Genomic DNA, 72,089 nt, shown 5'->3' on the forward strand with positions numbered 1-72,089 from the left:
CAATAATAACCCTAAATGTTAATGGCTTAAACTCACAAATTAATAGACACAGGCTAGTCGAATGGATAAAAAAAAAAAAAGATCCAACAATATGCTGCCTACAGGAGACACATTTGATAGGAAAAGACATACATACACTGAAAGTGAAAGGTTGGGAAAAATCATATCACTCATATGGACTTTGAAAACAAGCAGGAGTGTCCATACTCTCATCAAATAAAATAAATTTTAAGCCAAAGTTAATCAAAAGGAATAAAGAGGGACGCTACATACTGCTCAAGAGAACCATACACAAACAAGACATAACAATCTTAAATATATATGCCCCAAACAATGGTTCAGCTATGTTCATCAAACAAACTCTTCTCAAGTTCAAGAGTCTAATAGGCCACCCTACAATAATTATGGGAGACTTCAGCACACATCTCTCACCACTGGACAGACCTTCCAAACAAAAGTTGAATAAAGAAACTATAGAACTCAGTAATACAATTAATAACCTAGACTTAATTGACATATATAGAATATACCACCCAACATCAAGCAGTGACACTTTTTTTCTCAGCAGCACATGGATCCTTCTCAAAAATAGATCATATATTATGTCACAGGGCAACTCTTAGAGAGTATAAAGGAGTAGAGATAATATCATGCATCTTATCTTATCATAATGGAATGAAATTGGAAATCCATGATAAAAGAAGGAAGAAAAAATTATGCATCACTTGGAGAATGAACAATAGGTTCCTGAATGATCAATGGGTTATAGAAAACATCATAAAGGAAATTAAAAAATTCTTAGAGATAAATGAAAACACAGAAACAACATATCGGAATCTATGAAACACAATGAAAGCAGTTCTAAGAGGAAAATTCATTGCTTGGAGGTCATTCCTTAAAAAACAACAACAAAAAAACCCAACAAATAAATGTTCTCACACTTCATCTCAAAATCCTAGAAAAAGAAGAGCAAAACAACAGCAAATGTAGTAGAAGGCAAGAAATAATTAAAATCAGAGCTGAAATTAATTAAATCGAAACAAAAGAAACAATTAAAAACTTGACAAAACTAAAAGTTTGTTTTTTGAAAAAATAAATAAGATTGATAGACCCTTAGCCATGCTAATGAAGAGAAGAAGAATGAGAACTCAAATTACTAGCATATAGGATGAAAAAGGCAATATCACAACAGACACTTCAGAAATACAGAAGATAATTAGAAATTATTTTGAATCCTTATACTCCAATAAAATAAAAGATAGTGAAGGCATCGATAAATTTCTTAAGTCATATGATCTGCCCAGATTGAGTCAGGAGGATATAGACAACCTAAACAGACCAATATCAATTGAGGAAATAGAAGGAACCATTAAAAGACTAATAACTAACAAAATCCTAGTACCGGATGGGTATACATCAGAGTTTTACAAAACCTTTAAAGAAGAACTAATACCAATACTTTTCAAGCTATTTCAGGAAATAGAAAAAAGAGGGAGAACTTCCAAATTCATTCTACAAGGCCAACATCACCCTGATTCCTAAACAAGACAAAGACACTTCAAAGATAGAAAACTACAGACCAATATCTCTAATGAACCTAGATGCAAAAATCCTCAATAACATGCTGGAGAATTGGATACAAAAACATATCAAAAAAAATTGTGCACCATGATCAAGTAGGATTCATCCCTTATATGCAAGGCTGGTTTAATATATGGAAATCAATGAACGTTATTCACCACATCAATAGACTTAAAGATAAGAACCATATGATAATCTCATTAGATGCAGAAAAAGCATTTGACAAAGTACAGCATCCCTTTATGTTCAAAACTCTATAAAAACTAGGGATAACAGGAACATACCTCAACATTGTAAAAGCTATCTATGCTAAGCCTCAGGCTAGCATCATTCTGAATGGGGAAAAATTAAACGCATTCCCTCTAAAATCTGGAACAAGACAGGGATGCCCTCTCTCACCACTTCTGTTCAACATAGTTCTCAAAACACTGGCCAGAACAATTAGACAGATGAAAGAAATTAAAGGTATAAAAATAGGAAAATAAGAACTTAAATTATCACTATTTGCATATGACATGATTCTATACCTAAAAGACCCAAAAGGGTCTACAAAGAAACTGTTAGAGCTAATAAATGAATTCAGCAAAGTGGCAGGATATAAAATCAACACGCATAAATCGAAGGCATTTCATGATATCAGCAACAAATCTTCTGAAATGGAAATGAGGACAACCACTCCATTCACAATATCCTCAAAAAAAAAAAAATACTTGGGAATGAATCTAACAAAAGAGGTGAAAGACTTATACAATGAAAACTACAAAACCCTAAAAAGAGAAATAGAAGAATATTTTAGAAGATGGAAAAATATACCCTGTTAATGGATAGGCATAACTAACATCATCAAAATGATGATATTACCAAGAGTTCTCTATAGGTTTACTGCAATGCCAATCAAAATCCCAATGGCATTTTTTTTAGAAATAGATAAAGCAATCATGAAATTCATCTGAAATAATAAAAGACCCAGAATAGCAAAAACAACTCTAAGCAGGAAGTGTGAATCAGGTGGTATAGCGATACCAGACTTCAACTTATACTACAGAGCAATAGTAACAAAAACAGCATGGTACTGGTACCAAAGCAGGCGGGTGGACCAATTGAACAAAATAGAGGACACAGAAACCAATCCACAAAATTACAACTATCTTATATTGATAAAGGGGCTAAAAGCATGCAATGGAGGAAGGATAGCATCCTCAAAAAAAGGTGCTGGGAAAACTGGAAATCCATGTGCAACAAAATGAAACTGAATCTCTCTCGCCATGCACAAAAGTTAACTCAAAATGAATCAAGGAGCTTGATATCAAAACAGAGACTCTGCATATGATAGAAGAAACAGTTGGCTTTAATCTACATATTGTGGGGTCAGGCTCCAAATTCCTTAATAGGACACCTATAGAACAAGAGTTAAAACAAGAAGCAACAAATAGACTTACTCAAACTAAAAAGGTTTTTTCTCAGCAAAATTAAAAATAAGAGAGGTAAATAGGGAGCCTTCATCATGGGAACGAATCTTTATTCCTCACACTTCAGATAGAGCCCTAATATGCAGAGTATGCAAAGAACTCAAAAAATTAAACAATAAGAAAACAAATAACCCAATCAACAAATAAGCCAAAAAACTGAACAGAAACTTCTCAGAGGAGGACATACAATCAATCAACAAGTACATGAAAAAATGGTCACCATCTCTAGCAGTCAGAGAAATGCAAATCAAAACCACCCTAAGATACCATCTCAATCCAGTAAGATTGCCAGCCACTATGAAGTCAAACTACAACAAGTGCTGGTGAGGATGTGGGGAAAATGGTACACTTGTACAATAATGGTGGGACTGCAAATTGGTGTGACCAATTTGGAAAGCAGTATGGAGATTTCTTGGAAAGCTGGGAACGGAATCATCATTTGACCCAGCTTTTCCCCTTCTAGGTCTATTTCCTGAAGACCTAAAAAGAGCATAGTACAGGGACACTGCTACATCGATGTTAATAGCAGCACAATTAACAATAGCAAGACTGTGGAACCAACCTAGATGCCCTTCAATAGATGAATGGATAAAAAAATGTGGCATTTATACACAATGGAGTATTACTCTGCATTGATAAAAGACAAAATACTGGAATTTTCAGGGAAATGGATAGCATTAGAGCATATTATGCTAAATGAAGCTAGCCAATCCCTAAAAAAAGAAATGCCAAATGTCTTTTTTGATATAAGGAGAGTAACTAAGAACAGAGTAGGGAGGAAGAGCATGAGAAGAAGATTAAGAATAAACAGGGACAATAGGTGGGAGGGAAAGGGAGAGAGAAGGGAAATTGTATGAACATGGGATATTATCATGGTTATACAAAATTACATACAAGAGGAAGTGAGGGGAAAGGGAAAAAAACAAGGGGGATAAATGAAGTACAGTAGATGGGGTAGAGAGAGAAGATGGGAGGGGAGGGGAGCGGGGATAGTAGAGGATAGGAAAGGTAGCAGAATACAACAGACACTAGTATGGCAATAGGTAAATCAGTGGATGTTTAACCGATGTGATTCTGCAATCTGTATATGGGGTAAAAATGGGAGTTCATAACCCACTTGAATCAGAGTGTGAAATATGATATGTCAAGACTATGTAATGTTTTGAACAACCAACAATAAAAATTTAAAAAAAAATAAAAAGTAATAAAATAATAAAAATCTTAGAATAATGAGGGGGGTGATGACATAGTCTATACCAATGAAAAATATGAAATATAAAATGTTTTTGCTCTTTGCATTGGATGGTAGGTTTAGCATAAAACTTGAACCTGTTGAAGGTAAAATTTTAACACTTCACAGATGTCATGTGAAGAAAATTCGGACAGATCTACTTAATCCCTTCTGTTTTCCAGAGCTTGACACAGTACTGGGATTTTTGCCTTGTTGCCACTGACTCAGTAAATTCCCTTGAAGAGAAAAGAAAAACAGAATGCCATATTTTAGTTTAGTACAAAGAGCTAAATGCAGACATCTAGACAGAGTTGATGTATCTACTTCAATTTTTATTACTATTTAAAAAATGCAAGTTAAAATCAAATAAATTAACAATTTTCCAAATAAATGTGAATAAATTTAGTTATTACAAATGGAGAGTGCTGATTTTCTTAAAGTCTCTTTTTCATTACAACAAATCACAAAGGCATTTATGTTTTTAGAGTTTTAAGAGTAAACAACATACTTGTAAACACAAGGTAGTCTTTTCAATTTCTAAAGTACACATTTTGATTATGAAAGGAATGCCATCTGGCTCCTTTTTGGCAACACAGGACAATTCTGCTCCAAATAAGTGCATTTTCCCCGAAGTTTCCGATTTCCGCAAACGATGGTTAAGTTTGCCATGAATTTTTTATGGCAGACAAGAAGACACTAAAGAAAATGATATTTGAAAACTGATTGACTCAACTTAAAATTATTCAAAACTAAGCAAAATACAGACCGACTAATAATGACAAAAATAAGTTAAAAAGTACTATTTGTAGTTTGTGAATTACATTTAACAGGAAAACAAAGAAGAAAACTATAGAAATAAATTGTGGGACTTTATTAAAAAGTACTGGCAACCCAGGTGTGATGGCATACGCCCATGATTCCAGCTACTTGAGGGGTTGAAACAGGAATTCCACAAGTTGAAGGCCAGACCAATCTAGCAAGAACCCATTTCAAAACACAATTTTAAGAAAGGTTAGATGGGCTGGTGATGTGGCTCAAGCAGTAATGTGCTCGCATGGTGTGCATGGGACTCTGGGTTCGATCCTCAGCACTACATAAAAAATAAAATTTAAAAAAAGATATTTTTTCCACCAAAAACAGAAAAATAAATGTTAAAAAATTCTCTCTCTCTCTCTCTCTCTCTCTCTCTCTCTCTCTCTCTCTCTCTCTCTTTCTCTTCTCTCTCTAAAAATATGGCATGTTCAATACCCTGAATTTAATTCCCAGGAGAACAAACAACAAATTTATATATATTTATATGTGTGTGGACACACATATCTCCAAATAAGTAAAATCATAACAAAGAAGTATATAGCAAAAGAAAGAAATGTGATTCTATAAAAATCTTACCTCTTCACATTTAAGACCTCGAAATATGACAATGCATTCACAGTATCTACATCTTGTGGGAAAAATCTCCATTTTCTGAACTTATGGGTGGAAGCTGCTTTTGCCATTAATTATTGCTGAAATGTTCCAAGGGAGCTGGGTTTTTACAACAGAAATGTTAGTATAAGAAGGGTAAAATAACAAAAACATATACCACATGATATTGTACTTGGAATAATTTTTAGACTTTGAGATTATATATTACAAAAGCTATTATTTTGCATTTCTAACATAAAAAAGCATCTCATTTATTTATCTCTTATAAAACACGTATTTTATTTTTTATTTACTTATGACAGTGGAATGCATTACAATTCATATTACACATATAGAGCACAATATTTCACATCTATTTTCATATACAAAGTATATTTATACCTATTCATGTCTTCATACATGTATTTGGCATAATGATGACCTTCTCATTCCATCATCTATAATCCCAACTACTCAGGAAACTGAGGTATGAGGATTGCAAGTTTGAGGACAACCTGGAAAGCTTAGCAAGACCCTGTCTCAAAATCAAGTTTTTAAAAAGGGCTGGGGATACAGCCCAGAGATAAAATGTTCCTGGGTTCCAGTCCCCATACTGGGGAGTGATAGAAAGAAATTGATTTTTGGAGCCATTTCCACTTTGCGGATCCACCAGCACTTTTACAGTTTTCCTGCCATCAAAGGAGGCCAGGCATATCACAGCACCACTGTATAGCCTCATATTCTCAATGCCCATCCATGGTGAGGATTCTGCTAAGGTCCTTAGGCATCTTCCATGTTCCCCTCCTATACCAAAAAAAAAAAAAAAAAAAAAGACTGGCATTGAACTTTACATGTTTTACCATAACCTTGGATTGAAATCTAAATTTTGTAGAACCCTGAGCCCCCAGAACCCAGTCAACCTGAAGCACATTTGCTTGCACTTGTGTTTCTGTCAAGAAAGCATTTCCTAGTGCAGCCTCTTGAAAAACAACTTGGCAATGCCTCAGAGTTAAACGTTATACTATGATGGAGTGTTGAGAGCCACAGCCGAAAGGGCCCCAGCAAACTTCCAGCTGCCAGTACCAGCTGCCAGCTGATGATTGGCTCACAGTGGCCCCAGCAAACTTCCAGCTGCCAGCACCAGCTGCCAGCTGATGACTGGCTCACAGTGACCCCATCAGAGGGGGCCCCAGCAAACTTCCAGCTCCAGCAAACTTCCAGCTGCCAGCAAACTTCCAGCTGCCAGCTGATGATTGGCTCACAGCAGCCCCAGCAAACTTCTAGCTGCCAACTGATTGGATCCTCTGCAGTGATGCTCATTGGATTGTTTCCCTGCCTTTCAGACCACGGAGCTGCTCATTGGGGAACTTTTTCTTAGCTCCGCCCATGTGACCCAGCCAATTGGCCTCAAGAGCAGGAGGTGTGGGGCAGGTTGAGAGGCTTGTGGTAAGCCAGTAGTGGCAGTTGGGCTCTGAAGGTTTTCATGAGGAGCTGTGTGGTGTGGCGTGTGTGTTCTAAAAATAAAGTTCGTTTCTTTTGATAAGTGACTCCTGAATTGTGCCCAGCCAGACTGTGGCAATGGAGGAAATTTCCAAAAGTATCAAATAAAAAGTAATCACTGTATAAGCCTAAGCCTACATGTCTATCATTTACTAAATCATATTAGTTAGTAGAGTGACTGACTGAACTCATCAAAAATTGAGTATTGAAAAAAATTGTTTTTAACACTTGTGTACTTTACTTGAATATAATAACATATAAATAATTAGCTTAGCCTTATAAAAATCTGGGGCTTGGTCAAAATATTTACTCATTTAAAAAAAAATAATGGTAGAATACACATAACGTTCACCATCACAACCATTTTTAAGTGCACAGTTCATTGGGTTAATTACAGTCATGCAGTTGTGTGTCTAATGTTCAGAACTTTTTATCTTACAAAACCAAAACTCTGTTTCCATAATCATCTCCCCATTCCACTATTCATTCCATGACAATCACAAATCTAACTTTCTGTCTCTATGAATCTGACAACTCTGGGTCAGATTAACTAAATTAAGTAGAATTCTACAGTATTTGTCCTTAGTTCACATAGCATCGTATCCTTAAATTTCATAAAAGTTGTATCAGAATTCTCTTTCGTTATAAGGATGAATACTATTATATTATATGTGTGTATGCCAAATTTTGTTTATTTATTCAACCTTTGATGGACATTTAAAATGCCTACACCTTTTGGCTACTGCAAATAATGCTATGAGCATGGTTGTCCAAATACCTGTTTGGGTTTGTTATCAATTCTTTGGAGTACTTATACCCCAAAGTGGAATTGTTTATTAAGGTTTTTCAGCAACTACCATACTGTTTTTCATAGTGGCTATACTATTTTACATTACTCCAACAACACAAGAGGGTTTCTATTTTTCCATTCCATTGTCAACACTTGTCATTATTATTATTTTTGAATAGTAGCCAATCCTAATGGGTGTGAGGTGGTTCCTATTGTAGTTTGATTTTCATTTCCCAAATGATAAGTGATGCTGTACATCTTGTGCTTATTGGTCATTTGTGCAACTTCTTTGGAGAAATCTTTTGTCCATTTTTAATCAAGTTTTATTGTTGTTGAGTTGAAGGAGTTCTTTATTCACTTTGTATTTTTAAAAAATATATATATTTATTTTTTAGTTCTAGTTGGACACATATGTTTATTTTACTTCTTTATTTTTATTTGGTGCAGGGCCTCACACATGTTAGGCAAGCACTCTACCTCTGAGCCATGACCCAAGCCCATTACTTTGGGTATTTCTAAAAAATAGTTTTAGTTGTAGTTGAACATAATATCTTTATTTTATTTATTTTTCTATGTAGTGCTGAAAATTAAACCCAGTACCTCACACATGCTAGGCAAATGACCTGCCACTGAGGCACAAATCCAGCCCAACTCTGGATATTAAACCATTATGGAATATGTGATTTGTAAATATTTTCTTCCCTCCTATAAGTTGCTATTCCACTATCATCTAAACATGTTTTAATATAAATAAAACTCTTGAGGTTTTTTTTTAGAAACTTTAATATCCTTATCACTCTTAAAGGTATTAAAATATTATACTTTTCTTGCTTGTACTTTTTCCCCACCCAGTTCTAGGTACAACATTACTGCAGTCTTTTTGAGCTGTGTGATAATTTTAGACTTAGACCCCTGGGTAAGAAATCCAAACTTTTTCTCTGTTGTGTAATGAGGAAGCCATGTAAGATAGTAAAAAGTCTTGGACCAGTAGGGAGAAATCCCAAAGTTTAGACCTACTCTATCACTTATTACTGTGTAATCCTTGGGTAAGTCATTTACCTTTTTTGACCTTAAGTTACCTATTTACAAAGCAGAATACTAATGACTGGCCTCCTGTGGACCATTTGCCTTTAAAAAGGGTGGACAATACTTTCCAATGTGGTTCAGCAGTCATGTTCTCTGGTATTTAATCCAGTGAATTGAAAATATATCTACATAAAACTCTAACTATACATGTTTATAGCATCTTTATTCATAACTTTCCAAACTTGGAAGCAATCAAGATGTTCTGATGAAAACAAATGAATTGAATTCTAGATAACAGAATATTATTAAGCACTAAAAATCAAAAAAAGTTAGGAAGACATGAAAAGACATGGAGGAAGCTTAGATGCATATTACTAAGTGAAAGAAACCAATCCAAAAGGGCTCCATACTGTTCGATTCTAACTACATAATATTATGATAAAATGAAAAATTATGGAGAAAGTAAAAAGATTAGTGGTTGGGGAGACAGGGAAAATAGAAAACCTAGAGAGGATTTTTAGGGTGGTGAAATTATTCACTATTATAATACAATGGTGGATACATGTCATTATACATTTGTCAAGACTCATACAATACCTAACACCAAGATTGATCCTTAATGGAAACTACACAATTTAAGGGACAATGAGGTGTCAGTGTGGATTGCTGAATGTAACAAGTATGCCTCTGTAACAAACGCAGGATGACCATGGTGGGGAAGGCTCTTTGAGTGGGAGAACAGGAGGTATATGGAAACTATGTACTTGCTTTTAAAATAAAGTTGATTTTTTAAAATGGGGAGAAGTAATACTCTCAGAGAACTTAGTAAAGGAAATAAAGAAGTGGGAGGTAAAAGTAGAGAATATGGTTTATGAAACCAAAATACTCAAGTTTCAAGAAATAAGTAATGATAAAGTTCTGAGCAGAGCACAAATGTACAAATGAGAAAATATTGATTAGTTATGTCAACTAGAGATGACTGATGATATTAGCAAAAAAATTTTTGAGTCAAATGGTACAGCAAGACTCAGAGTAAGGGTTAAAAGGGAGAAAAAGAATTCTTAAAAGATAGGAATTGTAGATTATTTTTTCATGAATTTAGCTCAGAATTGCATAACAAAACAAGGAGAAGGAAATAAGATGTGGATTGAGTCAAAGACATAGGGATGTCAGGGAATAATAGGAATACTATTTTTTTGAAATGAGAGCTAATAGGCAGATGGTGATGAGGATTGAGTCCATAAGTAGAGGGGTGAGACAGTCACCTTGTATCTCCAGGGCCTTTGATATAAACTATTTCATGTCCATATTGGACATTCCCAGGCCTCTTAGTTCTACCTATATATTTTATCCCCACAATCCACAGAAGATAAAAATAGAAGTCCTGGTAACCTATTCTCTTTCAGTTCCCAATTTCCTCTGTCTTTTCTCACTCTTTGTTTTGGATGTGGCTCAAGTGGTAACGCGCTCGCCTGGTATGCGTGCGACCCGGGTTCGATCCTCAGCACCACATACCAACAAAGATGTTGTGTCTGCCGAGAACTGAAAAATAAATATTTAAAAAAAATTTCCCTGGCCTGGTTACCATCCTTATGCAATTTGGATCCCATAATTGATTGCTTATATTTCTTTCAACACTCTTAATCCCTTGCCTTTTGACCCTTCCATCTAGCTATCAACTTCTAAACCTGAATCAATCCTACCATCCATTTTCTCCTACACCTAACCTCACTCTGATTCATTCTCTTGTTGCAAATTTCTTTCCCCTCATTCTGTCACACCACCTCAAACCTTTGTTCCAGGAATCAGCAAACCCTCACATTCTCAGTCTTTTCACTAACCCTCCACTTACTGCCTAACTGAAACCTGACTACCTCAAGAGGATACCACTGGAATTATGCCGTAGGAGGTTAATTCTCCTCCTCCATCTCCCACAGTTCCAGAGGCAGCACCAGCCCTTTGTATCACCCTGTCACTTGCAGGTTGTCAACCTTCTACTTTCAAACTTAAGACTCAAAATCTGAAGATACAACGTGTCTGGTTATGTCATGCTCTTCTCCTAGTTGATAAAACAGTTGAAATATCTGTTTTTCAATCTCTGACTTCACCCCAACACCTGCAATCATACTAGCTACCTTAACACTAGAAAAATAACCTAACACCCTAGGCTCAGCATTCTTTGCCCTACCCAATCATTCATGCCATTTCAGCAACACCCATGCCCTTGACCTTGCCCACTCTATACTGCTTTACTGAAGGAAACTCAGGCTTTAATATCCCACTCTTGAATCTCTAACCCTTCTCCAGATTAATCAAGCATAATAGCATTACTGATTAAATACACACCTTCTTTGACATCACTGAGGCCTCATCTTCCAAACATTCTATACTTTCCAGATTTATCTTTTTGGCCTGGTTTTCTTTCTTATGCAATTTGGATCCCATAATTGATTGCTTAAAATTTTTTCAACACTCTTAATTTCTTGCCTTTGACCTTTTCATCAAGCTATCAACTTCTAAACCTGAATCAATCCTACCATACATTTTCTCCTACACTTAACCTATGAGCATTGCTGAAAAAAAAACTGTACAAATGTGCATGCTACTCATACTAAAATTCATATTTTAAAATTTCAATGGGGCCTTTTGGACTTGCCTTTGTTCTTCTTCCCATTCCATCACTTGTAGAAGCTTTTCTGATATTTTATTATACCTTCGTCTACCTTTCTTGATTGCTGAGAAAGCTAAGGTGGTCTGTCAAATAAGATTTCCCTTCAATTTCAGCCTAAAGCCACCTATCACTTTGTTTAAGTCACCCTTTTCTTTTTGACTTCCTAAATACAGTATGCACACAAGTCTAGATTCCTTGAAATAACCACTTCCTCTCCCTATCTTTCTGTGGCATCAGTAAAATACCACTATCCTCACTGTGCCCTGAACACACCATGTTGCTCATGCTGTGTATGCTGTTCCTTCTGCCACTTTATTTCCTCCTCCAGTTAGAATTAAAAAAAAAAAAAACTTTCCTAAATAAATCTCTTTCATGTCTCCTAACTCCCCTCCACAAAAAATGGAAAAAAGGTAAAAAAGTAGTTAAATACTCCTTAATTTTCTTCTTCTCCTTCTTTTTTTCCTTCTCCTCCTCCTCCTCCTCTTTTTCTTTCTTCTTCTTCTTCTTCTTCTTCTTCTTCTTCTTCTTCTTCTTCTTCTTCTTCTTCTTCTTCTCCTTCATATTTGTATAATTGCAGTTTTACATGGCATGGTAATTATCAATAAAGGTAATTTGAAGAACAAATTTGTTGTGAAGAGACTGGTAGGAACAAGAATTATAACAACTGAGTGAGAAGTCAAAGTAGGATGGTGAGGAAGCTTCTTCATTCATTAAACAAATAACCAATATATTAACAACATATTTAGTATGTACACCAAGGGTTGGAGAAAAACATGTGGGTAGGCTGTAGTTGGGACAGGTGTGGCAATCAAACTGATGAGACATTAAATTACATCGAGATCTTGAAGAAAAGTTGAAATGTGAATCAACTAAAAGAAGCTTGAAGGAGAGGTAGGGAAAGGATAGGTTACCAAGGAAACAAACACATACATATTTGGCTAATATAAGCTGACTGGTCCTGGCTAAAATAAAAGGTTTAGGAACATTCATATTAGGAGACAAAACTGAAAGCTCAATCATAGACACTTGCAATTAGAAAAGATCTAAAAATCACCCAAGTGACCCATCTTCCTAATGAAGAATGATCTATCTTTCTTTCATGTATCTATCTATCTATCTATGTATCTATCTATCTGTTAATCTCTCCATAGGGTCTTACTAAGTTGCTAAGAGCCTGAGTTGCTGAGGTTGGCTTCAAAATTGCAATCCTCCTACCTCAAACAAGGTGCTGGGATTAGAGGCATGGTGCCTAGCTAAGAATGACATCCCTGACAAATGGACAAGGTCATTCAATTGGTAATAGCACTAAGGTAGCCTCTTCATTATTGTACTCTTCTAAATGTTGAAAATTATTTGTTTTAATATTAACTGTATAGAAACATGCCTCCTTTAACATCTCTCTACCAATTCTGGTTCTGACTTCTGATGTACTCAGCATAACTCTAACTTCTCTTTTTTTTACAGCTTTTCAAATATCTTAGTTATGTGAGACCTTGAACAAATTATTTTCTGAGGATCAACTTTCTTATCTCTAAAACAGAGGTATACAGAAGCTAATTGTCTCCTGATAGCTGCTGTCCCCTCCATTTATTATAATTAGAATTGTTTTCTAGGTATATGGAACCCAGCAATGATGACATTTTTTATCCTTCTGGACAGTTGAATGTGACATTCTGCTTATATTCTGGTCAATGGACTGTGAGTAAAAGGGACCTCCTCATCCGCTTTCCTCATTCCCAAAGTTTGGGGCTAGAATTCGGATGTAAGGTGAGCCAAGTTAATCTCTGTGGATGATCACAATACCCTGAAAACAAGATAAAAAGAAACCAGGCCCCTGACCACTTGACAAGACAGAACTACCATGCCAGTTTGGACTTTATATAAGAGAGAAATAAACTTCTATTTAGTTTAAGCTTCTTCTTACTTTTTAAAAATAAATGAGTTATGACACAAGAACATATAGTCCAAATTTGTCGGTCTCCTCTAATCTGTGATCACCTGAAATTTTGGTTCAGGACCTAAGCTCGCTTTTTAATACTCAAAATTTCTTTGAAATATATATATTTTTAGTTGTAGATAGACAGAGTATCTTTATTTATTTTATGTGGTCCTGAGGATTGAACTCAGGGCCTCACATGTGCTAGGCAAGAGCTCTACTGCTGAGCCACAACCCCAGCCTTTAATACTCAAAGTATAAGGAAGGAAAGAAGTGCCACACAATTGCACCATGGCATGGCACATGTAACTTAGAGAACATAACACTTACAGTCATAGTGGGGACAAAGAGCACAGGGTCTCCCTCACCACTCCACTCAGAGAGCAAAAGCCCCCAGTCAGAATGAAATAGGAAACACCAATTTCAATTTCTTCAGTTACTTTGTCCTTAGTTTTCTGGTAATATTAAAGCATGCACATCTTGCTACACAGGTATAATTCTAGAATTTAAAGATATGTATTGTCATGCAACATTATCCTTAAAAAATAATCCAACAAATTCATTGTAAATTTATGTATAATACTGAAAGAGATATGCATATACTACTGCATTTATTGTTTTGGTTTTGTGGGTGTTTCTCATTATTTTCAAGGGTAACTTTGACAATTCATGATTCTTGTATGTTGTGTATGTGTAGGGGGGTGTACTGGGAATAAAACCCAGGCCTTCTTTCTTATGAGACAAGCATTTTACTACATGATTTTTTTCCTGACTCTATAACCCTTGATAATTACAACTCAACTATAAGGAAGAAATACAGGAAGTAAACAACTAAAAAATACTGCAGATGATATCACATCCTGAAAACTTCAACTATAGGATTAGTTTTAGGGGTCACCTAAATCAAGAAGAGTCTGTATCAGTCAGGATAGGGTCCATTATGCTTCAGTTAATATGCAACCCTGAAATTTTGATGGTTCAAAAAACATCCAAGGGTTTCTTTCTGTTCATGGTAATGTCTAGTGGAGGTCACTTGAGGCTCTGAACCATACCATATTCATTTATTGTCCAGGTTGACCACACATGGACAGCTGTTTGTAGTAAAGGAAAAGAGACACAGCAAATTGGTCAGAGAAAGTCATATGATTACTTCTGAGTTCCACAGGTATTTAATCTACTTCAAAGAGAGGGGAACAGAATACTTAGCAAACTTGCAAAGATTCTGGGATGGGGTGGTAGCTCAGTGATAGAGTACTCCACTCACATTTGTCAGTCACTGGGTTTAATCCTTGGCACCACATAAAAATAAATGCATACAAAAATATTTTGTCCATTTACAACTAAAAAAGTATTTTAAAAAAAAATTTCCAAAGATTCACTCTTCAACATTTCCCAAAATAGTTATTCAGATGGTGCTTAGGATTCCACCATCCTCTGAAAGAAACCTATTCGATGTCCAGTCAGTACAAAGCATTGGGACGTGCTCTTTAGGTTGATTATAAATCTACTCCCCTAGAGCTCCCACCTATTGGTCCTCATTTTGTGCTCTTGTGACACTAATGTCAGATAAAACTTCTGTTCTTTTTCTTTTTTTGTAAACTTTATTTTATTTTATTTATATTTGGTGCTGAGGATCGAACCCAGGGCCTTACATGTTCGAGGTAAGAGCTCTACCACTGAGCCATAACCCCAGCCCCAGATCTACTTATTTTTTATTAGACAGTTCCTAAACTATATAGCTCTTTAATTATTTCTCATGTACTAGGATGAATGGTCTTTTCAGAATATTTTTATTTTTCTAAACCCTTATTCTGATAATATGCTTAACATTAAAAATTTTTTAAATGTGTTATGATATATCTGCTAATCCAAAAAGAGTAGAAGTAATTTTTTTACTTCTGTTAAAGGGGTTTGTAAGAATTGGGTAAAATTAGGAATGTAAAATATACATGCATATATATACATGCAGAGAAGCCTGACTGAGTCAACTTCACAGTCCCAGAAGGAAGGGACTCAAAAAGGAAGCATTGGAGACAGAGAAAATATGCACGAGAAAATCCATGGACTTCGTAGTATTGGTCTGACCTTCTCTGTTAGAGATCTGTGAAGGGTCAGACCAATACTGGAGGACAGCATGTACCATGGTGTCTTCTTACTCTCCACACATCTACTGTCCTTTTTCACCTTTGTTTTTTGGGGAAAGTACGTCTGTCTTCTCTATGAGCACAGTGTGACGTAGCTGGACACGTTTTTGAGCCTAACAGACCATAATTTAGATAACCGCTTTGCAAGTAGAGCTGATCATTTGCATTAGATATTTTCTCTAATTCTTTGTTCTTTAATTATAAAATGGGAACTAAATTAGGTGGAGGATTCCTGTTTCATGTCTACCTCATAGAAGGCTCCAGAGAAAAGTCTGCTGTTTCATTTCCGGTATCAATGTCATCATTACTAGAGATTCCTAACACCCTTCCCAATGTCTGATGCCTACCAGGTATTCAGAAGGTGTTTAATGAATGAGCAATTTGTACTTTTATACATACACATGAAATTTAATTATATGTACATGATCATGTGTATGTGTATGTATATATATATGTATATATATATATATATATAGTGCTAAAATAAGTGTTAGCTACTAGATCACAGTTATTATAATAAAGTGAATTGATGATTCCATTTCCAGTGAAGATATAAAGAGTTCTTCCTACATCTTTATTTATATTAATATATAGTTGACAAAAATTTATGCACTCAATTATATATTTATTTCATAATGTGTTATTACATGGTGTATAATTATGTTTTGATATATGTGTACATTGTAAAATGGTTCAATTAAGTTAGTAATTTCACCAATTTACTTTTTTTCATTCTCAGAACATTTATCATCCACTCTCAGCAATTTCTAAATGTACATTAACTCTAATAATTATGATATACAATATATCTCTGGGACTTATTCATTCTAACAGAAATTAGAAATTCCCCATACCTTCCACTCCTATGCTCTGGAGACCACCATTCTATTTTCTGCTTCCATGAGTTGGCCTTTTTCATGTTACACATGTGCACTGTCTATGCCTGGCTTACCTCATTTAGCATAATGTCCTCCAGGTTCATCCACTTTGTCATAAATGAAAAGATTTATTTCTTTTTAAAGACTGAATATTATTCCATTGGATATACCACATTTTAAAAATCCATTCATCTGTTACATACAGGTTGTTTCAGTGTCTTGGCTATTGTGAATAATGTTGCAATGAATGTGGGAGTGCAGACTTTTCTTCAGTATACTGATTTAATTGCCTTTGGATATATACCCAGAAGGGCCATTGCTGGAGCAAGGGTGTTAACAATTATCTGTCATATAGTCAAACAGCATATTCTAATATTGGTTACTTTTGATATTTGATATTTATTAGTTTTTTTTCCATCATCAAAACTCAATTTAATGTGAAAGGGTGAACTGGCAGTATATGTCAAATGTTTTAAAAACATGCATGCATTACTAGATATTTCCATTTCTAAGTGTTAATCCTAAATAATCATGCACAAAATTGGGCTATATGGATACTTATGATGGTTTATTTATACAAAAATATTAATTATAAAGGAAAAAAATAGCTGGGGATATGGCCCAGACGTAGAGGTCCAATACCCAGCATCTCAAAATAACAACAAGAACCCGACTGCTACAAAAAGGTTGGTACAATAAATCATGAAAATTAACAAAATAGAATGATATACATCTATTTAAAACATTTTCATTTTTATTAGCAGATTATAATTATACATAATAGTGGAGTTCATTCTGATACAATCATACATGACTGGAATGTGATTTGCTCCATTTCAGTCCCAGATACTTTCTTTTTCCCTCCCCTCTTTCCTGGCTCTATTCCCTTTCTCTGCTCTGCTGATCTTCCTTCTATGTATTTATTGTTTTTTAAATTGGTGCTTTATAGGTGCACATAAAGGTGGAATTCATTGTGGTAAATCATATATGTACAGATCATAAATTTGGTCAATTTATTGTCCATCCTCCCTTTTACAGTCCCTCCTCCTTCCCTTCAATCCTCCTCTTCTACTACAATGGTCTCCCTTCTATTTGCATGGGGCCCCCACCTTTTTCCCCTTATTTTACTCTAGCTTCAGCATATGAGAGAAAACATTTGCCCTTGATTTTCTGAGTCTTGTTTACTTCACAAATGCCATTATTTCATCCCTCTTAATGGATGAGTAGAATTCCATTATATATATTACATTTTCTTTATCCTTTCATCTGCTGATGGGCACCTAGACTGGTTCCTTTACTCCAGTATTTGGCATTGCACTGATATAAACTTTATTACGCATGGATCCCTATAGTATGCCAATTTTAAAGCACTTTAACATTGAATATTAAATGATATAGAAGTCAAAAATGTATTAATTACATTATTATCTCTTTTTAAAAATGCTGATGATTGTGGAGAGGGCATGCATATATGTCTATGTATGTATGTATACATGGGGATTGATATAGGTTTTTAGGTCATACACCAAAATATCAGTAATAGTGTTTATTTCTGGATTGTTCCTTTACATGCAATTTTTGTTCTTTTCTTTTTGCTTTTCTAAATTTTCCACATGAGTCTATATTACTTTTGAATTATGAAAAATTACTAAAAATAAATAAACAATGAAGTGAATTAAAATCTTGAAAACAGGGAGGGGGCACAGGGGTAGGAATGATGGGGAAATGAGTTAGAAACCATTACCCTAAGTACATGTACATAGACATGAACAGTGTGAAATATTTTGTGTACAATCAATGACTTGAAAACTCGTGCTCTATTTATGTAATATGAAATAAATTCTATTCTGCCATCATGTTTACCAAATTAGAATAAATAATTTAGTTAAAATAATAAATATGTGTTATACAAGTTAAAAAAAAAACAAATAAAATCTTTAAAACATAAAGACAGTCTTTGACAAAAAAAAAAGAGAAATCTTTTCAGCTTGTTTACAAAGTAAAAGGTCCAATACACAGACGTGTTTAATAGCTTCCTGGACACTCCCTGAATTCACATGTGTTTTTGCCACAAACTCATGTGAAATCTGAAAAATTACTTTAAGTATTAGCACCCATCCACCCATAGAGATGAAGAAATAAGGAAAATTGTCCTAAAATATGTAGAAAAAATTTCTTCCTTTATTTAAACAAAACAGAATTAAATTTATCCTGAAAGTCTTAATAAAACTTCAAAAGTGATTAAAATGTTTACAAAATATAATATTTTGTCTAAGAAATATTTGAAAATATTTTATTATGCAAGAATTTGGCTTAGCTGAATAGACCAATATAATTGTATAAGGTATTTTCCAAATGTTATAATAATCGTGGTTATGTAAAATCTAATCATTTACCCTGACCATTTTAATAACAATTATAGTTGGATATGGTGGCTCTTCCCTGTAATCCCAATGACTGGGGGCATGGCAGGTTATGGCAGGAGGATCCCCAGTCCAAAGTCAGACTCAGCATTTAGTGAGGCTCTATGCAACTTAAAAAGACCATGTCTCAAAATAGAACATAAAAATGGCTGAGGATGAGGCTCAGTGGTTAATCACCCCTGGGTTAAATTCCCAGTACCAAAATCGTAATAACAACATCATTCATTACAAATAAATACCTTCTAGTCTTATTTATTTTTAACCTCTTCACTGAGCAAACATTCCCTGGAGAAACTGGATTTTTCTAAAATTAATTTTCACTAACAATAACTAAAAGGCCAAAACAGTATAAGGAAGACCTAAATGAGAAATAAGCAGGTTTGTATGGCTCCCATAGACTAGAATTTAAGAAACACATGTATCACAGTAAATGTGACTTTGACTGCTTATCTGACTCACTGTCACCCCCAATGTATCATGTTATCATGTTATCAACTTAAGTCTTCATATTTTCTACCACCATATACAATTGTCTGGACTTTCTTATTTCTCTCCTGGCATCAAGGGCTCTATCACAGCATTTTCATTTATCAGTCACTCATATGAGAAACTTGAGTTCAGGATCTCATTAGCTTCTCCCTGCATTATTTTAATAGGCTCCTAATTTTTCTCCTCATCGCATCTATTATCACTTAAATTCAAAAGTGTCATCATGCTAGGAAGCTTAAATATCACTTTAATCATACTACAACTCAGTTCAAGAATCCTAGCTTGAATTTTATCCTATGAGCAGTGGAAAGCAAACTAAAATGGCATTTAAAAGCTTTTCCTAATCTTCTGCTTTTTCTCCACATGAACTCTGTGGAATCAGGGTGATGTAGAACCAATTCTATGAGTGTCTTGCTCAAGCTATCCTCCCACTTCACTTTCTTGTCAATAAAAATCCACCCTCCCAGCATGCTCAACTGAAATGCAAATACAATTTTAAGTAACTAGTACAGCTGTAAATTAACTCTTTTCCTATATAATTTCAACAACCCTTACATATTGACCCATGGACAGGGCAGCAAGTCACACTGTCTCCTACTGACAAATAATTATAATTATTTTTATTAACTTGAGGTAATTTTTTTGTGGAACCTTTATTTGTTGTACTTCTCATGATTCCTAACAGCTAGAAACTGGTAAATGCACAATTAATATTTGGTGAAAAATGAAGTATCTGCATGTTTAGGTTTTATAAAAAGCCATGTGTGTGGTGTGTGTGTGTATGCGTGTGTAAGAGACAGAGAATTTTCTATATATCTCCGAGACTTTTCTCTAACAAACAAATATTATTTCACACTAGTTCATGTAGGGGGGTTCCCAAGACCATCCCTGGGTTTAGAGATTCCTCAGGAGATCTCACAGGACTCAGTATATAGTTGTTTTATGGCTATGATTTATTATAGCAACAGGATACTAAGCAGACTCAGGCACAATTTCTTTAGCATCAAATTGTGGCATGTGTCGTCTACTAGGAAAACTCATTAGAGACTCAGTGCTGAAGGTTTTTACTAGGTTGGTTACTTTAGCACCCTTTGCTTAATGGACCCAAATGCATGACTCTCAGAAGGTGTTTATCAGGAATCACACTTTCTGCAGTCTAGGCACATTGAGCACCTTGTATCACTTAGATGAAGTTTTTTATCAGGTATACAACTATTTACCACTCAGGTTCCCAGACACTAGCCAAGAACAACCTGGTAAACCTTTCTAAAGACAACAGTTTTGAGTGTGCTTTATTATATCTTTTACATATTATTGATTTCACATATTTATTGGAGAAATGTTACAGTGTTTAATGTTTCTGATTTAAAAAGGGTCCCACAAATGGATTTTTAGAAATTAAACCTAGCATTTAATCAAAGTTGCATTCCTAGACTGGCATCCACTAGGTAAGAGTTATGCAATTTTGAAATAATTTACTTACCACTGGTATTTCAGGATTTCTTTTTTCCCTTGTAAAATGAGGAATGTTTCTTAAATCAACATTTATGTACTTGTCAGGAAAAATAAATTAACTATGACATCTAAAGCAAGCAGACAGTTTTGAATAAGTGCCAAATAGATGCCAAAGCACTGTTGGGCACATTTTAGGCACATCAGCTTACTAAATACTCAAAATCTCCTCAAGTGTCAGTGACTGTTTTAATTTTACAGTTTTTTAACTTTGAGAGCCTATGTAACCACAACCAGATCTACCATAGTGGAACTAGGATTAGGCTTAAACTTACCTAATTGCAAACTCTTGTTCTTAGCTTTATGCTAACTCTCTCTACCTAACTTCAAAGGCACATACTTCTTATTTTGAATCATTTCCCTCAAATTTTGTTTCTTAGTTTTTTGGCTGTACCAAGCACTATTCTTTTTTTTTCATAAATACAAATTTTGTAATGATAAGTACTGAGGAGAAGGGGTGGGGCTGTAGCTCAGTGGGAGAGCACTTACCTAGCCTGTGTGAGGCACTGGGTTCAATCCTTAGCACCACATAAAAATAAACAAAGGCATTCTGTCCATCTACAACTACAAAAACAAATTAAAAAATAAATAAAAAAAATTGAGGATGAAGTGGGAGGATAAATCAAGAATCAGAGTTTTCTCATTCTCTGCTCAGCCTAAAAAAGAAAAAAAAGGAAGAAAAAAATCAAGCAATATGCTTAACAGTGTTTACCTTGATTAAAGCCAGATTTTAGTTAGAAGAGAAAGGGTGAAGCTTACCACAGCATAGTTTTTCCTTTCCAATTCTTGCAGAGGACAAATCAAAAACCATTAGGAAGCTCCCTATTTATAAACTCTTCAGCACAGAACACACTTTCTTCTTTTATCTGGCATCACCCTGTTTAATGTTACACCTTTATCAGTATCTCAGCATCACACATATCATCTGTGGGGACTTTGAATCATTTATTCACAAAATGTGGATCCCTAGGCTTGCTGTGAGAATTAAATATGATAGTATATTTTAGGAGGATTGTGAGTTCAAAGCCAGCCTCAGCAATGGTGAGGCCCTAAGAAACTCAGCCAGACCCTGTGTATAAATATAAAATACAGAATAGAGCTGGGAATGTGGCTAACTGGTCCAGTACTCCTGAGTTAAAGACCCTGTACAAAAAAAGAAAAAAAAAAGAAAAGAAAAAAGAAAGAACTAATGAATTATATTCAAAAGGTAGCCAGCAAGTGTCCTTACCACCAGGTGTCACCATTGCCAGGAGTACTCACCTATCTTCTCCAGGTAGGGGGGTAGAACCTAGCAGCAAACCAAGACTGTCACTTTCACCTACAGTACACTCGGAATTGATATAGGCTTTTCCATACCTTGGGAGCTGGTTATACACACACACACACACACACACACACACACACACACACACACACACACATATTATTTGTACCATTCATTATTCTCTTACAGGTGTGCTAAAAATTATGTTCTATAATTAATTACCTGAATATCCTCAGATTTGTTACCAAACTAAATTTTTAAAATTATCCTCAGTGGACTATTTATTAATTTTGAGAATCAATAGTGCTGAACACGTCCTTTGGTTTAGCCAACCAGACATTATCAGGCTGCCATAATCTTCAATATTGCCACAGTGGACAATTTTCTGGCTCCAAATCCACAATCCATTGACATTATTTTTTTTAAAATTTTAATGGGATGATAGATAAAAAGAAAGTACAATATTTTTAGTGTAAAAATAAAGTCTGTGACCACTATATATATATGTGGGTTAAACAAAGATCATTAACCCTTCTCCTTGACCTCAAGAACTCAAAAATTCAGTGATAAACTTTTTTTTTTCTTTTTAAGAAAATAGAAAAACACCCTAGGGCAAATCTGTCAGTCTGTGAATAACCCTGAAATTACTCAAGGAACATTGCCACACCTGGATGCATTCTGGAACCTATTAATGTCTTTCCCAGAGAGTGCACAGGGTGCACAGGGAGAGGCTCATTTCAAAATGAGAACAGAATTTGGGATCCCCTTCTGGTTCTAAGTCCCCCACATTGAGACAGTGGTCACTTCAAGACAGGTAATTAGATGAGCTTTAGTTCAGAGCTGGACATGCAATCCACAGTCTGATGGACTGTTGCCTCATCTGCTAGGAACACTTGCTTTAAATTAAGACCAACCTGGCCTACCTCAGCCTCAATCTGGGCGCACAAAACCCCTCTTAGCCCACCAAAAAGAAGAGTGACACCAAGCACAGGCTGTTCACAGGGGTCGTTCTTAGAACTCAGAGAAGCTGGGATCCTTTTTATTTTAACAACAGCACCAATTACACTTTGTATTTTACAAATATGGAAATGTCTTAAAGAAAACAAGAAGCATCCTCTCTCTCCCTTTGGCCATTGCTCCCATTCCTAGAGAATTGGGAGGAAAGAGCTGTCACCAGGAACCATTTGGAGCCAGGAATGCAGAAGCCAAGGCCAACCTAGTGAAACCCATTTGTGAAGTGTTTTGTGCTGATGAATACATTCCTGACTGGTTTTGGACGGGTCTCTGCAGGACAGGGAGCTCACAAGGCTTGCTGCCCGGCTGGAATGAAGGGGCCAAGGGAAGGGATGCTGTCCATGAACCAGCCAAGGCTGTGCAGGCAGGGCTCTGGAGGCGCGCCAGGTAGGGAGGGCGCCTTACCTACCGTGAAGCTGCGGCCGACCAGCAGCCACATCTTGAAGAAGAGGACTCCACTGATTAAGGGTACCTCGAGCTCGAAGTCCAAACTTAATCTTCTTCATCATTGTGAGAGCCAGGTAGCGGCGAGCGGGCTTCGCAGCCGGGCTCTGCCTTAGCTCCCCTGAGTCCAGGATCTGCCCAGAACATGGGCGCCGCTGAACAGCAGGGGCCAGGACCGCTGCCACAGCCTCTCCAGCAGCCTGAACCTGAGCCAGGCGGAGGCTGCGTCACGGACCCCAGGCGCCTTTGGCAAGCAGTTGTGCTGCAGCTTGCCCGGGGAAAGGGCGCCCTTTGGTGCGCACCTCCCCACTGTGGCCACCCTTTTGAGAGCTTTGAGAGGCGAAGCTCAGAGTAAGGTCGCTGTCTCCACCTCAGAAACTCGGCCCCTGGCGCCCCCAGCGGCCGCGATCTGCAGCGCACTGCAGGGCGCAAGCAGGAGGCACCTGGAGGGCAGGGAGATTCTGGGCAGGCGGGCGCCCCCTGGGGGAAACTAACCGCAACTGCAGTTAGCACATCACGCCTCTTTGGGCTTAAAAAAGACAAAGGCAGCCAAAAAAACTGCCTTCTATGGCTTCCTGGGGGCCTTTGCTTTCAGTTTTTTCGCCACCTCTTTTCTCCCCCTCCCCTTCCAGCGATTTCTTTCCCTTGGGTTCCAGAGTTAATAGGAACTGTCAGAATATGACTTGTTTTAGTCAAATTGAAATCCAAAAACTAAAACTTCTCTTAAATAATCAACATTCACGAACCTTCAAATATGAAATAAAGAGGCGGAAAAAAGAAAGGGATTAAAATGTGTTGAGGGCCTACCAAGTGCCCAGCCCAGTACTGATACAGGCTTTTTTTTTTTTTTCTTTTATCTAATGCCTGTCACCCAGGGTAAAAAAGAGCATAGAAGGAGTTAAAATCACACCTTCCCTTTTAAAATTTGCCCATACTCGGAATTGAAAATGTTTAAAATCAAATTCTGCAGTGTAAGCTTAAAAAAAAAATCTTGCTACGTGCATAGCAATTAACTGTCCTGTATAAGCACATACAAAATCTTGTTAAAGTGTATATTGACTTGGTCACATAAACTTCAGGTTTTTCAACTGAGACTATTATCCTTTAATCTCAAAGATTCTCTTGCAATAACCTCTGAAAGGGTGTAATTGAAAAGATTCTCTTTCCCAGTTAATTCATTTATTCATTCATTCATATAAAATATTTTAATTGCATAAAATATCAATCACAAGCTAGTCCCAATGACTAAAAAAAAATCCTAATAATTTTATCTTCTGATGGAGACATGTTTTGATCCAACATTAAAAGTCATGGCATCAAGCCAGGTGCCCTAGCCATCTACTCGGCTCAGCTACCCATCAAGCCCAGCTGCTTCTGAGCCTGAGGCAGGAAGATCACAAGTGGGAGGCTAGACTAGGAAACTGAGACCCTGGCCCAAAATTTTAACAAGTGTGGGGGATCTATAGCACAGTGGTAGAGTGCTTAACTAGCATGTGTGCAAGGTCCAGGGTTCAAACCCCTGAACTGAAAAAACAAACAAACAAACAAATTCCACAAGCAGAGAAAAATAGAAATCACTTAGGTAGAACTTGGAGGAAGAAGCAATGATTTAAATTGACCAGTTTTCTGAATTTCAAAGAATGCAAAGTATTTGGAAAGAATTAGGAAAAATAAAGACTCAGAAACAGAGTGTAAATTGTGAAAATAGATGAAACATGTTGCCCAGCAGGACAAAGGGGGAAAAACAATGGAAAGAGTTGGGGGACTTTGAAGTTTGTCACTTGGAAAACTGAGTGGACTGAGTACTGGAAGCAGAAGGAGGACAGGTTGAGAATGGAGAAATAATGAGACTTTATCTGAACTGCTTGCAGGGAGAGAGGGCCAGCCTTAGCTCATGTGAAAGGTTAAGATTGAAAATATGCTTTGGGGGATTGTGGTATTTACTGATGGCTGAAGTCTAAAAGGCAGATAAGAATGAGCTGCTCTGAAGAATAGTTACTGGGTAGAAAGAGGAGGAGTTGATTGAGAAGGCTTCCAAGAACAAAGAAAGAGGAAAGCCAGAGAAAGAGAAAAATCAAGAAAGAGAGATGACCTGAAAGCCAAGAGAGAGAATTTTAACCATTCAACATTTGTAGTTACTAAGACCTACTGTGTGCCAGGCTATTATGCTGGGATCTAAATACAAATGAATGGAAGAAAAGAGAAAAGCAACAGATCAATGGGAAACAGAAAGAGACAGAGATGCACAGGGAGAGGGAAAGACTCATTTCCTGTCCTAGGACTCTTTCCTTGTTCTAGATCTTACAGTCTTGGAGGACACAGGTAAGTAGGCAGTCGTAGAGCAATGTAACAGTGAATCCTCTCTGTGTATAATGGTACATAAATACTGCAGAGGGAGAGTATTTGCCGCAGTCTGGCTGGGCACAAATAATCGAGCTGCCACAAAGCACTTGTATGTTCAAACAGGAAACTTTATTGCCCAAACTCCACCTGCACTCCATGCACCCTCCCCGGGAACTCTCTCCCACTCCACCGGGCTGAGCACACTCACTCTCCAGAACTCTATGGGAACTCCAAAGTAGAGGACACGCCTAAGGCAACAAGAGTCGCCCACCCTATTACCTGACAGTAAAGTTCTAAGATACAGTTGAATACACAGCTTAACATAACCACCATCATCTCAATAGCTCCCTGGCATCACCTTTCAAACACTCCCTTCTGGCAAAATACCATTCAGTCATCCTGACTGGGCTGTGGCCCTCAACAAGTATTCTACCATCTCAGCGAGGCTTCTGAAGGTAAGTGACTTTTAGATGAGAGTGTGGTTGGTGAGCAGTTTCCAGCCTAGGCTGCATGTGCAGAGGCTCAGAGAAAGAGAACACATTGCAGAGGGAGCTGAAATTACTTCTGTCTGGCTGCAGATTACAGTGGGGGTGTGGTGATGGTTATACTTGGGAGCCACTGATGATTTAAGGCAGAATAAGGGCATCTTAGAAAGACCTCCAAATGTAGTAAAATTGGAAGATGGGAGATGGTCTGTTACTCTTTTTTAGACTTATAGTTGAAAATTTTTGCTTATTAAATACCTGCTATGAATCAGGTTCAAAACAGACATCATACTCAAAGTATACTCAAGAGAGAAGTTTAATGAAAGGAGCCTACAGAGTTGGGGGCAGGATCAAGAACTCACAGTTTAATGGGGAGTTAAGGAGGCAGAGAGAGATATCCTGATCTGTCTCAAATCCTATTTTCTCATCTTCTGCTGGATTCTCCCATTATCCCACCCAACCAAAGCCAGAGGCAAAGGAGCTTAGAATATGGAGTTCATACAGGACAGCCTTAGGAGGCAGAGATTTTAAGGTCAGGTAGTGGTAAAATTATACAAATCTACCAGTACACACTCGATTCAGCCAGAATTTACTGTAGGAATCCACGACCACTCTAGATATTTGAAAACACAAAGGAATTTCATTTGGCATTTCAGTGCTTCTGAGGTCCTTAGAAGGGATGAAGGAGTAGAAATCCCCAGAAAAGTGAGTCCAAAGTCACATCAGTTATGATGAACATAACTAGTCTGGTCCTATTTTACTTCTTTTTAAATTTTTTATTTGTTCTTTTTAGTTATACATGACAGTAGAGTGTAATTTGACATATCATATATGCATGGAGTATAACTTCCTATTCTTGTGGTTGTGTAAGATGTGGTGTTACACTGGTTGTATATTCATATATGAACATAGGAAAATTATGTCTGATTCATTTCACTGTCTTTCCTATTCTCATTGCCTCTCTCTTCCCTTCATTCCCCTTTGTCTAATTCAAAGAACTTCTATTTTCCCTTCATGCCACTCCTTATTGTGTGTTAGCATTTGCATATCAGTACACTTGGCTTTTGATTTTGGGGGATTGACTTGTTTCACTTAGCATGATTGTCTACAGTTCCATGCATTTATTGGCAAATGCTATAATTTCATTCTTTTATTTGGCTGAGTAATAGTCCATTATGTATGTATACCACATTTTCTTTATCCATTTTTGAAAGAAACATAATTTGGTTCATTAGTTTAGCTATGGTGAATAGAGCTGTTGTAAACATTGATGTGGCTGTGTCACTATAGTACACTGATTTTAAGTTTCTTGGGAATGTGCCGAGAAGTGGGATAACCAGGTCAAATGGTGGTTTCATTCAATGTTTTCTAAGGAATCTCCTTACTGCTTTCCTTATACTTGTACCAATTTGTAGTCCCATCAGCAATGTATGAGGGTACATTTTCACCTACATCTTCACCCACATTTACTGTTATTTGTATTCTTGATAATTGGCATTCTGACTGGAGTGAGATTACTTTGATACTTGCTAGGGTTCACACTTTCACTAAACCAAACTGTACCTCAGTGTAGTTTTAATTTGCATTTCTCTAATTGATAGAGATTTGAACATTTTTTCATATATTTATTAACCAATTGTATTTCTTCTGTGATGTGTATATTCAGTTCCTTTGCCCATTTATTGATTGGGTTATTTATTTGGTTTTTGGTGTTAGTTTGTTTTTTATTTTTGTTTATTTTTTGGTACCGGAATTGAACTCAGGGCCCTCGACCACTAAGCCACATCCCCACCAATATTTTGTATTTTATTTAGAGACAGGGTCTCACTGAGTTTCTAAGCACCTCACAATTGCTGAGGCTGGCTTTGAAGTCACAATTCTCCTGTCTCAGCCTCCCAAACTGCTGGGATTATAGACATGCAGCACCACACCCAGATGCTATTAAGTTTCTTGAGTTCTTTATATATCCTGGAGATTACTGCTCTATCTGAGGTGCAGGTAGCAAAGATTTTCCCCCCATTCTGTAGGCTCTCTCTTCACATTCTTGCTTCCTCTTGTGTGACTCCTTTACTTCCAAATATGGAAGCTTACATTTCTAGGTCCACATGTAGATATGACCATGTGACTAATTTTAGCCAATTATACCTGAGAGGAAGTAATGTGTTACTTCCAGGATGACACCATCACAAGCTGTGAGCACTCTCTAGACTGTCTCTTCCCTGCCGCAAAAGTCATGGAAGAGTCCCTGGGGTAACATTGTATATATAAAGTTGAAGCATCCTAGATTCTAAGAACATGGAGAGCAACTGTCCACATCTGCAGTAAACATTTTGGTGTGAGAAAAAACTTTTACTGCATTAGGCATCTCCTGCGTGTCCGCTCTACCCTGGCTAAAGCAGTATAGGAATCACCACCATTCCCAGGTGGGAGGTGTCTCTCAACTGGAGGTGCTAGTTTCCTCTACCCTGGCTGCTGGGGTATATGAGCTCCACCTGACACCCAGGTGGGAGGGGTTTTCTGCATGAAGGAAGGAGTCTCCTCTAACCTGGCTACAGCTGTTAAGGAGCTCTACATGACACAGACGTTGGGTGACTAGAAGGTGACTTCTCCCTACCCTGGCTGCAGTGGTTTACCAACTTTCCCAGAGAACAAGATAGGAGGGGTATTCTGCTTGGAGAAGGAAGTCCCCTCTATTCTGGCTGCTGTGGTATAGGAGCTCCTCCCTCCAACCAAGATGAGAGGTGTCTCCCGCTGGAAGGGGTGAGTCCCCTTCACTCTGGCTCTGTAGATACACAAGCTCCCACACACACCCAGGGGGGAGTGGTCTCTTGCCTTGAGGGTCAAGATTATTCTACAATGGCTGCAGCAGGATAAGAGATTCCCCTGACAACCAGATGAAAGTGTTCTCCTGCCTAGAGGGGCGAGTCCCAGCTACCCTGGCTGCAGATGTATACCTGCCCCCGCCCAACTCCCAGGTGGGAGGGGTCTCCCGCTTGGAGGGGCGAGTTCCCTCTATCCTGGCTAAGGTGGAATACAAGCTCACCCTGGCACCGAGATGGGAGGGGTCTCTCACCTGTAGGAGTGTGTCCACTCTACCCTGTCTACAGGGGTATAGGAGCTCCCCCTGACACCCAGGTGGGAGGGGTCTCCTCCTGGAACAATGAGTCCCCTCTACCCTGGCTTTGGCCTTATACAAGCTCTCCCAGACACTCTGGTGTGAGGGGTCTGCCGCCTGGAGGGACAAGTCTTTACTACCTTGGCTAAGGTGGTATAAAAATGCCCCCCTACACACAAGTGAAAGTGGTCTTCCGCATGGACAGGTGAGTCCCCTCTACCCTAGCTTTTACATTATACAAGCTCCCCTGACACCCAGATGGAAGCGGTCTCCTGTCTGGAGGGGGAGAGTTCCCTCTACCCCGCATGGGGTGGTATAAGATCTCCCCCTGATACCCAGGTGGGAGTGGTCTCCTGCTTGAGAAGCAAGTCCCCACTACTCTGGCTGCAGGGGTATAAAAGCTTCACCCCCCCACACACAGGTGGCAGGGATCTCCCACCTGGAAGGGAGAGTCCCTTCTACGCTGGTTGCTGTGTATAGGAGTTCCTCTGACAACAGGTGTCAAGGGTCTCCAGCCTGGAGGGAAGAGTCCCCTGTACCCTGCCTGTGGCTGTATAGGTGCTCTTCCAGACACTCAGGTGGAAGGAGTCTCACGCCTGGAAGTTCGAGTCACCTCTACCTTGGCTGAGGCAGTATAAGAGCTCCCCTGACACCCACGTGGGAGGGGTCTCCAGCCTGAAGGGGTGAGTCCACTCTACTCCTGCTGTGACAGTATACAAGCTACCCTGACACACAGGTAGAAGGGGTCTCTGGCCTAGACAGGGGAGTCCCCTGTATCCTTGCTGTGGCAGTATACAAGCTCACCCCCCACACACAGGTAGAAGAGGTCTCCTGCCTGGAAGGGCGAGAGTCCACTCTACTTTGGCTGGTGTCATATAAGAGATTCCAGGACACCCAGGTAGGAGAAGTCTCCAGCCTGGCAGGGCGAGTGTACTCTACCCTGGCTGCAGTTGAATATGAGCTCCCCTCTACACCCAAGTTGGAGGGGTCTTTGCTGAACCTAGATAGGAGCTCCCCCTTACACCCAGGTGAAAGGGGTATCCCGCCTGGAGGGGTGAGTGCCTGCTACCCTGGCTACAGCTTTACACAAGCCCCCTACCACCACCACTGGGCACTCAGGTGGAAGGGTTATCATGACTGTAGGGGTGAGTTCTCTCTACATGGGCTGAGGCAGAATACAGGCTAGCCTAGACATAAGGTGAGAGGGGTCTCTTGCCTGAAGGAGCAAGTCCTCTCTACCCAGGTTGCAGAGTTATAGGAGCTCCCACAGACAACCTAGCTACCTCTTTGCTTCATAATCACCTAGGGATCCAGGCTAGTAGAGGCACTGTCCCCCAATATGTGATATCCTATGTTTCCCTTGATGTCAAAATCAGACCAGAAGTTGCCAGAAATGAAGAGGATCAAATAAGGGCAGTCTCTATGGACCAGGCCTCATCACATCTGTTCACATTGCATATTAATTTAAATGATATTTAAATAAAAGAGGAGTGTGCATCTTCTAGGAAGTGTTGTTGAAAAGAGGGAGCATACTTCCAACCATCTTCTCACTGACTAAAATTGAGAAATGGTGGCTGGAGCACAAGCAGCTATCTTCGACCATCTGGTCAAAACCACAAATTAAAGATGATGGCATAACAGTGCATGAGTTTACCTGCTGTCTTTAAGGAAACAATTAGCTCCTGTCATATTTAAGCCACTGTCATTTTGAGTTTTATTTATAGTTGAATCAACTTAACTTACAAGGTATTCTCTAATTGTTTTGTATGCTATTTTCTCTTCTGCCCACCTCCACTCCTTTGTATTGATGACTTCTGCTATTTCCTTCTCATAGTCTAGAGTACTTTCAGAACTCTCAAATCTTTAGCAGGGAGTAGTTTTACCACTTATTTTACATCTCTATTATTTCACCTGAAAGATAAAAACTTAGTATTGGTCCATAAACTTAGATTATTTCAAGAAATATTTTTTGACAACCACTAATGTCACGTCACAGACTGGATACAAAACATACAAAGATAATTAGCAAAACCACCCCTGCCCTTAAAAAACTTGCATTATGGGTACATTACTGGTACCCTTTCCAACTTCCACTCTACCCTCCTATTTGAAGAAGTTGAAAAGCTAAAAATGACATTTCTCAGAATCTCTTCCCACTTGAGTTCTAGGTACAAATAAGGTCTGCCAAAGAGATATACTTAGAAAAAAATGTACAAGTTAATGAAGGTTACCTTCCTGCATTTCCAGGTCACTTGTGAGGTGTGATGACATGTATGTGACATTCACACTCTCCTTGTGGTCTTTATGGTATGAGAGTCAGTGCTGACAGCAGCAATAGCAGTGTCTAATCCTAGGTACATTCCAGTCATAATAAGCCAGGCTTATTAGTAACAAATGATGTAGGGGGCCTGGTGTTGTGGTTCAGTGGTAGAGCACTCCTCTAGCACTTGCAAACCATGGGTTCAATCCTCAGCACCACATAAAAATAAATAAATAAATAAAATAAAGGTACCAGGTTTAACTATAATTAAAAATTAAAAATAAAATATTACAAAAAATAACAAATGATTCCCAATATCTCAATTTTTTTCAATAACCCATTTGTTGTTGGGGAACACGCTGAAGAATTCCCATGCTTTGTAACTGTCCAGGTGTTCCCCCTGCTATGGATTCCATTCTTATTAAATTTATGGAGATTTATTTTGAGAATACATGGAGAATGTGTCATGTGCTGTTGAGAAGGATGTTTGCTCTGCAGTCGTTTGGTGGGATGGTCTGTAAATGTCTACTCTGTGCAGAGTTGATCTGTCCAGGGCTGTAAAGGGGAGTTGACTGGGATGGGGAGGTGGTTCAAGCAGTAGCGTGCTTGCCTGGCATGCGTGCTGCTCGTATTCTATCCTCAGCACCACATACAAAAAAATATTGTGTCTGCCAAAAAACTAAATAGTAAATATTAAAATTTATTCTCTCTCTCTCTCTCTCTCTCTCTCTCTCTCTCTCTCTCTCTCTCTCTCTCTCAAAAAAAAAAAAAAACGGAGGATTTGGAGCCCCCACTGTTCTTACTGTGTTGTAGTCCACTTCTTTTTTTATATTCCAGTAATATCTATTTTGCACATGTGGGTGCTCAGGTGTCAGGCACATTTATGTGTACAATTTCTGTATCATCTTGCTGAATTGACCCCTTTATCATGGTGTGATCACCTTGTCTCTTTTTATTGTGCTTTAATCTGTAGTCTATTTTATCTGACAGGAGTCTAGCCATTCCTGCTCTAGGTTTGTTTTCTTCGTGTGGAATATCTTTTCCATTTCTTCACTGTCACTCTGTGTGTGTCCTCAGGTGAAATGACTTTCTTATGGACAGCAGGTGAATGAGTCCATTTAAAAAAGAAAATCTATTGAGTCACTTTATATCTTAAAATTGGGGAGTTTATTCTCTTTACATTCAAGGTTTTTTATTGAAAGATACAGAATTATTTCTGACTGGTCTTATTAGTTTTTAGTTTATTTTTCAGATTTCTCTTTAGATCATTTTCTCTGTTTTCCTCCCTTCCTCTCTAGTCTGTTTCTGTGGGTTGGTGTTTCTTTTCTGGGATAAATTTGGATTTCCTTATTTGTCATTTGTGAACATGCCATCATTTTTGTTTTTCTCTTTGGTCTTCCTCTGGGATTTAGAAAATTTTTACAGTTTCCAAAGAGCATTTTAAGCTGAACAGAACCTCCCTCTGCTCTGATACCAGTATTCTGGATTCAGTCTTTTTCTTTGTAACTTGTGATTTGGTTGCCTTGGTTTCCTTCTCTTGGTTTTGTGCATCCTTTAACCTCTTTCTTTGGCCATGCTTAAAACTCACTATTTTGTTAACTTTCCTATTACTCATTTGAAAGCTTAAATATTCTTGTTAAGTAAGCCAGGCACACTGCTGTATGCATGTAATCCCTCAGGAAACTGAGGCAGAAAATTGAAAATTAAAAGCTATCCTCAGCAACTTAGCAAGGGACTAAACAATCTAGTGAGACCTTGTCTCAAAATAAAATATAAAAAGTGCTGACTTCCCATTAGATCCAACACCTTCAAGAGACTGTACTCTCACCTTAGGCCTGCACTAGAAGATATGCTGTGTTCCCTTCCTGCAGAAAGCTGGCTATGAGATACACCAAGAAACCACACAGCACAGAAAAAATTTTGAAATGCAAGGGCAGGCCAGTCCTGAGATCTTAAGAGTGCTGCTTCCACACTGGAAGGAGAGAGTGAGTGTGTGTTTTTATTTTTCTATGGGGGATACACAAAGGCTTTTCCATAGAATATGATTCACTAAATAAAGCAATGAGTGGGCTGTTCCAGCCCTACAGGTAAGACCCAAAGCCAGAGCTACAGAGCAGTCTCTACATCTCCAGCACGTTCCCCTTCTCTGAACTCTCAAGAACTCTGGTGAGGGAGGCCAGCAGGACTCTTCAGGGGTAATAGAATAAGTTAGGGATGGTGCATACACACATATAGAGATAGGTAATATGTGTTAGTTTTTGTTTGTAGCTGAGGATTTAGTTTAGTTGGCCTCTGAATGAAAGCCCTTCCTGTGTCAAGGAATTCCCCACCCAACATGGGAGTCTCCAAGTAAGGGAGGATCCACCATCAGTTGATAGGAATAAAAAAGTCAAATGTATTTTTCTGCCTCCTGATGTGGTTTGGGGTTAATGCTTAAGGTGTTACCTGTGCCCCCAATGTGCTATGTAACCTGGAAGCAGGTCCTAATCAGGATGTCTGTGGGGGTTCCAAGCTGTGGTCCAGGCTAGCTGTAAAGATGGCCTTAACCTAAAAATGGCCTAAGCCTAAGTAATTCCAGTTGAAAATGAACCTGCATGTCTACCAGGCACAGCCTCCAGAGCCCTCTAGTATGAATAAGGCACAGCCTGATAAAGACAATTCTCTGTCCACAACCCAGTGGAAACTCAGAGTGCAGTCATGGTCATTTGCCTTCACCCTGATGGGAGTCAGAGGTGAGAGGTCAGGGCAGAAATTGTCGAACCAGAGGTCGTGACCAGGGAATGTAAGATGTCACTAAGAAACACAGTAATAGCTGATAGGGACTGAAAAGGTGAGCAGAGCCCCAACATTTAGTAGAAATGATGGAGCAAGTGAACAGACATTCAGCCAGCTGCAATCATGGCAAGATGCTGGAGTGCCTGATGAGGTCCTGTACTAATATCCCAACTCTTGTCATTATCTGCCTGATCCTCACATTCATTCTCACTGCTCTCAAACTCTACAGCCACATCTTGACCCTGGTGAGAATGGTGACTTCGTCTTAAGATTGTCTCCTCAACCAGATGTCACATCCAGCCCAGGAGGAGCCTCCATCGGATCCTGTCCTGATCACTGTGGTCTGAATGAGTGAGCATCTGCTGAACTTCAACCCTAAGACTTGAGACTCTAAACCTGGCACTTGAGCTGAGCATGCAGTGGGAATGTATGTAATGAGTCTGGCATGGTTAAGTGTTTGCTGTGCTCAGAGTTAACTTAGAATTTTTAGTTTTGATTATGTGTATTGCAGTGCCCAACATTAAGGATTTTTATTTTCTTGATTAAGAACCTATACAATAAAGTTGTATTAAGTGATTTGAGTGAATAAAGCATTGAAAAATGCATTAATGTGTGGATATGATTTATTTCTCCCCTCCACTACAGATGTCACACCTTTGCCCATCCCAACACTAGCCAGGTTTCCTTGGTCCCTACCCACTTCCACAGCATTTTCCTAACTTTGCCAAAAATCTTGTTGGCTTTACAACATGCTTACTGTACATTCTCTCTGCTTAAATGTACCTGGGTTAGTTTTTGATACTAAGAACCACGGTTGCTAGTCACATTGGCACATGCTTGTAATCCCAGTGGATTAGAAGGCTGAGATAGGAAGATCTTGATTCAAAACAGCCTCAGCAATGACAAGGCACTAAGCTCATCGGGGAGTTCCTGTCCCTAAAATATATTCACAATTTTGCTGGGGATGTGGCTCAGTGGTCAAGTGCCCCTGAGTTTAAACCCTGGTGCTCACCACAAAACAAATGATTGATGTGTGAAAATATGTAGGGTTCAAGTGACCTAGAGAGTAAACGCATATGTGAAAATTATACTCCCTAGCCAAAGGCCAAGTACAGCCTTCATTCAGTATTCACAGTGAATTGATTCCAGAACTCATCCCCCTTTGTATACCAAACTCTGCACATGTTCAAGGTCCAGGTATAAATGATGCACTGTTTGAATATAACCTATGCACATCCTCCTGTGTGCTTTAAACCATCTTGAGGTTCCTTATCACATTTAACACAATGGGAATATTATATAGCAGTTTACACTGTGCAGTATGGAGAATAATGACAAGAAGAAAGACTCTACACATTAAGCACAGAGAAACTTATTTTCAACCATGTTCAATCCAAGGTTGATTGAGTCCACAGATCCAGACCCTACAGCCTCAGAGCCCAAATGAGAGACACAATAGCACAGAAGTGTGAGCAGAGGTAGAAACAAAGACATCAGATACAGAAGATGACCAAAGAACCAGGAAGAGCAGCCTTGAGAATAAGAAGCACCACAGCTCTGACATCTGCTTGGTGTCAGCACAAAAAGACCTACACCCCTAGGGACAAGAAGGGCATTTCTGAGAGACAAATAAGACTAGCAAAATGCACCTGGTAAATTTCATTCAGTGCCTAGGTTTCAATAATGAAGGGTACTGTGTCTCTATTAATTTTTTTAATGAAACAGTTCAATGTTTCATCTTACCTCAAAGCAATAAGCTTCAGAAATCAGGAACTGAATAAATAGGAAAGGCCTAATTGCCCAACATGTTGTATAATTAAACTATTCAATTCCAATAGCTTGTATTTACTGAATTAAAAAAATGCTAAAACTCTGGCTCACTGGTTTAGTGTCCTTGGGTTCTACTCCTGGTACCAAAGGGGAGGGGAAGAGGAGAAAAAGAAAAAGTAACTTGGGTATCTTGTTCTTTTGCTGAATAAAAAGGGGTGGGTAATTTTTAAAAAGGTGGATTGCAGTGGACACAGTGGCACAACCTCTAATTCCACCAACTCAGGAGCTGAGGCAAGAGGATTGTATGATCACAGACATCCTGAGCAAGTTAGGGATAACCCCTCTTAATATAAAAAAAAATGTATTAGGAATGTGGCTCAGTGTTGAAGTAGACCTGGGTTCAATCCCCAGTCCCTCCACAATAGAGTGAGTTTGGATGTGGTTCAATGTGTAACAGGGGTTTTCTTGATTCTTTCACTAAATCCCTTGTGGCTTTGAATCTTACATATTATTTTTCTTTCCCCCAAGTCTTCTCCCTAACTTCCTCCTCATAATCTTCTTTTCCCTGATGTTCTCATTCCTTGTTTCTTCTCTCTAATATAATTTTCTCAGAATCACCTCTAAGAAACAAGGCGTTCAGCACTAATCTCTAAGGTATATAAAGAACTCAAAAAGCTAAGCACCAAAAAAAAAAAAAAAAAAAAAACAAGTAACCCAAGGACCTGAACAGGCACTTCTCAGAAGAGGATACACAATCAATCAACAAACATATGAAAAGATGTTCATCATCTCTAGCAATCAGAGAAATGCAAATCAAAACTACTCTAAGATATCATCTCACTCCAAACAGAATTGCAGCTATTATGAAGACAAACAACAATAAGTGTTGGCGAGGATGTGGGAATAAAGGCACACTCATATATTGCTGGTGGTACTGCAAATTGGTGCAACCAATACAGAAAGCATTATGGAGACTCCTTGGAAATCTGGTAATGGAATTACCATTTGACAAAGCTATTATTCTCATCAGACTATACCCAAAGTACTTAAAAACAGAATCCTACAGGGACACAGCCACATCAATGTTTATAGAATCACAATTCACAATAACTGAACTGTGGAGCCAACTTAGATGTCTTTCATAAGATGAATGGTTAAAAAAATGTAGATTATATACACAATGGAATTTTACTCAGCATTAAAAGAGAATAAAATCATGGCATTTACAAGTAAATGGATGACATTGGAGAAGATAATGCTAAGTGAAGTTAGAAAATCCCCCCCAAAAAACCCCAAATGCCATATATTTTTTCAGGTTTAAGAAGACTGACTCATAGTGGGGTATGGAGGGGGACCATAGGAAGAATAGATAAATTCTAGATAGGGCAGAGGAGTGGGAGGGAAAATAAGGGCGCAGGGGATTAGCAAGGATGGTGGAATGTAATGGACATCATTACACAAATACATGTATGAAGAGAAGAATTGGTGTCAACATACTTTATATACAACCAGAGATATAAAATATTGTGCTGTATACGTGTAATAAGAATTATAATGCATTCTGATGTCATTTATTTTTTTTAAATCAAGCAAAAAATATAACAACCTATTCCTCTAATAGGGAGAATGATAGCCCTTGGGACAGAAGACCCTCTTTTTTTTCTACCAAAATAGTAAACATTCCCTTTCCTTTTTCTCAAAACGGTGTCCTCATTATAACATTAGCTTCAGGGTCGAGAACAGAGCATTTGAAAACAAGTGCTTTAGTGGTATAGGGCAACTGAGCTCAAAACAGAACCTTTAGAGGGTCTACACTCAGACAGTATTCCCTAGTGACCTGGAGCCAAGGAGTGGTAGCACATGTCTGCATACCCATCAACGCCAGAGGCTGAGGTAGGAGAAGCACAAGTGGGAGGCCAGCCTCAGCAAGTTAGCAAGATCTGTCTCAAAATAAAAATAAATGGAAGTGGAGATGTAGCTCGGTGGTAGAGCACCACTGGGTACAGTCTCCAGTACCAAAAAAAGAAACACAAGATTGTGGCACATAGTTTGTGATGAAAAGAGAATATCACATTTCTATCTCTTCAAATGACCAGAGGTCGGGACTTAGGGTCTCTACATGCAGTTTCCCTTCATCCCAATAATTTTGATTTCTGCTTTGGTTTAGATCATATGAAACTTATTCTCTTCTTTTTTTCTTTTCCTTTTTCTGTTGTATTTTTTGTTTTGTTTTGGTTTTGGTTTTGGTCCTGAGAATTGAATCCAGGTGCACTACACCACATAGCTACATCTCCTTTTCATTTATATATTTTCAGTTTTAGACTGGGTCTCAATAAGTGGCTTAAGGTCTCATTAAATTGCTGAAGCAATTTAATCCTTGCTTAAGCAATTTGATCCTCCTGCCTCAGCCCCTTGTCGTTGGAATTACAGACACGTGCCACTACACTGTGCTAAATTTCTTTATTTCCCCTTTGCAAATATGTGTGGGTGTGTATTACCAGGTATTGAAGCCCAGGGATGATCTGTTGCAGCTACATCCCAGGCATTTTCATTTTGTATTTTCAGACAGTGTCTTGTTAAGTTGCCAAGGGTGTTGCTTGAATTCTTAATCCACCTGCCTTCGCCTCCCAGGAAGCTGGGATTACAGGTGCAGGTCACCAAACCTGGAATGACACAATATTTTTTACATGCTGGACTCTATTCTGATATATTTCTATCCCAGGACTCCACTCCAAAGTGGCATGCTGTCACATGTACAAGATACACATGACAATCGAGCCACATCTCAAAGTTAGCATTTTCCATCTCTTATTTGCTAATATTTTCAAATACTATATGTGGCTTTTAGCATTGCTTACATTTAAATGGAGCATGTTGGTACCAGTCTGTAATCCAGCTATTCAAAAGGCTGCAGCAGGATTATGATGAGTTTGAGACTAGTATGGATAACAAAGTGAGATCCTGTCTCAGCATAAGACAGGAATGGGAACCATATGTAGTGGGCCATGATTGTAATCCCAGTGGTTTAGGAGGCTGAGGCAGAAAGGATCACAAGTTCAAAGCCAGTCTCAGGAACTTAACAAGGCCATTATCAGCTTAGTGAGACTTTGCCTCAATAAAAATTGAAAAGAGCTTGGGATGTGACTCACTGGTTAAGTTCCATGAGTTCAAACACCAGTACCAAAAAAAAAAAAGATGAAGAATGGGGAGGAGAAAGAGGGGTAGAAGGAGAATAAGGAGGAGGAGGAGGAAAAGAGAAAGAAAACAACAATAGCTAAGGGCAAATGGACCACCCTGAGCTAAGGCAGAGTCCACCCACAAGCTGCCCATTCCCTCTACTGGGCACAATGACATCTGGCTCTAAAACCCAGCAGTATAAAGTCACTTGATAGGAAAGGGGACACACTGGGACAAGCCTGCCCCCTACTGGCTTTTTGACACTGATTTTTAGGTGGTTTTTGCTTCAGATTACACTTTTCTGTGATTGGCACTGACTGTGGAGAGTAGCCATGAAAATTAATTAAAAACCAATCTCCTCCACCCCCAAAAGTGATTTTCTGTTTTTTTTGTTTTTATTATTGGAGGGTGTGTAGGGGCTGGTGGTGCACCTGGTTAGAGGCATCTTGGAAGGCAATGGGGAGACAAAACTAGAAAACTGGACCCTATTTGTTGGTGAATCTAGCTTTCCTGCTGGGTGTTTTTTCTTCCTGGACTAGAGCTCCTGTGACTCCTGTTGCAAGCAGAGCCTGACTCTGTGTGGCCTCTGGGAACCAAAGGTCTCAATTCCCTCGACTCCCCCAAAGGCCAGTCTTACTACCTTTGCCACTGTAGGTTTCTTCCCTCTCCAAGGGAAGCTTTACTCCTCTTTGTGATGCAAAAGAGCCACTTCCAGTCAAGTTGCCCAGGGCCACCTCCATGGTCTGCCAAGCTGTTCATGGTCATCAAATGCAAGCCAGTCTTTTTCACCTTGGTGGCTATGATTTTCCTGATGCTGTCTCTGTTTTTTGTTAATTCCCTCTAGGGAGCATGATTCTCTCAATAGCCTTCTAGAAATGGAAACAGACCTCAGGCCATGTTCCAACCCTACGCAAGCCTTCCAGTTGCCACTTAGCAAGCCCTGCATGGGGCCACCTTTCCAGCCCCAACTCTCTGAACTCCCCTAGTTCCAGGTAATGACTAGACTCCTATGTGCCTTCTGTGGGCATCTTCCAGCCAAACATTTTGGTCATACCCCCACACCTTCTTTCTTTCCAGTGGCTTGGGTCATAAGATTATCCCAAGAGTCCTGACAAGGTATCAGACTGAAAGACTGTAGGACAGAAAGGACAGGACTTATCGGATTTAGAAAAAGGCTTGGACAAACAAAAGCTTTGAAGAAGATTCAGGAAAACCCCTGAGGAGGAAAGTTGAGTTGTGTTCTGGTTGGGATGGCACCTACCTGGGTTATGGAAACCCAGCTCAAAGCAGTCATTGTCAGAGGACCCTAGCAGCCAGAAAGGGCTTCTGAAACTGCCTTTTGTCAATAGTTATCTAGGATTTAAAACATTCTAATTAACAGAATATATATGCACACACACACTCACACGCACAAAACTATATCCATTTGATTGATTAATCCACTGATTGGATTATACCTCTCATGATCTGATCATTTCACCTCTTGCATTAACACAGAGGCTTTTGGAGACAACTTATATTCAAACCATATCAGAGACACTGTACAGGGTCCAGCGGAGCATCGGAGAAAGAGACCACACAAGAAACTGGCTTCATGCAATTGCAGAAGGGGATTTATTGGGGATCCGTTCCAGTGCGCTGGGGCTCTGTGCTCACTCATGAAGGGAGAGCAGCCCAGAGCCCAGAGCAGAGGTCAAGCATAGCTTAAGTACACTTTTTGGAGAGGGCTGGGGGCTTTGCATACATCAGAACAACTCATCGTGTGGTTCGGGAAAATTGAACAACAACTCTAGACAGGATTAGTACATTCATTGTTGGGAACAGTCTGGGCAGGGGTGATTGGTCACTCCTAAGCAGGGTACACATTTAAACTGATTGGTTTTGTGGCCTGGATGCTTATGTGCTGAGCTACTTGGAGCCCTTAGCTATTAAACAACCAGGGAATCAATGGAAATATTTAGTGGGCAGTTCCAGTATTGTCCTAACAGCTACAGAGATTACAGGTTCCGGGGGTAGCAGAGGAATTGTAATAATACCTTGTCTTTTACTTTGTAGCCCAGGCCTTGTAATTTAGAAACCTTACAATGCCCGGTTTTTTACACTTTAACTCAGACTTTTGCAGCTTAGAATCAGCTTAGAAATTTTACCTTTACAACACTTGCCTTTGACACATATCTTCTGCTCCCAAACTTCCCAAAGAACTCACAATTCCCACTTCAGTGGATTATGGAGACTGGGCTCTCATATTAACATACAATGAGACCCCAACCTGGGTGACTCTCCTGAGCAGACCTATGGAGTTTCTTTTTGGAAAGTTTCTTCAGGTAGGAATAAGGCCCTGCCATTTTTCTATGTTCTCTTAATTCTTTTCACCTGTGATGAGCAGGACCACCTCAGGAAGAAGGACAGGAAGGGTTTTGAAGTCTATATTTGTTAAATTCATAATTTTGATCTGATACACATAGGTTAATATGTTTTTTTAATTACATTCTGCTTTGTTCTAAGGCCAATTTACAAGGGTTAATTAACAGTCTAATAGGTTTTTAACAAATAATCTACAAGGCTTTTGTTTGTCTGCTTTGTGTAAGGGCACCGGGGTACTCTTCGTATACATGTATTGCCATGTCTACATATATTTAGTACTAAAAATTAATATATAATCTCAGAAATTAAAATTTAAAAAATAGATACAAATACATTTGCTTCATATGATATAAAAGGTTCAATTGCAATTTGGGTGAATAAATAAAAGTCAAAATGTCTTTAAAGTTACTAATGCAGAGTTTTGTTTCTAGGTGATCAAATATTTAATAAAATGATAATGTCTATAAAGTGTCTAACATTCATTGTCTCTAGGATATTTCTTCAATGGGAAAAAATTACAAATGCTATTCAATGCACTTGTCTTATACCTTTTTTTTAAAAAAATGTAAATTTGATCTTACCTATATGAAATTAATCATGGATGTGTTTGTTACAGACATCTGATTGGTTTACAAAGTTTAAATGTTAACTATTAAATGTAATATTAAGTAATAAAACTTCTTAAATTCTATAAGGTTAAATATTTAATCATTGTTGGTGTTTTCATATTTTGATAAATTTTAAAAAATTCATATTACATTATCCCCAAAACAAGGTTACTAAAAGTTAAAAGTCCCAGTGGGTATAATTCTATATACAAATAGTCAAGAGGTTTTAACTGCATTTCAATTACAGTACTATAAATATATTTCCTCTTATTAAAATTGATTAATTTATCTAAATTCATAAATTGATAAGGGTTATTTTAAGGTATAAGCAAAAAGAGGGATCCATGGATCAAAAATTATTAAAAGCTTCTAAATATAAAAATATATTTAGCAAAAAACATGTTTCCAGGTAAGAAAGTCTTTGTGTGGTAAAACATAATTATAATACATCTAAGTATACAAGAGGGTCTAAGTAAGTAATGTAAACATCTATAAATAAAGGAGAAATGTTAATTTTTTTTTATAACTAAGTTGTTTATATATGTAATACAAATAGTTAAAAGTATTCAAGGTTATTCCCTAAGAGCAAGTATTAATGTACTGATATAAAACAAAGTTTGATTCACATATTAAAATGACAAACACTTCTTAAAATATTAATTACATTATGTCTGTTAAGTTTTATTCTCTAGAGCTACTAACTGGACAAATGAAGGTTTGTATACCTCTGGTGAAACAGCAACTGTTATTTTAGAGTATTGTTCCACATTACAGAGTCTAAAACTTGGTTGATTTAAAAACATCAATAAAATTGTAGTACACTACTCTTCTTCACATATTAAGTGTGCTTGGTTACCTTGGCTTGACCCCCAAATCTCGCTTTTGTGGTTTATTTGGCTGAAATATGAGGCATAACTGAAGGTGGTATGTTACTCTGAACATCTCGCAATTAGAGAGTAGAGTGTCTGCTGCTGGACAGCAATAAAGGCTTAATTGGAATGGCAATATGTGGTCTGAGAGTTATTTAAGGGTCTTAGTATCCATATAACATTCATCCAGAGGAATTTTGCAGTCCGAGGCTATAATTCTCCTTTTAGTTATGGCACTTGCTCCCAGGTGCAATGTAATCTCTTGAGGGATTTAAATGCTCTATGACCAGGTACTGAGGTGCACACATACAGTACCAGTACCTTGGCAGGCTGGGGCAGGAGGATCAGAGATTCCAAGCCAGCCTTGTCAACATAGTCAGACCCTGTCTCAAATAACATATAAAAAGTGTTTGGGGGTGTAGCTCAGTAGTAAACTGCCCCAGGTACATAGTCCCCAGTACTACACACACACACACACACACACACACACACACACACACACACATACACACACACATGTCCAGCAGCCTCATGCATGCCAAGTGATTGCCATCAGATTCAGACAACTCAAGGGAGCCAAGAATGACCATGTAATGGCTTAGAATATTTTGTGGTCACAGTGTCCCAGCTGATGATGCTACTGTGAAAGATTGCAGAATCAAAGTGAAACTTATGTACCAAATCCTCACAAAAGTGGAGCGCAGGGAACCATGCAGTAGAAGGTTCTTGACCTTGATAGTTTGATAATAGACTTTCAGGAGGACGTTGCCAAAACCACAACATTACACCAAAAAAACATGGCTTCTAAACTCCTAACTTTCCAAAGAAGATCATAAGATTTTTATCATTGGCTCTCAAGAAATTAATAAAATATAGAATGGGACCTGCAACTTGCAAGAAACTCCAGGAGAGCCTTTCTTCTGCACTGCAGTGGATTCTATTATGATTCATTCTCAAGCACATTTTGAAAAAGCTGGGCAATGATTCCGAAGACAATTAAAAACAGTAATGGCTTCCAAGTGGAATTTTCCAGTTGAACATCTCTCAAATAGCTGCTCTTTTAAGCAAGGTGAGGTGGGCCATGCCTGTAATTCCAGATTCTGAGGAGCCTGAGGAAGGAGGATGGCAAGATTCAGGCCAGACTTGGTCATTTGGCAAGCCTGTTTCAAAATAAACCAAAGAGAACTGGGCAGTTTGCCCCTGGTACAATGCTTAGTACTGGAGGAGGGGAGAGTAAGATTTTAGGCTTCAAGTTGGTTTTACCAAGTTCTTTGATTACATGGGAAAAGTAAAACTAAATCATCTCTGTTAAAAGTTGAAGTATTATTTCATAGGACATAACTTTCTGTATTCACTTTAAATATCTTTCATCACTTTGGTTAAATGACTTATCTTTTATAATGATTTGGGATGCCAGGTTTCATTAAGTGCTTTAAACCTTTTGAGATTATTGACTAACTTTTCATGATCAAAGTCTACATTGTCATTTGACCTTGAGCTAACATTGGGATGTTCTAGAGAACTCCATATTTGCTCAAGGGATTTCTAGAAGAGAGACATTAAGGCAATTAGCCTAATTTGATACGAGGGGAAGTCCTGTCAAATATGACATAACTTTTTCAAGTTATATTTTTTAGATATTTTATTAATATTTGATTTAAAATGGCAAAAATTTATAAAGAATCTCATATGTTTTTAGACATAATTCTGGACACTATGTTAAAATGTGTGCCAATCAAATCACCTTGTTAATAACTGGTTATTGTAAATTCCCAACAGATTTTTAACCATGAGGATTCTAAATGTTTAGCATCAAGAGTTATCATGTAGGTAGGGATGTGTCTCATGTGGTATGGTGCTCACCTGGCATGCCTGCGACCCTAAGTTCAATCCTCAGCATCACATACATATAAAGATGTTGTGTCTGCAAATAAATAAATAAATAAATAAATATTAAAAATCTCTCTCTCTCTCTCCCTCTCTCTCTCTCTCTCTCTCTCTCTCTCTCTCTCTCTCTCTCTCTCCCCCTCTCTAAAAAAAAAGTTATCATTTGGATTATTGCCCTGAACATAACTAAAATCAGATTAATTGATTAAGAAGACAGAAACCACTAACAAGTTTATTTGAACACAGGTCTATTGCCGGGGTCATCGGCGAAAAGATGAGACAGGAATCGTTCTGTTTGAGCAATCTTCAGAGAGAGAGCTAAAGCAGCTTTCTCTGGATCTCCTTTTTATTACAATTTTTCTCATCATTATAGGTTCACAATACGTCATTAATTATATAACTTAAAACTTTGCCAAGACATGACATTTCCTTAACCATGATTAAGGGCATACCAATCTACATCCTTCCAGGATATGACCCCCAGCCATACAATCATCAAAAGTACAGAATCATCAATAAAACATTTCACCAATTTACATCCTTTAGATTTTCCCAAGATTTACTATTTTTCCCAAGATATGTTATTTTCTTATTAACTAATGCCAAACTATGTAACCAGACTCTAAGTCTCCTAACCAATCATTAACCTCAAGTACACTTGTACTTTATTTTTAATCTAAAATTCCCATCTAAAAAAGTCTCTCTAAATCTTATTTTTAAAATATCCTAAAGTTTATAAATCATCCTTAAAGCATATCAGAAACCTATACAACTAAAGACTTAAGAATTTCTAAACTTAAGAATCTAAATAAAATAATATTTCTAACATTATTCTAAAACTGTGTCTTATACAGCTATTTTAATTAATTTCTAAATTTATTCTCATAAAACTGGTTGAGCTGCTTTCTCAAAGAGTTTCTTTTGTTTCTCAGTCAAGGTACACTGGTTCTCGAAGAGTTTGTTTCTCAGTCAAGGTGCACTAGTTCTCATGTCCTTTCAGAGGATGATTGTTGTCCGTTATTAGGTTCGTCCACAATATACTAAGATAGAAGAATAGCCTTTTACTTTGTCCTTGATATTCTGAGGGGTAGTAGAATAGCCTCCAAGGCATGAACTACCTGTTCTGTTTTAGCCATCTGAAATTTAATTTTTTTGGCATGTAACATACTCATGCCTCCTGTGAGAAACATAAGCATGAAAACGCAAAGTCCCAATTACATAAAAAAAAGGGTCTCATGGTTTCGGTTACCCACCATCCAGCATGGTTTTGCCAGCATTCATCCTCACTGTGACCCTGTCAAGACAGTGGGAGAGTGGCTTTGCCAACACTTTTTCTCACTGTGACCCTGTCAAGACAGTGAGTGGGGGATCGCCTTCACCAGTCTATCATCTAGCTATCTGTCTGAATATCTATCTATGTGTTTATTTATTCATTTCTTTATTTATTGATGCTAGGGTTCAAACTCAGGGCCTCATGCATGCTAGGCAAATGCTCTATCTTTTCAAAATTGGAATTCAAAACAGGGTGTGGTTGTGAATACTTTTAATCCAACCTGCTGTGGTGTGAAATGATAAATACAATCAATACGTTTGTCAGTTATGGATTTCAGATTAGTAAAAAATACAGATGATAAATATAAAAACTTGAAAAGTGAGATAAGACAATTATAAAGCAAGAACTCTCATAGGCAGGCCTGAGACTCAATTTTGCTGCCTCCTATGAAAGACTGTTATAAGAGTTATTTCTGAGAAACTGAAATGGCAGCTGTTTTCTTATTTTAAAAAAATTGCACTTCTGTACTTTGTACCCCACAAATTGTACCCTACTCAGGATGCACTGGTGGACATGGAGAGCTGTATCCTGAGTTTGATGCTATTTTGGGTCTACATGACTGAAGTAGATTCTCATCCCGATGACCCCCACCCAAATTCAGGATGTGACTGTCTAGCACCTACTTGAAACCAGGACCCTGCTCCACTGAACTGCAAAGCTAATGTGCTGGCTCACCGACTGGAAAATTTTTATCCTGCCTAGAGCCCAGAGGCCCCATTTATTAATATTTTAATTTCTATTATTGGCTAGCTTTACATGCAGATAAGCAAGTCACTGAGATATGGATATTGTGCTTATAATGTCTTTGGATGGATCAGGAAGCTGCTGTCCTCTCACAGAGCTTGAGACTCTGTGGTGGGTGACAGTCCCTAGTCAGGGAAGTAAAGCTCTCTTTTGATTTGAAATTCAGACTTAGAGTGCTTTCTGGAGGGACTTCCCTTAACACCATCTATTCAGCAAGCTAAGGCAGAAAGATCTCAAATTCAAGGCCTGTCTCAGTAATTTAGTGAGAACCTGTCTCAAAAAAAAAAAAAAAAAGAAAGAAAGAAAAAAAAAGAAAGAAAGAAAAAAACTTAAAAAAAAATGGGCTCTGGATGTAGCTCAGTGGTGTAGTTCCCCTGGGTTCAAACCTTGGTACCCAAACTGAATTCATGAAAACATGAAAAAGTTAATTAACTAAATAATTAACTAATAAAAATGAAAAAAAAGGCAGATGATGTAGCTCAGTGGTAAAGCTCTCCTAGGTTAAATGCCCAGTGTCAAAAAATAAAAAATAAAAATACATAAATTCAGGGCTTAAATATTTTTTAAAAATGATCACCTGTACTCATAAAATTTCTGCAAAAGTCTAACTCTTTATAGAACAGTAAAGGCTGGAGCTTGGAGATGAGACACCCAAGGCCTAATAAATAGGCAAAATTGAATTTAAAATTGATTTCCTTGTGGAGGGACTCTGAGAGCCACTCCCTCCAAACCAACCTTGTTGTTCAAATGTGGCTTAATGAGTTTCAACATTGATTCCTAGTAATATATTAATTCCCAGCAATGGGGGACAGGACCAACCAGGAAAAATGTATCCTGGCACTGAGATAGAATCAAACCTTAACAATTATGTGATACATCCAGAGAAAAAATCTTCATCCAAAGGGGGAAATACAAATGGTGCTCAAATCAACAGGCAGTAACTGTGTAAAATCCTGATGAAGGGCAAGCAGAGTGCTGGAAAGATAAGTTCCCTGAACAGCCCTGACTGATGGCAGGAACTATCATAAACCAGTCAAACCCAACCTCAGCTCTGCATAAAGTACACCCAAACCCTCACCCCCCATTTTTTCTAAGAGGAAACCTGGACAGACACCACCTATTGTCCTTGAACTCAGGCCACCCTTGGTACTGAATCTGTGGAGCCATTGATAATTGATTCAAAGCTGCGTTTGACACCCTCTCTCCCTTTGCCTCCTGGATGGGGCTCTGACTCATATTTCTTTGGGGATGCTGCATTCCTGCCCTATTATGTTTGACCACACTTGTCCTTTAAAGAGCCACTGTCTGTTGTGACTTAGGTTGATTGTCATTTTGATCTGCCTTGTGCACCAAGTCAGGAGTAATAAGAGAAGGCAGGGCTTTGGCATGAAGTCACCCTTTCAGCTGGTGACACACAAACAAATTCCAGAGAAACTTAAAATAAAATCAGAAAGTAGATTTCAAATATTGTAGAGCATAAAAACCAGAGACAATATTGGATGTAGCCTTAATCCTATATAGCTGCACACACACATGAAATTAAATGTGTTTCATTTGTGGAAAGGTATTATGTGAAACAGAAACCAAATATAACCTTAGCCAATTGTAATTATCCAACTAACATATGATTATGTGATGTTAGCAGGGATATTTTCCAACAAGATACCCCAGAAGACCATCACGGTTTAGATGCTGTGTCTCCCAACAGCTCACATGTGACAATGTTTTTGGAGGAGAAATGATTGGTTTATAGCCTTAACCTAGCCAGTGAATTAATCCCTAGTGGGATTAACTGGGGGATAATGGGGGCAGGTGGGCTGTGGCTGGAGGAAGCTGATCTCTGAGGTGTGAATATGGGTGTAGAGTTTGTATCTTCAAGTGGCCATCTCTCTCTCTCTCTCTCTCTCTCTCTCTCTCTCTCTCTCTCTCTCTCTCTCTCTCTCTCTGCTTTCTGGTAATGTGAGCCTCTTTCTTCTGCCAAAGGCTTCTGCCATGAGATTCAGTCTCAACTTGAATGTGCTATCTCTGGATTGAGGCCGCTAAAACCAAGCCACCCAAATAAACATTTCCTCCTCTGTATTTGTTGTCTTTGGGTCTTTTGGTTACAGCACCATAAAGCTAAATAAAACAAAGACAGACTGAAAAAACAGAAATTCCATTGTCTAACCACCACCCATCAAACCATTCCTTCTACATGTTCCCTGGAAGTGCTCACCTCACATGGCTCATCCAAGCATTTCATCTCTTTCTGTCTCTCCTTCCTGAATTTTAGAATTTCATTTTGCTCAGACTCTTGAAATTTTCCTTTGCTTCTGTTCTTCTCCCAGGCTAAAGGCCTTGGAAAGTGCCTGGGGCAAAGGTTTTCTGGGAGATATGCCCTGGGGCAGTCCCTGATTCTGAAGGAAGGTTCTCTAATTGGTAGCTTCCCTGAAGTCAAGGACACCTGCTGTCCAACCCTGTGTCTTTCTCTCCAACATCCCAAGTTGCCCAACACTTCCACCCTCAGTGGCTTTCAGAGGTTCCCAAGTCTGATGGGACATAGTGGCCCGTGCCTGTAATCAAAGCAATCAGGAGACTTGAGGAAGGGGCATGGCAAGTTTGAGGCCAGCCTCAGAAACTTAGGGAGAACCTAAGCAATTTAATGAGACTCTGCCACCAAATAAAAGCAAAAAAATAAAACGGAATGGGGATGTGGCTCACTGGAAGTGGGTCAATGGGTTTCATCCCCAGTAAAAAGAGACAGAAGAAATATTGCCCTGAGTCTAGAAGACTGATTCTACCTTCCTTTGTGCTCTACCTAACTTATTGTGCTAATATTTGCTGCAAGTTAACTTGACACTTGTGTGACTGTGGGAAACATGGTTTTCATTCTATAATCTTTGTGGATGACACTACTGTCTTCAAAAAGCTATTTTCTCTCTGGAATTTTCAAACTATTTTTGAAAATTATTTTTTTCAAATAATTTTGATATGGCAAAGATCCATGTAGAAAGGTATTTTCAAGTAATGTTTTTCTTATATTAGGGATTAAATACTTTTATATCTCACAGTAGAAATAGGAGGGTCACATATGGACAAAATTGAGTCCATGGTGGGGAGTGCATGGACAAAGTCATCGCTGACTCTCACATCTCCCAATTCTGTGCTCTTGCATGACCATCAGATTCAATGAACTAATGCAAGAAAGAAAATCCCAGCATTATTAAGTGGGCGGAGATTTTGGAAGGTGATCACATACTGCTTTCTGATTGGATGCTGATCAATCAGATGGAGGTGAGGGCGTGGCCAGAGAGGTCCATAAAAGCTTCTGCAGAGCCAGAAGAGAAACACAAGAGTCTTGCAGCCTAAGGAGACACATCCTGACCTGCTGAAGCTCAGAGCACCTTCACAGCTGGCTAGATTCTGTAAGTCCCTCACTGTCCTAAGGAACAGCGCCTTCCCTCTTTTCCTGTGTGGATTCAGGAACAATTTTGTTCATGTCTTTTCTCATGAACCAACTTAGGCCTTCGATTTTGCCTCTCAGTTTGGTTTTGCCTTTATGCTGAATATTAGTATTTCCATTTTGGTTTATGTCACTTTCAAATTACTTTTTTTTTTCTTTTCTTTCTTCTTTTTTTTTTTTTTGTACCAGGTATTGAACTCAGAAGTACCAGGTATTGGACTCAGGAGCACTACCACTGAGCCACATCCCCAGCTGTTTTGTATTTTATTTAGAGATAGGGTCTCACTGAGTTGCTTAGCACCTGCTCTTGCTGAGGCTGGCTTTGATCCCTTGATCCTCCTTTGTCAGTCTCCAGAGCCCCTGGGATTATAGGTCTAGGCTCACATGCCCAATTTTTATTGATTTGTTTAATTTTTGTTTTAATTATTCATCTCTTTATTTATTTGGTGGTATGGTAATTGAACCCAGGGCCTTGTATATTCGAGGCAAGCACTCTAATAATGGAGGTATATCCCCACGTCACTATTTATTAATTTTTATGTGCTAATGAGGATCAAGCCCAGTTCGGGCCCCAGCCACTTTCTTCACCAAGGAGATTGGATTCCTATTTCATTCTAATTGATTGCAATTCTATTTTCTAATGATGGAAATATTTATATTGTGTGCCTATAAGTTATACTCTTTTGCTGGGTGTGGTGGCACACACCAATAATCCCGCCAACTCAAGAGGTTGAGGAGGCAGGAGGACTGGAGTCCAAAGCCAGCTTCAGAACACGAAATGCAACACAAATCAGTAAGTCCCTGTCTCCATCTCAAATACAAAATAGGGTTAGGGAAGTGGCTCAGTGGTTGAGTGTCCTTAATTCAGTTGCCAATATTGGCCCCTAAAAGAGTATACTCTATGGCCTAGGTGGTTTTCTACTTTTATAATTTGTTTAAACAAATTAAAACAAAAGCTTCATGTGATCTCATGGAACAGTTCTGTTCTGATCTATTTGTTCTCTTCAACATCCCCCTAAGTTGGCAGAATCTCACGTGTGTAACAGATATCCATGAGACTCTGTTGTAATTTCCAAGTGTTTTATAATATAGGCACATGCTTTATAAATGCTCATTTATTAAAAAAATTAAAAGGAATGTTATCCACATGAGGGCTAGTCTATTTCCACCCATATAGTTGTTGAATCTAGGAGCCTACTGTTTAAGTCACTTGACACTCCAATTCCCCCTTTTACAAGAACAAAATACTAATCCAAAGCTTTCCCCCATAAGGGTGAGATGTGTTTGTATACTTCCCAGTACCTCCTTCCCAGAGGCTGGCAATGGATGGTATAGTGACCTTTTCCCTGGACCATTTTCCAGGATTTTTCTTCATTCAGTCTCCCCAGGATGAGCGTCCAATCCCCACCCACGCTGCTGGAGCTGGCAGGGCGCAGCCTGCTGAGCAACAAGTCCAGGGCTGTCCTGTATCTGGAGGACCTGCCCATAGAGCTCTTTCCACCACTCTTTGTGGAGGCCTTCAGCAGGGGACACACTGAGATACTGAAGAAAATGGTGCAGGCCTGGCCCTTCACCCGCCTTCCCCTGGGGGCACTGATGAGGAAGCCACAGCTTGAGATGATCCAAGTGGCCCTGGAAGGGCTGGACATGCTGCTTGCCCAGCAGGATCACCCCAGGTGAGGGGGGCCTACATGACCTGGAAGGGAGCACCCTGGGTGCCAGGGAAGGGATGGGTATAGGCAGGGAGAGTGGGTGCTAAATTGTGCACCTCGGGCTTCCTGGGCTGCCAGCAAAGAGGGGTAGAGAGGCCTTGGCCATGCTGAGCCCCATCTGGGAAAGGCTTCCAGATGTTGAGGTGCTTTGGCAGCTGTGATGACCTATGAAGGAGGCTATACCTGCCCCTGGGTCAGTCTCTACAAGTGGGGGCACCAGGCTGTATGGGAGGGAAGTGAATGGAGAAAAGTGAGACAGAACGAAGAAGGGGAGCTGGGGGCAGCAGCTAAGAGGTGAAGAAGGGACCTCAGGGCTGATACTCTGCTGTCGTTCCCGCAGAAGGTGGAAACTGCAGGTGCTAGATTTGCGGAATGTTCCCCAGAACTTCTGGAGGATGTGGTCTGGAGCTGTGGTTGATACCTGCTCACCAGAAGACATTAAGAAGAATCAAACATTGAAACTTGGTCCAGCAATGGCAACTAAGCCACCCTTCAAGGTTTTCATAGACTTGAGCCTCAGAAAAAAACCCCTGGATGAATTCCTGACACATTTGTTCCTGTGGGTCAAACAGAGAAGGGACAGGCTGCACCTGTGTTGCAATAGGCTGAAGATCGTTGGGAAACCCACCAGTTACACAAGAAAGGTCCTGAGACTGCTGCAGCTGGACTCTGTCCAGAAGGTAGAAGTGCATTGTGCCTGGGCGCCCTCCACCTTGGCAGCTTGTGCTCCTTTCTTGGGCCAGATGAGGAACCTGAGGAAGCTGCTTGTCTCCCAGGTCTATGTGCCTGCCTACACCTCCCAAGAGGAGCAGGAACAGCTGCTTGCCCAGCTCACCTCACAGTTCCTCAGGATGGACTGCCTGCGGAAGTTCTGTGCCAATGCTCTCTTCCTCCTCGAGGGCCACCTGGAACAGGTGCTGAGGTGAGTAAGAGGGGGTGAATATCCTCTGCAGAACAGTTACAGGAAATTGGTACCTACTAGCTACTGACACTCTGGTTAATAAGGCACTAGAAGGTAAATAACTCATCCTTTAGTTCCTATTGGATCCTGAAGCTAGTTCGCATAACGTGTGTTGGAGCAGACTACTAAATGAGGGTCCAGAGTCTGGAAAGTGCCACCATGCTAGGAATGCATTTGGGAGGGACAAAAGCTAGAAATGGGATTGATGTTCTCTCCATGGGAGGCCTGTCCAGCGAACGTGGTGGAAAGCAGGTAGAGAAGAGTGCTTGGAAGGAGGCAAGCCCCAACACTGACACCTGTCAACAGGGAAGCTCTGTGCTCCCCAGCTGGGAGCAGAGGACATGCCTCTATACCCACCTAGGGAAGGCTGTTCTGAACTCCAGGTAGTGATCCTGGGTGTAAGGGTCAGGAGCAGGGGTGGAAATCTTGCTGAGGATATAGGGTGTGTGCCTCTCAGAGGGTTAACCCCAGTGGATTTTGTTACATCCTGCCCAAATTTGTCCTTCATACATGACTCCCCATGACCTCCTGTGGCCAGATCCTTGACTTTCTGCTTTCAAGTGAGGAGGGGACACAGATATGTGGACTCTTCTGTTCACAGGAGATGTGGTGAAAGGCTCACCCTGACATGGGGTGATGTGAATTACCAGATTTCACAAAAGGCAGCATCCTAAGTGTGGACAATTGTTGGATCATCAGGGTGACTTTGGGTTTGGGCCAATTTGTCTTCTCCCTCCTTGACATTGCTCCTCAGAACTAACTGTCTGGTTTTTCCTTAGGCACCTGAAGACCCCCCTGGAGACCCTCTCTATAACCAACTGCCCACTGTCCGATTCTGACTGGAATTTTCTTTCCCGATATCCAAACGCCAGACAGCTCAGACACCTGGAACTGAGAGGCATCAAACTGACCGATTTCAGCCTGGAGCCCCTCCAAATCCTGCTGAACAGCACTGCAACCACACTGAACAGCCTGGACTTGGCAGCTTGCGGGATCACTGATTCCCAGCTCCAAGCCCTCTTGCCTGCCCTGAGCCGCTGCTCCCAGCTTGTGATCTTGAGCATTCATGGGAACCGCCTCTCTGTGTCAACCCTGAGTGACCTGCTGCTTCACACTGCCAGGCTGAGCCAGTTGAGCGTAGAGCTGTACCCTGCCCCTCTGGAGAGCTATGATGCCTGGGGTACCATCCACCCAGGGAGATGTTCCCAACTCTGTGCTGAGCTGACAGCAATAGTGAGGGATTTTAGGCAGCCAAACATCCTTGTGTTCTGTACTTTCCCCTGTCGTCATTGTGGCTCCAAGTTCATGTATAACCAGGGCCTCATTCAGTGTTCCTGTCCAATAGCTGCCTAGTTGAGTGTGTTTCAAAAGTGTACCTCTAGGCAATTGTATGTATAACCAGGATGTAAGGTCAACTTAGAGGGAACACAGAGCCCACCATTTCAGGCATTGCCTAAAGTGTGGATGGGAAAAGGAAAGTACAGCAGGGGGCTCCATTGGAGGAAAACCCCCCTAAGATAAGACCTTCAGGACATGTGTCTCTATAGAGACATACATAGGGACCTGGATTTCTAGAGTGGCATTCAGGCTTGATGGGCACAGAAAGATGCTACTTTCTTTCATGGCTGGTCCATAAATCATCATAAGAGGAACAGAATCTCAAGGTTGGTCTTCTGTCATCCTCTGCACTGGATTTTCCTGGCTTTCTTATGAAACCTTGGGATTCTCCAGGTGCTGATGGAGAAAGAAGGCATGAGGTACTTGGTGAACAATGAGGTTCAGCCCCAGGAAGTCAGGGTATCAAACTGAAATCTGGTTATGATGTGTGGCTACTTTGTGGCTTAACACATGCATGTTCACAAAGGTGGATTGGAACATTCTATGTAGGCATTGAACATGAGCCATTGAAAGAAAATCTCTTCTCTGTGGACCTCAGTGCCACCTAGACATTCAATGCTGGTTCTTCCTAATGGGTCTCCATGTAGACCCAGAAAACTCAGGTCCTGGTCTCTGGGTGTGCTGGGCAAGGGCATCTGTGCATAAATCAGGCCCCATTGTCCCACTCCCAGTGCTGCAGGAGGTGTCCATGCTGCACATTGATCAGAACCTCTGGGCCTCACCAAACCTTGCCTGTTATCCACCTAGGTAGTCTGTCCACAGTTAAACATTTGGTGCCCCTTAAATTTACTCACATTCCCTTCAGCAAAATAGTAGAATCATATAGGTAGATAACACTTGTGAATATTTCAAAATGAAACTGAATCCATTACAAGTTCTGGTGGAAGGGGCACGTTTAGCACATAACTGAGAGATCTTTTTCTAACACTTCTCTCCACTGAGGACAGGGCTGATGGGGTTGTGCAGTGACCTTAGCCTTAGTTTCTCATCCAAGGATGAGAACAATGTCCATCCAGTCTTCATTTGAGGTAATCTAAAGCTGCCTGTGGACATGTTTTAATTATGGCTTGAATAATTCTCCACACATAGTGAACTGGAACCCACTTTGATGTGTAAGCAGACTGCAGCTCACTCTTGAAACTAGTAGCAGAGTCTGGGTGAAGCACAGCCAGCCTCTCTGTCACCCACAGAGTGATCTTTGTGCCTTGCTCCCTCTTTGTGGCACTTCCTTTTCTGGAGATCTAAGTCTAGCTTGCACATGTGGGGCAGGTGAAAGGTTCTGAATGGCATTCATTTTGTTGGATTCAAAGATCAAATAAAATCAAGGAAGATCTGCATAATGACATCTGTCATCGTGTGTTCTTTAAAGAGCTATCATGAGTAAAAAGGGACTTGAAGATACTCTGGTGCCTCCAGACCCCTTGAACTCTGGAAGGATTGTGAGGGCACTTTGTTTTCTCAGATGCCTGGAGATAAAGCACTCACCTCCCTTTGAGTTTTTCATCTTTTGACTCTAGGTTAATTTGTGCTGTGAGCGAGCACACAACTGTAGGATGTCATAACAAACAGAACGTGATTTGTAAGGGTGGCCAGGTCAGGAAGTGGGGACTGGGTTTCACTCCTTGGCCACTGAAAGATGCACAGTCCTTTGTGCACCTGTATCCAAAGACTCTATAGCCCCTTCTGGAACACTGGCCAATTTTACCTCCACTATTTAGAAAACCCAGAAACCATGCTATTCTAGAGAAATGAGTGAACTTCATCAAAGCTAACTCAGGGAGCTGGGGACATTTCTTTGTGGTGGAGCACTTGCTAGCATGTGGAAGGGCCTGGGTTCCATCCAAGGAATCACAGAGACAAGTAAACAAAAAAAAATCCAAAAATGATGTGACCACATTGGGAAGGTTTAATTGAAATAGAGCTGTCTATCTGTTAGAAATATTCAAAAAGAAAGAACCACAACCCACATGAAAACAATGGAATGCATTCTTTAATTGGTCTGGACAGGTGGGTCAAATTGATGTCCTGAAAGATTCTGTTCCACTAACAATTGGAAAAGCTGGCTTGGTGGTGCTCAGCTGTAGTTCCAGCAGCTCAGGATGTGAGGCAGGAGGATGGTGATTTCAAAGTCAGCCTCAGCATCTTAGAGAGGTTGTAAGCAAGTTTGTGAGACCCTGTTTTAAAATCCTACCTGGGGATGGGGCTCACTGGTGTGGCACCCTTGGGTTCACTGTCTGGTCCCCAAAACAATAAAAATCAAGTATGAAAAGCCAGTTGCAGTGGCACATGCCTGGGATCCCAGGTACTCTAGAAGATTTATTATTTTATTACTTCTCCCAAATTTACTAACTGGGGCATGACACATCCTTATTTTATTCAGTCCCTTGAGATGCAATATTGGGCCATTTATTCAAGATATATTTTCCTCATGAAGCTATTTATTGCTGAGGACTTCCAAGTTAGAATTGCTTTTGCTGTATCCCCAGGTTTGAATATCTTGTGTGGCCCTTTACATTGATCTGCAGGCATTTTACACTTTCTTTTTTATTTTTATTTATTTTTCTTATTTCTTACATACATGACAATGTTTTGATTTCTTCAATGACCTATTGGTTGTTGGGGAACACGCTGAAGAATTCTCATGCTTTGTAACTGTCCAGGTGTTGCCCCTGCTATGGATTCCATTCTTATTAAATTTATGGAGATTTATTTTGAGAATACATGGAGAATATGTCGTGTGCTGTTGAGAAGCATGTTTGTTCTGAAGTGGTTGGGTGGGATGGTCTGTAAATGTCTACCCTGTGCAGACATGATCTGTCCAGTGCTTAAAAGAGGAGTTGACTGGGCTTGGCATGTAGCTCAAGCAGTAGTGTGCTTGCCTGGCATGTGTGGGGCCCAGATTCCATCCTCAGCACCACATACAAACAAATATTGTGTCCACCAAAAAAACTAAATAATAAATATTAAATCAATCTCTCTCTCTCTTTCTCTCTCTCACTCTCTCAAAAAAGGGGGGATTTGAAGCCTCCACTGTTCTTACTGTGTTGTAGTCGAATTCTTCTTTTACATTCCAGTAATATCTGTTTTGCACATATGGGTGCTCGGTGTCGGGCACATGTATGTGTACAATTTCTGTCTCATGTTGCTGAATTGACCCCTTTATCATGGTGTGATCACCTTGTCTCTTTTTATTGTGTTTTAATCTGTAGTCTATTTTATCTGACAGGAGTCTAGCCATTCCTGCTCTAGGTTTGTTTTCTTCGTGTGGAATATCATTTCCATTTCTTCACTGTCACTCTGTGTGTCTCCTGAGGTGAAGTAACTTTCTTGTAGATAGCAAGTGACTGAGTCCATTAAAAAAAGAAAATCCATTCAGTCACTTTACATCTTAAAATAGGGGATTTTATTCCCTTTACATTCAAGGTTTTTGATTGAAAGATACAGAATTATTTCTGCTGGTCTTCTTTGTTTTAAGTTTCTTTTTCTGATTTCTGTTTAGATCTTTTTCTCTGTTTTCCTCCCTTACTCTCTAGTCTGTTTCTGTGGGTTGGTGTTTTCTTCTGGGATAAATGTGGATTTCCTTCTTTGTTATTTGTGAACATTCTGTCATTTTTGTTTTTTCTTTGGGCTTCCTCTTGGATTTAGAAAATTTTTACAGTTCCCAAAGAGCGTTTTAAGCTGAACAGAATCTCCTTCTGCTCTGATACCAGTACTCTCTTTTAAAAAAAAAATCAAGTAAAAATATAACAACCTATTCCTCTGATAGGAAGAATGACAGCCTTTAAAACTCTGCACCCCAAAATTTTATTCAGCAAAAGAACAAGGTACCCAAGTCACTTTTTCTTTTTCTCTTTTTTTTTTCCTACTTTTGTACCGGGAGTAGAACCCAAGGACACTAAACCACTGAGCCACAGTTTTAGCATTTTTTTTTAATTCAGTAAATACAGAGTAGTGGGGAACTGCAAGAGGCCTCTCCCACATGGGTGTCAGAGGGAGATCTTATACCACTGTAGCCATGGTAGAGGGTACTTTCTCCTTCAGGTGGGTGACCCCTCCCACCTGGGTGGCTGGGGAGTTCCTATACCACTGCAGGTGGGGTAGAGGGAACTCTCCCCTCCAGATGGAAGACCCCTTCTATCTGGGTGTGTGGGTAGAGGGGACTTGCAGCTCCAGGAGGGAGACCCTTCCACCTGGGTGTCAGGGGGAGTTCTTATACTGCTGCAGGCAAGGTAGAGCAAACTCTCCCTTCTAGTTGGGAGACCTCTCCCACCTGGGTGTCTGGGTGAGCTCCTATACCTCTGCAGCCAGGGTAGAGAGGACTCGCCCCTCCAATCTGGAGACCCCTCCCACCTGGGTGTTCAAGGGAGCTTGATTACTTTAGCATCCAGGTAGAGGGGACTCACTCCTACAGGCAGGATCCCCACCCAGCTTGCTTTCAGAGAGAGCTACAATACTGTGACAGCAAGGGTAGAGGGAACATGCCCCTGCAGGCAGAAGATCCCTCCCACCTGGGTGTACTAGGAGCTCTTATATGGCAAAATGTAAAGTAGAGGGGACTCGCACTTCCAGGTGGGATACCTCTCCCACCTGGGTGTCAGGGAAACTTGTATACCTCGAAAGCCAGGGTAGAGGGGACTCTCCTGTCCATACAGAAGACCACTCCCACTGTGTGTCTTGAAGAGCTCGTATATGTCCACAGCCAGGGTAGAAGGGACTCATTGCTCCAGGAGGGAGACCCCTCTCACCTGGCTATGGGGGGGCCTCCTATACCCCCTCAGCCAGTGTAGAGGGGACTCGACTCTCTAGGCGGGAGACACCATAACCTGGGTATCAGGGGGAGCTCCTATACCACCAGAGTCAGAGTAGAGTGAACATGCACCTGCAGTTTGAAGACTGCTCCCACCTGGGTGTCAGGGGAAACTCATATACTGCTGCAGCCAGGGTAAGGTGAACACGCTCCTCCAGGTGAGAGACACCTCCCATCTTGGTGCCAGGGCGAGCTTGTATTCCTCCTTGGCCAGAGTAGAGGGGACTCGCCCCTTCATTAGGGAGACCCCCTTTCACCTAGTTGTCAGGGGAGCTCTTATACTGCTGCAGCCATTGTAGAGGAGACTTGCCCCTGAAGGCAAGAGACCACGTTTCCCTGGGTGTGGGGAGGAGCTCATGTATCTCCAGAGCCAGGGTGGAGGGGATGCACCCTTTCCAGTGGGAGATATCTCCCATTTTGGTATGGGGGGGGAACTCCTAAACCACAGCAGCCAGAATAGAGGGCATTTGCCCCTCCAAGCAGGAGACCACTCGCACCTTGGTCTTGAGAAAGCTGGTAAACCCCTGCAGCAAGGGAGGAGAAAATCACCCTTTTAGGTCAGAGACCCCTCCCACCTGGGTGTCAGGTGGAGCTCATACACAGCCACAGTCAGGCTAGAGGGGACTGGCCCCTCCATGCGGGAGATACTTCCTACCTGTGTGTCAGAAGGATCTCATATATCACCACAGCCAGGGTAAAGGGGACTGGCCCTTCCAGGCAGGAGACCCCTCCTACCAGTGTGTGTGGGGGAGATCCTATACAGCCAGGGTAGAGGGAATTTCCTTCCAGGCGGGGGATCCCTCCCACCTGGGTGTGGTGGGTGAAGCTCCTATACCCCCGAAGCCAAGAAGTGGGGACTGGCCCCTCCAGGCAGGAGACCACTCCCACCTTGGTGTCAGGGCGAGCTTTTACACAACCACAGCCATGGTAGAGGGTACTTTCCCTTTCTGGCGGGAGACCCCTCCCACCTGGGTGTTGGGGGGAGCTTGTATACCCCCCAGCCATGTAGAGGGGACTCGCCCCTCCAGGTGGGAGACCCCATAACCTGGGTGTTGGGGGGAACTCCTATGCTGCCAGAGCCAGAGGAGAGCGAGAAAGTCAGCACTATTCAGATGACCTCCTTGGCCATGGAGGACCTCCAGAGTGTCATGGCTGGGACTCCCGCTATGGCTGGGGTGCTACAGCTATGACAAGAGGATAGCGGAAGGCTGGGGCCTTCCCCCATCCCCAGAGGGGGATGAGACTGGGCAGAGCACAACCCGCTGCTGCAGGAACATCAGGTCCAGGACTGACAGGGTGCCTTGGATGCCAGCACCTTGGGCTGGGAGAACGCTCCATGGCAAGGTGCTGAGAGGGTCCTGTCTGGGGCTTCGGGGGCCTGGGCATGGCAGGCCAAGGCGATGTGGCTGGGTGTGGTGGCTTCACACATGCTGGACATTCCCAGGGTCATATGGTGCCTGGAGGCAGACTGGATGGTGGCAGAGTGGCCAGCAAGGACCTTGCTAGCAGAGTGCCACACCCCATCCTTACCCCTACCCATACCCTCACTTCACCAGAAGTTACTGAAGCCCAGGCACCAGGGCTCCGCAGGAAGGCAGAGGCCCCATAAACTGGATTGAGGGGGAGAAATTTTTTCCATTTGCAACAATGTAGATAAACCTGGAGGATATTATGCCAAGTGAAATAACCCAGACACAGACAAATACTGCTTGATCTCACTTATATAGGGTCTAAAAGTCAAACTCATTGAAGAAAGTAAATTCTTTTGGCTAGAGCTATACAAATTCATCAATTCCACACTTTCTAGAAAGAAAAATACAGACACAGAAGACACAATAAAAAATGAAAGAAAAATTGCTAGATTAATCCAAGGAAAGACCTCATAATGAAATTTTGAGAACACACACCCAGTCGAGAAAATCAAACAAAACACCCCAATTTCAATAAGATTAAAAATCCTGCCTGTCCAGAGCCACAGTTTAGTCGGAATGACTCCTGGCATTTTTCCAGAGGGAATGGTTGAAAGGTGACCCTGCCCCGAGAATAGGGCCGCTCTGGGGCTCTGGGATTAGTGCAGATCCTGCTGCTTTTGGCAAACTCTACTTTGGAGTTCCCCAGTTCTCTTGGTTCCAGGAGAATTGGCACAAGGACCCCGGTGGTGGGAGTGTGTTCCTAGGATGTGTGTGTAGAGTGCTGGTGAGAGTTCCAAAATAAAGAGTTGCTGTTTGAACCTACAAGGCTGCGTGGAGGCTCTGTTATTTTGTGCCCAGCCAGACTTCAGCACCTTGGAGGACATAGGAAATTAAAATCAGTTCATGAACTGTGACCTACTGAAAAAGATAAGACTAAAAAAAAGTGAAAGGAACTGGGGTTGGAGTAGAGGAAGGAAGACAAGATGGTACGTAGTGGATTTTTAGAGCAACGGAACTATTCTACCTGCCACTACATAGTAGTACTGGATGGTGGATACATTCTGCATGGTACTGTAAGATGGATACATCTCATCACACTTGTTAAAAGAGTTGGGAATGCAACTTTGTGAATGAAGGACAACTACGCATGAGATTCAATCCCAGTCCTGCAATTATAAAGAAAATGGAGAAAGCAACAAGGGAACAGGAACTCAGAAGTTGATGTGAACTGTGGCGTCTATACCTAGACCAAACTATGCCTTTCAGAAGAAGGTAAAAATGTTTCTCAGAGAGGCATAAAACTAACACCTTTCTGAATAAGACAAAGAAATGTACAATAACATGAAAAAAATGAATAAAAAGTTAGCTCTTAAAAATTAAGAAAAACTGAGGTTATTTGTTATTTAAAAAGTGCTGTATATTTGAAAAAAAAAGTCTTTTTACCCTTTGTGAATATTCTAAAAACACAGGTGAAAATAGTAGCTGTGAACACTTTCTATAGTCACATATTTTATAATTTTATGGGCAGTTTCCTCAAGAAACTTGTGGCTCTTAGTGTATATACCACTGTGTTAACTGAGGCATTGCTTGCAATAGCCAAGATACAGAAATGACCTAAGTGTCCCCCCACACATGAAGGGATTCTTTCAAAAGGTGATATGGTGGTATACATCCACAATGAAATACTATTCACCCTAGGGAAACAGGAAATTCTGCATTTATAACAATATGGATGACAGTATGTTAAGTGAGGAGATTATGTTAAGTGAAATAAGCCAAGTAGTGGGAGAAAAAAACCTATGCTCTCACTTAACATGTGGAATCTAAGAGTCAAAATCATAGAACTGGAGAGTACAATGGTGTTTACCAAGTCTCTTGTGTGTAGCATGGAGGCACGAGGCAGCCAGGAGGGTAGATGGGGAAAAGGGGAGACTTTGGTAAACAAGCATGAGGTTAAGTTAGATAGGAGGAGGGCTATAATTAGTAATAATATGTTTTTCATAATAGCTAAGACAGAATTTTTAAATGCTCTCATCACAAAGAAATGACAAATACTGAGGTGATGAATATGCTAATTTATCTGAAACAATACATGGTACCCCACAAACATATGTGAGTAGTTTTTTATTAAAAATAAAACTATAAGAAGAAATATTTACTGGTTTTATAGATACACATAAAGCATTACATAAACCACAAAATATTATGATTTAAGACTTCACTCCAAAGCTTTTCTTATGTCCCTGCTTAACATATTTCTCTTGTTCTGCTAAACTCCTGGAGTCTTCTACATGTAGGTTTGTAGTAGTTTCATTGTAAAGAAAAGATACAAGAGAAAGGGATAAGAGTTTAATGTAATTTTGATATGTATTATGAAAGTATTTTGCTGGTATTACCACAAAAGTTCTTACAAAAGAGAAATACATAATTCTAGAGGAGTAAAATGTATAAGCATTTTCTTTAACAGGAATATTAAGTAGTGGAGTGAGAAAAGCCTGTATAGGCCACCAAGACATTCTTGGAGAGACAGTTAAAAAGAAGAATGCAAAATGTTTACATTATTGAGATTAAAATGAAAGAGCAAATATGACACAGTTGGAGCATGACAAAACAGCACAAAAAATGCTGCATACTTTAGTGTGAAGCTCCATTCTGGCTGTCTGGGTTATCTTCACCATAATGATATCACAAACATAAAAACTCCTGCAGCTGAAGTAAATTACCATCAAAGAAACAGCAACACTAGTAGCTAGCTTTACTTTGAAGGAAGGTCTGGGGAGGAGCCTGGAAGGGCTGTATCTACATATCTGTAAAAGGATGAGATTACATGGAGGCTGTATATAAAAGGCCTGTACTGAGCATACATGCTGAGGTATTTCTTTAGTGGAATAGTTTTTATTTTCCTTTTTGTGTCATGAATTTTATTTTCAATATTTTTATTGGTATATCATAGTTATACACATTGATGGGATTTTTTGTTACATATTATACATGCACACATTATAAGAATATAATTTGGCCAATATCATTCCTTAGAACTGTTGCCTCACTTCCCTTCTCCCACTCACTGGTCCCTTTTCTTTTTTTGACCTCCCACTGATTTTTAGGAGATCCACCCCAACTTTTGTTTTCCTTTTTCTCTCTAGCCTCTACATATCAGAGAAAAACATAACAACACTTGATCTTCTGACTTTGGTTTATTTTGCTTAACATAATAGTCTCTGTTTCCATTCATTTACTTTCAAATGACATAATTTTATTTTTATTTATGGCTCAATAAAGGTTTAATGTGTACACCACATTTTTTTAACCCATTCATCTGTGGATGGACACCAAGGTTACTTCCATAGATTTGTTATTGTGTTTTGTTTTGCTATAAACATAGATATACATGTATCAGTATAATATGATGACTTTAATTCTTTAGGATAAACACTGAGGATTGGTATAGCTGAGTCATATGGTGATTCCATTTAAGGAACCTCCATACTGATTTCCATAGTGGTTGTACTAATGTACAATCTCACCAACAGTGTAAAAGTGTCCCTTTCTCTCCACATCCTCTCCAGCTTTATTATTATTTGTATTCTTAATTACTGCCATTTTGACTGTTGTGAGATTTGCATTTTTCTAATTGCCAATAATGTTGAACCTTTTTTCATATATTTGTTGGCCATTTGTATTTCTTCTTTTAAGAAGTGTCTGTTTAATACATTAGTATGTTTATATTTATTAATTGGGTTATTTGATTTTTTTGAGTTTTTTTATATATTCTAGGTATTAATCCTCTCTCAAAACAGTAGCTAGGCAAAGTTATTCTCCCATTCTTTAGGTTCTCTCTTTCCATTCTTAATTATTGCCTTTGCTGTGCAGAAGCTTTTTAATTTGGTGCCATCTCAATTATTAACTCTTAGCATTATTTCCTGAGGTTTTGGGGTCCTATTGAGAAAGTCATTTTCTATGCCTGTATGCTGGAATGTTGATCCTATATTTTCTTCTAAGAGTTGCATTGTTTCTGGTGCAATGATGGCACAGTTTTACTGTGGAATATCCTGCTGATAATGATCACAATTGTTACAAATAAGTTTCATATTTATGCATGACATTGCATTACTTCACCTGTCTGATACCACCTCTCACATCTAGGAAACCTAGAATAAACAAGGTAGCTGTGTTAGAGAAACTGAAAAAAAAAATTAAAACATCTTCTTAATTATTTTGAATGCTAAACTGATGTTTCTTTGAAGGCAATATAATACAGCAGAGAGTTATATAGCAGCTAAGTTTTATACAAGTTAGAATAGCAAAAAGAGTTTTCAAATTCATTTTGACTTTTTACCAGCTGATATATTAGTTTTCTCAAATGAGGAAATGCTAAGTGCTAATGTTGCAGTTATTACTGAGTTCCTGATTGCTGAAGGAAGCCTGGCACTTTATTAGTATAATGAATTTACAATTCTTAACTTGTTTAATTGCAAATACATATTATCTGTATTATTAGCCCGATGATTATTTTTCCATTCATAGAAATTGTTTCATTTATAGTGGCTCATTTACAGTTGCTTATAAAAGATTCTTTATTAATTTAGTCTAAAGCAAAATTTTAGGACCAATTACCTTCTTTTGCAAGCTCCATGAACAATCTTTTGTATGGAAAATAAAATGGCTCTGGCACTTTGTGAATACATGCAGTGGTGTTAGAACTGCTGTCTTTATTTGACAAGAACAGTCCAAGCAAGATAGTCATTTGAGCTTGCTAGAAGTCATTTATTAACAATAAGGAATGACCAAAATGCACATATGAGACATAAAGGTAATATTTTAAAAATATAAAACATACTGGGTACCTGAACAGGTCAAAAAAGATTAACAATAAGACATAAAATGTTAATAATTTGTTTAGACATCAGGACTAGAGAATAACCAGAAACTGCTATTGAAATGTGGTTGCAGTCTGTGGATAAGGAAATATATAAAATTTTATATAATTTTATATATTTTATATATTTAAATATATAAAATATATAAAATTTCAGAGAGGATGTTACTAAATGAGCTTATTCTAATGATATGCTACTATGACACATATGAAACAAAAACAAACATGCAACATCTAAAATCAACATTATGTCTAGTTCCTCATTTCATTAGGCTAAAATAGGTCTTGAGTGTAAGTCAGATTCTAAGCCACAATGCATGGACATATGAAATGATTATGAGGAGTCTCAAAATTTCTTCTGAAACTACCAGGGTTAAGACAAAAAAGAAAAAAATGTAAAACAGCAGATGGACTTCCAATCTTCAGTTTGTTTTTAATACTCGTATCTCTATTTTCTCTCTCTCTCTCTCTTACTAGTTATTAATAGTGCTGCAGTCCTGCTGCAGCAAAATAACTGGGGGAGGGGGCGTGAGGAGCAACTTGTGTACATTGATACAGCAGGAGTGGTGGTCATTTTTTGTAGCACAGGAGGGTTATATATACATTAAACACAGTTTATCTTAATTAACATAATCTAGATACAGCAGTCAACCAATAAGGAATCTCCACACTTAATGGCTCCCTGTTGTTATTTCACAAACCACTCCCTCTGACAAAATGCCAGGCACCATCTTGACTTTTTTACAAACCCTAACATTTCCCCCTTTTGTTTAATTTAAATAAGGACCATAGTGGTTTTTACAGAAACACCGTAAATAACCTGCTACAAGCAGAAGGGGAGGATACAAAATGCCACCATACCAAGCTAATTGATGGCTCCATGCAAGAAGCCCTTGCAATGACACCGTTAGCAAAGATACTGAGTTACAATTTGTTGTAGATTACAGTTTGTTGTCTCAGTCCAGGTAAAGCAGTGTCTCAAAAGATTAACTCACAGTCTATGTATATTACAGTCCAGGTAGGTTTTGCAGGCAGCTAGCTTAAATCACAGTCCAGGGAAGTTTTTTAGGGAGCTAGCTTGATCTGAAGTTTCCTCAGGTTCTCAGCAACACTGGAAATTCTTCCACCTTCATCTTCACTGGCACTGGGACGAAGGCAGGAACTCTGAATGGCTAAAGAAAATCCTGTAGTATTCCAGCAGGCACTAAGAAAACAACCTTCTGAACAATTTAGTCCATTATCTGAAAGTTTTTATTTACATTTGAAATAAGCCTTAATAGTGCTTGTTACTCATTAGCTTCCATGTGTGGGAGAACCATTGTAGTTACTGGCCTTAGAAATGATCAAACTTCAAGGGCATGGGCTGTCTTCCACCTGCAGCATCCTGGGCAGCCCCAGATGGCCCTGGGGAATGTCCTGGACTCAAACTGCTTCTGGGCACAGGGAGCAAGAGCCTGTGAGACTGTGCCTCTGGGTCAGGGTTGAATTTGGGCTCTCCACTGTGGTGTCCACTTTCCAGGCGGGGGGCAGGGAAGTGCTGGCTGCTGCCGCTTCGAAAGTCCTTGCTGTGCCATGACCAACTCACACATGTGGCAGACACCGTGCTGATTCACACACCATCCAGTAAGGAAAAGTATTCAGTAATAGCATTTTGCTGCAACTTTTTTCCTCATAATCCTTCTTCTTCTGAACTTTCTTTTTCTTTCTGATTAGAGTGCTTGGGTTTCCATCAACACATGCCCTAACTATTCTTGTTTCCACTGGGGTGCCTCTTTTCCTTAGTAATTTACTTTTCACCCCACCATATTTTCTTCGCAAAGACAATACAATACACTGAGACAAAATGAGATACAAACATACTGTATCAATCTTCTCCATTTTCTCAAAATGGTCATATTCCCTTTCACCCTATCTGTTTAGGGACGAGCAGATTTGCTTCTGTCCTATCTATTTATTGGCAGCTTTTTTTCATAACTTACCCCTGAGTGTCCTGGGGCTCCCCAGAAGGGCCACCATCTGCCATAGTCGGGCTGAAGCAAAATAACCGGGGAAAACGAGCAACTTGTGTACATTGATACAGCAGGAGTGGGAGTCGTTTATTGTAGCACAGGAGGAGTATATATACATTACACACAGCTTATCTTAATTAACATAAACTAGATACAGCAGTCAACCAATAAGGAATCTCCACACTTAATGGCTCACTGATGTTACTTCACAAACCACTCCCTCTGGCAAAATGCCAAGCACCATCTTGACTTGTTTAGACCCTAACAAATAGTCCCTTATTTATTTATTTATTTATATGCAATACTGAGAATCAAACCCAGTGCCTCACACATTTCAGGCAAGTGCACTCCTGCTGAGCCACAATCCCAACCACCTATTTTCTCTTATGCTATACCTTGGCCCTAACAATGTTCTAATCTCTATCTTTAAAAATAAACACATAAAATAAAAATGCTACTTGTTCTTGTTTTTTCCCTTTTACCTCATTCCATTTTTCTCCTTCTCTTTATCAACAAACCTCCCAAAAGTAAAGTTACACTCCATGCTTCTGAGCTTCACCACTTGCTCACTCACTTAGTCCTGGAAACCTGGTTTTTGCTCCTAGGACTTAGTGAATGGTCTCCTTCAGAGCTTGCTAATATATTGTCAAATAAAGACAGCAGCTCTAACCCCACCCAATGTATCCACACAGTGTCAGGGCCATTTTATTTTCCATATTTTTATTTGTGTATCATGCCCCTAATTTTCCTGAAACAGGTCTCTTTCTATCAAAATTCCATCCTCTGACCCTTGGGTATTGTTTTATTTGCTATCCCTCAACCACCTGCATACCTTCATACACCTTACTTGCACCTTACATTCAGAGATCCAAAAGAAATATGTATGAAAAATAAAAACAGTAAATTGTAAACAATAGGAATATCTAAAATGAACAATCCTTAATTACACTACAATCCTGAAAAATATTATGTATGGCACTATTAAAATTGCATATGCTAAAGTGCTTAACAACATGGAAAATGCTTATTTTATAATGTCAGTTTTAAACAAAACAAGTTAAAATACGTGTATGCAATTTACTTTCAACTATGTAAAGAAATGATTCAGAGGAAACTAGAAAGCTACACTCCAAAATGTTAATAGTGATAACCTCTGATGGGTAACATTTTTCCTTCTTGGTAACTTTATGCATTTTCCAAATTGTCTATACTGATCTTGATATAATGTTAGACTCAGTAAAAAAGTGAGTTTAACATCCTATTGCTAGGATGGGATTATGGCTCAATAGTAGAGAGTGCTTGCCTAGCATGTGTAAGGCACTGGGTTTGGATCCTCAGCACAAGAGATAAACAAATAAATTAAATTGAGGTATTGTGTCTATCTACATCTAAAAAAAAATTAAAAGTTCATACTGGCTACAGAAGTTGAAAGGAAAGTGACCACAATACTCAGAGCAACCAAGAGATCTTTATTACAGAAGTGCAACAGAGGACAAAAGAGAGAAAGAGAAGAGAGGGGGGGCAGCAGGAGGGAGTTTTTACAGCCCAAATCTAATGAGGGTCTCTGGGTCTGCAAGCTGCCTTGTTAGCACAAGGGTGTTAAGTGTTTGGCCTTGAGTGGTGGGATGAGTGTTCAGCCTTGAGAAGGGGAAGGAAGTGCTCAGCCTTGAGTGGGGGCTTGGGCATTCGGGCCTGAAGCAAACAGGTGAGAAAGAAGCAAAGAGTTTGAGAGATCAGGTCATCCTGCGGCTAACTTTGTTTGGCATGCCCTGCAGACAGCTTACTCAGCCTGTCCTGCACCTAACATTCCTTTCTTTTTATTTCTAAGTGACATGGGGGTGGGGTAATGTCCTCTGGCTACTTCCTGCTTAATGGTGGGTAGATTTGGGCCTAAAAGGGGAAGTGGAGGAATGTTGAGGAGGGAGGGACAGGTCTGAGAACACCAGGGCAGCCAAAAATTGCCACAGTCTGGCAGGGGACAAATCCCCAGCCACTCAAGCAGGAACAAACTTTATTTATTTTCCAAACTCCCGAGAATGCCACCCATGTAGCCCTTCCATGCACACCACACACTAATCGGAACTCCCACCACCAAAATTTTACCTACCAACTCCCACCACCAAAACTTCACCAACCAACCCGAACTCCCCAGGAATTCCCACAAGAACTTCAAAGTAACAGGTGCTGGAATCGGACAGCAGGGGTCTATATACATTTAAATACACAACCATTTTCGATTCAGTATTATTTTAATGGCTTGCCTCTCAACCATGTCTTCTGGAAAATGCCAAAGGCCATTCCGACTAGGCTGTGGCTCTCAACAAAAAATAACACTCAGTGCCTATAGATAACTACTTTGGTAGGGGTAAAGTCCATAAAAGTTCCTTGAAGCCATAGGTTGTCAATGACATCAAACCATTTCTGATGGGAGAAGATCTTTGGTATCAATCATTGGTCTTGTTGTAAGGACTCTAGAAAGTATTGAAGTGGCTTGGTTGAATCCAGTAATGTTAAGGGTGACAGCCTGATTGCAGCCAGTGGAAGAGCAATTGCTTTGACCCATAAAGTGAGAGTGGGTGGTGTCATCCTTGTGGCTTGGTTGTAGAAGCAGCATCTGTGGTTTGAGATATAAGCTTGAGAGAGAATAATGATTAGTAAAGAAGAAGAGGGTTGGTGAGAAATTTTGAGTTTGGTGGGTATGTTGGAAGTCCAGGACTGGACATTTGGAACAAGTGCCTTTTAAGGTGGGAGACATGGTACCAGGGGGAGTGCCCCAAAAGCTTGGTCACCAGTGCGGTAGTATGTATGACCATATTGGGTCCCGTCCATCAAGGTTCTAACGATTGAGAATGCAGTTCCTGAAGTAAGACTGAGTCACCCAGTTGAAGAGTGTCCAATTCAGTTTGTGGTTGTTCTGGGATTGAGGCAATGAATGGCACAGGAAGACACTAGTCTACATTTCCCTTAGGAGTTTGTGTAGAAGTGTGAGATAGGACATGTAGGACACAAGGGGAAAAATAGTGATTGGAAAGCTTTGGGTGGTTAAGAAAGGGCACCCATAGAGTTGCTCAAGGGGGCTAAGGCCTGAGGGGGCTCTTGGGTCTATCTGAATTCAGGTGAGGGCCAAGAGTAGGAAATTGGGCCAGAAGAGCCTGGGTTCAAGCAAGTTTAGCAAGATGATCCTTGAGAATGCTGTTAGGCCACTTAACCTTACCAGAGAACTGGGGTTGGTGGGGGATGTGGAGCCTCCAAGTGATATTGAGGCCTTTGGAGACTAGTTGAAAAATCTGAGAAGTGAAGGCGGGACTGTTGTCTGACTTGATGGAGGCAGGAATTCTTAACCTGGGAATGATTCCCTAAATGAGGATGGAGGTAAGTGTCAGCAATTTTCCTGGATGTAGGGAAGGCATCTATCCAACCTGAAAAAGTATCAACCAAAGTAAGTAGGTAGCAAAGCTTTTTGTGCCTAGGCATGTGAGTGAAGTTGATCTAACAGTCTTTGCCTGGCTAGTAGCTTCCCATCTAATGTGTGGGGAGTTTAGGTTTGTTGCTTCCTTGTGGGGATACTGTAGAGCAGACTTAACAAGCAGAGTGGACCTGCTGGACAGTAGTTCTCATTCCTAGGATGTGAAAGAGAGGTTGTGAAAACTGGAAAAGGGGGTTATAGAGAGTTTTAGATAGGCACAGAGTCTCTGGAGTTAGAGGAGTTGGTCATGACTCACAGGTCTCTGTCTTGGGCATCAGGGGCTGGTAGGTGATTGACTGACTGGTTGGTGAATTTATGTATCTGATCTTGCAGGAACTTCTCTAGGCAATTCAATAGTCATGGTCCTATTAGGAGAAACATAAAGAGAACTAATAGGGGTCCTGTGAGGGGAAAGAGGCAACACCATATTTGACTGAACATTCCCCATGGAGACTGTTGGCCTGGTTGCTGTCTCCTCTTTTCTAGCTGTTCTTGTC

The 72,089-nt window shown here is 39.7% G+C and overlaps 1 protein-coding gene across 1 annotated transcript; it reads left to right on the forward strand.

Moving 5' to 3' along the window:
• Positions 1 to 23,921: 23,921 nt before the first annotated feature.
• Positions 23,922 to 54,974, forward strand: LOC120884791 (PRAME family member 20-like). The gene is made up of 4 exons (XM_078027779.1): positions 23,922 to 24,127; positions 52,328 to 52,624; positions 53,001 to 53,582; positions 54,401 to 54,974. The coding sequence occupies exons 1-4, from the start codon at positions 23,922 to 23,924 to the stop codon at positions 54,972 to 54,974; spliced, it is 1,659 nt and encodes a 552-aa protein (XP_077883905.1).
• The last annotated feature ends 17,115 nt before the right edge of the window (positions 54,975 to 72,089 follow it).

The sequence above is a fragment of the Ictidomys tridecemlineatus genome, chromosome 11 (genome assembly GCF_052094955.1).
Source record: "Ictidomys tridecemlineatus isolate mIctTri1 chromosome 11, mIctTri1.hap1, whole genome shotgun sequence".
Taxonomy (NCBI): Eukaryota; Metazoa; Chordata; class Mammalia; order Rodentia; family Sciuridae; genus Ictidomys; species Ictidomys tridecemlineatus.

Bases quoted from the DNA above. Each gene is read 5' to 3' on its own strand.
- LOC120884791 (XM_078027779.1), top strand. From the start codon at position 23,922: ATGGGCGCCGCTGAACAGCAGGGGCCAGGACCGCTGCCACAGCCTCTC. The intron at 24,128-52,327 runs GTAAGGTCGCTG...TTCTTCATTCAG, and splicing joins TTTGAGAGGCGAAGCTCAGA to TCTCCCCAGGATGAGCGTCC. The intron at 52,625-53,000 runs GTGAGGGGGGCC...TCGTTCCCGCAG, and splicing joins GCCCAGCAGGATCACCCCAG to AAGGTGGAAACTGCAGGTGC.